Here is a 56,384-nt window from a genome sequence, read left to right as displayed (position 1 = left end):
TCCCTCCCTCCCTCTCTCTCTCTCTCTCTGAAATAATCGTTTCAATAAAATGCAGAAAAAGTATTCGATAAAATCCAGCATCCCTTTATGATTAAAAGCCTCAGCAAAATCAGCATAGAAGGGACATACCTTAAAGTAATAAAAGCCCTTTATGACACACCCACAGCCAACCTTATACTGCACAGAGAAAAGATGAAAGCATTCCCCCTGAGAACTGGAACAAGACGAGGACGCCCACTTTCACCACTTCTTTCAACATAGTACTGGAAGTCCTAGCAAGTGATAATTTCTTAAAGGTTAGATACAACCTGAAACCCTATCATTGACTATTTGTATTCTGTTATGTTAAAATAGATTGGTCTATCTTGCCCATTGAATGGATTTGTACTAATAATGAAAACAAACAAACAAAAACAAACCCTACACTATGTATGCCCAGTAGTTACCATATTTAACAGTGCATATCTAGAGTGCTCATAGTTTTCAATCTCCCCCAAAATATATGGTGGGACTCTCAGATTGAATATATATTAAATTATCTTCATCGAGAAGTCACGGATTTGTCCACATGGGCCTTAGACACGTCCTTAAAACACAGCAAGCCCACGAAAGTCTAATTAATATGTATATGTATAAGTGGAGGGTACAGACATTAACCGAAACATGATTTATCACCTCAACATTTTAAGTGTTCAAAAATGCCCATTGCCAGGGCTAATCATTGTCTATATTGCACTGGAATTCTGTTGTTATTGTTTGCTTTAACCAGGTGAATACAAGGAGAAGATAAGTATCCATTTTTCTCAAGACAAACTATTGGATATGACATATGTCAAGTATCCTGAAGGCTCTGTAGACATATTTTTTAAATTATAAAACAAGAGACTTAAACCTTAGAATTCTTTACCTGCTGCCCCTCCTCCCCTTGTATTCCAACAATTTTGTTTTCTTCACCCTTGGACTCCTCTTTCCTCATTGTCACAACCTAGCTGGAACAATACATGAAGTGTCTACAATTGGGCAGTGAAGAAGGATTCTCTAAGCATGACCTAAAAATAAACACCATAAAGAAGTATGAGGGTAGTTTTAAGTACTTATAAATTAAAAAACTTCTCTTTGGTAACCACAAACATAGATATATACAGACAGTTTCTCATAATCAACCTCAAAGACACATAAAAAATTTATAGACAAAATAATAATGCGTCCGAAGCTTTCTTCCAAAGTCCACTAGGAACATATCCTAGTGGGTGAAGAAGTTGGGTTTATTACTGGTTCCTGAGTGCAAGAATAGGTGCTGTGAGCCATGTGGTGTTTTGGTAAGAGGGTGTTAGAAAGAAATTCTTAAAGGATTTGGGCTTTGGTTGGGTGATCCTGGGGAGGGTGAGGAAGTGGGCTTCACTCTAGATTGGGTACTCGTCAGGAAGCAGGGGCAATTCTGTAATTGAATGTCTCAACAAATCTTAGCTCTAGTGAGGGTGGACTAGAGCAGAATAAAGCTGTAATTGGTAGACAAGCATCAGCCCCTGGTATTAGTGGAGAGAGTGCTTAGACAAAATTATGAAGTGTTCTTGTATTTCCTCACTTTATCATCATCTCAGAGTGAACTTTCTAATGTTGGTGTTTTGTGGTGATTGTGGTCCAATAGGAGAATAACATGGCTTAACAATGAACATTGGGCCAGCTTCATATAACAAGGAGTCCCAGCCATAAGTGTCAGATCAGTTCCTAGATATCAGAGGCTTCTTGTTTTCTTTCTTAAATTCAACATTTAAAAATATCTACGTCCCATTTGGAAAAGGATTAATGAATATTAGAGCATAATTTGGCATAGAAAATGCAAGTGTCAAATATAATAGTAATAAGTAAATGTCAACAAAATTAAAATGTGGATTAGGAAATGGGATGGAAGTTTAATATATCTTAGCTTGGCAAAGATGAAAGTCAAAGATAATAATATTGAGTGGAGAATAGGGGAAATTTACTGTCATAAAAGTTGATGGGATTAAATACTGGCATACAATTTCTAAAGAGTCAGGCATGTTGGCTTAATGCCTGTAATCCCAGCACTTTGGGAAGCTGAGGTGGGCAGATTGCTTGAGTCCAGGAGTTCCAGACCAGCCAGGGCAACATGGCGAAACCCCATCTCTACAAAAAATACAAAAAAAATTAGGCATGGTGGCACCCTCCTGTAGTCCCAGGAGGATCGCCTGAGCCGGGGAGGTCAAGGCTACGGTGAGCTGTGATCACACCACTGCACTCCAGCCTGAGGAACAGAGTGAGACCCCATCTCAAAGAAAAAACACCCCAGTGTCTAAAGAGCATTTTTGGAAAATGTCTCAAGAAGATCATGTTGATGCAAAAAACTTATCTTCTAAAAATGTAGCCTAAGAAGAAAATCACACGTTTTTAAAAATATATAACAAGAATATTCCTTGAATTATCGTTTATAAAACAAAAGAATGAAAACAACCAAAATAGTATAATCAATATGATGTTAGCTATGAATTGTGGACACTTAATATGTCTCAGTCAGTAATAATGTGTATAATACATAGACAATATATAATTTAATCATCAGAGAAAACCCATCAGGAATCTACTATGTGACTCAGAGAGGTTGAGGAGGTGGTGAAGCTGGATTGAAGCCAGGAGATCTTCTCTCAGACACCTAATTGACTCATCTTTTGTTGATGCTCTGCCCATAAGGTAGGTGAGTGTGACTCTGCACCCCATGCAAGTGAACCATTTCAATGTCCGTGAACATTCTATGACAGGCAGCTGCTAGGCTTAGAGCTCGGGAGGACAAAAGGGCATGTGTGACTTCACTGCCCACACCACACTAAAGTCCATCATCCGGTGTATATTTCAAGGTGAATCAAGATATTAGCTAGACATTGAAGATAGAAGAAGAGCTAAAGTAAGATCTTGATGATATGGAGCTTGCACTGTCATGAGAGAGACGGACATTTAGCAAAAATTACCAAGATAAATGTGAAACCACTACATTTATGAATTCTGAGAGAAAATTTCATAATATCGTGAAAGAAGATAACAAGGAGACCCAACAAGTCCCCTGCTACTATTATCAATAATATATAAAGGATGTAAGAAAATAAGTGGCATTTATGAAATAGGAACTCATTTATGTAAAATTATACACAAGAACGAGCTCTGGAAATTAAAAATGTGATTACAGAATCATAGAAATGAACAATTCATTAGATAATTTGGAAGACAAAAGTCATAATAAAATGGAAAAATGTTTGCAAAAAAGAAAGAAAAAGTGTAAGAACATTATACTATCAGGCCAAGTGTGGTGGCTCAAGCCTATAATCCTAGTGCTTTGGAGGCTAAGGAAAGAGAATTGCTTGAGCCCAGGAGTTCAAGACCAGCCAGGGCAACACAAGGAGACCCCGTATCAAAAAAACAAACAAACAAACAAACAACAAAAAATGCAATGTTTCAAAAGACTACATGAAGAATAGACTCAGAGATTGTCCTATGAAGACTGCCATAGTATAGGGCAGTAGTTGCAGGGAGACATGGGATCAGAGATCAAGGGATAAATTTCGATGGGAAGATTTTGTTTTGATTTGTTTAGTCCAGTTTTGTTTGTTTTTTTGGGGGGAGATATTACAGCACGTCTGCCTGTAGAAATGATGGGCCAGTAGAGAGTGGAAATTGATGATATAGGGGAAGGAAGGATTGATCTTATGCTTGAGTGCAGGGGTGGTCTTAGGAGCGGGGATCATCCATCATCACTGGTGGGAAGGCTGAGGATACAAGTGCAGATTTGGGGATAGTAATGGGATGGTGATGCATTTCTCACCTGGGTCCTCCTTTTTTTCCTGCGTGAAAGAGAAATAAATGTATAACCTAAAAATAGGGAGTGTGGAAGGAGTGGAGGGATGTGAGGGCAGAGAACAAAGTGAGAAACAGCCCCCTGAGGAATTGTAAGAGTGAACTGACCTGGGAGATGGCATTTGGAGAGTGCAGGGCTGTGGGCCACTGAGGTCTGTGGTCATAACTTTGGGGGTGGGAGAGAGAGAGAGAGAGAGAGAGAGAGAGATAGAGAGAGAGAGAGAATGGCACACATCCAGTAATGGGGCAGCAGCAGGAAAATATATAACTGACTAGAAGGAAATGAAACCACATATCTCTGCTGTAAGGATCATGGGATAGTTTAAATTTGTAATTGATCATTTGAAATATTTGGTAATTTTTCTGCAGTGAATATATATTACATTATAATGAGAAAAAGTTATATTTACAAATTAAAAAGGGAATGTTGATGGAGAAAGTGTAGATAATTTAGAAATATCAGAGAGGATAGAACATACTGAAGGGAATAAAAATAATTGCCTCTTTCCCCAACCCAACTCGGATCCCCATACCAACTACTCACATGCTCTGTTTTTAGAGGGACTCAAAAGCCTGTTTTATCCCAAATGCTTTTTCATAGGGTGACATGGAACTTTAGGGTAAGACTTGGCCTCTAGAATTCACCATTCCCTAGAGAACATGGTGCCCTACAGAAGAAAATCATCATCACTAACGTTGTCATTAGCACCACAAATTGCAGTACCAGCAATTGTGTCAAATGTGTTACAAGCCCTATTGCTATTTAATTTAATTTTCACACAAAAGAAAGTATTTACAGACAAAGAACTGAGCTCTATGAAGCCTCAAATAGCTTTCTGTATGTCATGCTGATCAGAGCAGTCCCAGGATATCCAGGTCTGTCTGACTCGAAGACCCAGGTCCTTTAAATAAATACATACTATTTTGGCTTTACAAGGAATGGGCAGTGTTTTGCACATGTGCCATATTCCGCTTCCTGTGCTGGTGTTTTGCATTCATTATTTCATATCATCCTTATCTAGCCCACACTATGCTCCACTAGGCTGGATGGACTTACAGCATCAGTGGATTCCCATTTTGGACCATGCAGATGATGTGAATTTCAGCTGCAGATCTTTGTGAAAAGGACCGGTTTTCTTATTCATCCCTACCCAGATAAGCTGTGTGTGTGTTTGTGTGTGTAGCTTAATGTAGATCTCCAATTAAAGGCAGTAGAGAGTGGAATAATCACTGGCTGATCAAGAATATACTCACAGTCCACAGCATGATTTACCTATCTCTGTACTGTTTTGCTCCCACTAACTGTAGCAAGTGCTGGATGCTCCTCACATGGCCAACAAGGTGTTCTTCTTCCCTAAGTCTGCAGCCCTCTTTCCTTGTCTACCCCAACCCCAAAATTCCAACTTTGTTCTGCCACTGCACCAAGTGCTTGCTTAAGGGCAGCAATTACCATTTTCCTAGCTCTTCATATCTTTAGAGTAGGCATCTTAAAGACAAAATATCCTCTCATGAGCAGATGCAAAGTGACACAGCACAGCACAGCACCAATTGATTATTGTGTAGAAACTCTCATCCAGTGAGTGAGAGGAGGGATGAAAAGGGTGAAAAGGGCAACCCCATCCTGCTATGTCCCATTGTTATTAATTGGGGATATTACTCCCAGTTTATATATTAAGAAACCAATGCTCAGTAATGAGGGTAATTTGTCCATAGTAATAAAAAAATGGTAAAGGCCATGTTCAAATTCAGACCAATTTTATTTCAGGGCCCATGTTTCCTTCATACATCATCCCTTGTGGCCAAAGTCATTGGCAGCAGCCATTGAAGAGGCCTCAGGTGTAGGAATGTCCAGGGTTTCCCTTTTTTCTGAGACAGGGTCTTGCTCTGTCGCCCAGTCTGGAGTGCAGTGGTATGAACACAGCTCACCGCTGCTTTGACTTCTTGGGCTCAAGTGGTCCTCCTGCCTCAGCTTCCTGAGCAGCTGGGACCACAGGTATGCACTATCACGTCTTATTAATTTTTCTTTTTTAAGAGACAGCGTCTGCCATATTTCCCAGGCTGGAGTGCAGTGGCATGACTACAACTTACTGCAGTCTCAACCTACAACCTCAGCCTGCCAAGTAGTTGGGACCACAGGCACATGTCACCACACTCAGCTAATTACAATTTTTTTTTTTTTTTGGTAAAGATGCAGTCTCCCTAAGTTGCCTAGGCTGGTCTTAAACTTCCAGGCTCAAGTGATACACCCTCCTCTATCTCCCAAAGTGCTGAGATTATAGGCATGAGACACTGTACCTGGCTACTACTGATTTTTGTATGTTGATTTTGTATTATGCAACTTTACTGAATTTGTTTATCAGTTCTAATAGTTCTTTGGTGGAGTCTTGTAGATTTTTCCAAATATAAGATTATATCATCTGCAAACAAGGATAATTTGACTTCTATTTCTTTCTCTTGTCTGATTGCTCTAGCTAGGGTTTCCAATACTATGGTCAATAACGGTGGTGAAAGCAGGCAACCTTGTTGTGTTACTGATCTTAGAGGAAAGGCCTTCAATTTTTCCCCATTCATTTAGTATGATACTAGCTGTGGGTTTGTTGTACATAATGGCTTATTATGTTAAGGTATGTTCCTTCTATACTCAGTTTTTTGACAGTCTTTATCATGAAGGAATGTTGAATTTTATTGACTGTTTTTACAGCATCAATTGAAATGATTATATGGTTTTTGTCTTTCATTCTGTTGAATATGATGTATCACATTGATTGACTTGCATATTTTGAACCATCCTTGCATCCCTAGGATAAATCCCACTTGGTCATGAGGAATGATCTTTTTAATGTGTTGTCGATTTTTATTTGCTAGTATTTTGTTGAGGATTTTTGCAACAATATTTGTCAGTAATATTGGCCTATAGCTTCCTTTTTTTGATGTGTCTTTGTCCGGTTTTGGTATCAGGGTAATACTGCCCTTGTAGGATGATTTTGGAAGTATTCCTTCCTGAATTTTTTGGAACAGTTTGAACAGGATTGGTATTAGTTTTTCTTTAAATGTTTGGTAGAATTCAGCAGTGAAGCCATCAGGGCTTTTCTTTGCTGGGAGACTTTTTGTTATGACTTTTATCTGATTACTTGCTATTGGTCTGTTCAGGTTTTGGATTTTGTTCACCATTCAATCTTGGTAGGTTATATGTATCTAGGAATCTACCCATTTCTTCTAGGTTTTCCAATTTATTGGCATGTAGTTGCCCATAGTAGCCACTGATGATCCTTTGAATTTCTGCAGTATCAGTTGTAATGTCTCTTTTTTCATGTTTGATTTTATTTATTTGGGTCTTCTGTCTTTTTCTGTTAGTCTGGCTAATGATTTGTCAATTTTGTTTAACTTTTCAAAAAACTTACTTTTTGTTTCATTGATCTTTGGTATTGTTTTCTTCATTTCAAACTCATTTACTTTTGTTCTGATCTTCATATTTCTTTTCTTCTACTAATTTTGGGTTTGGTTTTCCCTTGCTTTTCTAGCTATTTAAGATGCATTGTTGTATTGTTTATTTGAAGTTTTTCTTTTTTTTTTGATGTAGCTACTTATAGCTATAAACTTCCCTCTTAGTATTACTTTCACTGTATCCCTTAGGTTTTGGTATGTTGCATTTCCATTATCATTTATTTTCAGAATTTTTTCAATTTCTCTTTCTATAAATAAATAAATACATATATTATATATATTCTACATATATATTTTTTCCTTTTTAATTTTATTTATTTATTTTTATTATACTTTAAGTTCTAGAGTACAAGTGCACAATGTGCAGGTTTGTTACATAGGTATACATGTTGGTTTGCTGCACCCATTAACTCGTCATTTACATTAGGTATTTCTCCTAATGCTATCCCTCTCCCAGCCCCCTCTCCATGACTGTCCCCGGTGTGTGATGTTCGCCGCCCTGTGTCCAAGTGTTCTCATTGTTCAGTTTCCACCTATGAGTGAGAATATGCAGTGTTTGGTTTTCTGTCCTTGTGATAGTTTCCTCAGAATGATGGTTTCCAACTTCATCCATGTCCCTGCAAAGGACATGAACTCATCCTTTTTTATGGCTGCTTAGTATTCCATGGTGTATATGTGCCACATTTTCTTAATCCAGTCTATCATTGATGGACATTTGGGTTGGTGTCAAGTCTTTGCTATTGTGAATAGTGCCACAATAAACATATGTGTGCATGTGTCTTTATAGTAGCCTGATTTATAATCCTTTGGGTATATACCCAGTAATGGGATCACTGGGTCAAATGGTATTTCTAGTTCTAGATCCTTGAGGAATTGCCACACTGACTTGTACAATGGTTGAACTAGTTTACACTCCCACTGACAGTGTAAAAGTGATCCTATTTCTCCACACCCTCTCCAGTATCTGTTGTTTCCTGACTTTTTAATATCACCATTCTAACTGGCATGAATGCTATCTCATTGTGGTTTTGATTTGCATTTCTCTGATGACCAGTGATGATGAGCATTTTTTCATGTGTCTATTGGCTGCATAAATGTCTTCTTTTGAGAAGTGTCTGTTTATATCCTTGGCCCACTTTTTGATGGGGTTGTTTGTTTCTTTCTTGTAAATTTGTTTAAGTTCTTTGTAGATTCTGGATATTAGCCCTTTGTCAGATGGGTAGATTGCAAAAATTTTCTCCCATTCTATAAGTTGCTTGTTCACTCTGATATTAGTTTCTTTTACTGTGCAGAAGCTCTTTAGTTTAATTAGATCCCATTTGTCTATTTTGGCTTTTGTTGCCGTTGCTTTTGGTGTTTTAGTCATGAAGTTCTTGCCCATGCCTATGTCCTGAATGGTATTGCCTAGGTTTTCTTCTAGGGTTTTTATGGTTTTAGGTCTAACATTTAATTCTTTAATCCATCTTGAATTAATTTTTGTATAAGGTGTAAGGAAGGGATCCTGTTTCAGCTTTCTACATATGGCTAGCCAGTTTTCCCAGCACCATTTATTAAATACGGAATCATTTCCCCATTTCTTGTTTTTGTCAGGTTTGTCAAAGATCAGATGGCTGTAGATGTGGGGTGTCATTTCTGAGGCCTCTGTTCTGTTCCATTGGTCTATATCTCTGTTTTGGTACCAGTACCATGCTGTTGTGGTTACTGTAGCCTTGTAGTATAGTTTGAAGTCAAGTAGCGTGATGCCTCCAGCTTTGTTCTTTTGGCTTAGGATTGTATTGGCAATGCAGGCTTTTTTTTTGGTTCCATATGAACTTTAAAGTAGCTTTTTCCAATTCTGTGAAGAAAGTCATTGGTAGCTTGATGGGGATGGCATTGAAAGTGTAAATTACCTTGGGCAATATGGCCATTTTCACGATATTGATTTTTCCTATCCATGAGCATGGAATATTCTTCCATTTGTTTGTGTCCTCTTTTATTTTGTTGAGCAGTGGTTTGTAGTTCTCCTTGAAGAGGTCCTTCATATCCTTTGTAAGTTGGATTCCTAGGTATTTTATTCTCTTTGCAGCAATCGTGAATGGGAGTTCACTCATGATTTGGCTCTCTGTTTGTCTGTTATTGGTGTACAGAAATGCTTGTGATTCTTGCACATTGATTTTATATCCTGAGACTTTGCTGAAGTTGCTTATCAGCTTAAGGAGATTTTGGGCTGAGATGATGGGGTTTTCTAGATATACAATCATGTCATCTGCAAACAGGGACAATTTGACTTCCTCTTTTCCTAATTGAATACCCTTTATTTCTTTCTCTTGCCTGATTGCCCTGGCCAGAACTTCCAACATTATGTTGAATAGGAGTGGCGAGAGACGGCATCCCTGTCTTGTGCCAGTTTTCAAAGGGAATACTTCCAGTTTTTGCCCATTCAGTATGATATTGACTGTGGGTTTGTCATAAATAGCTCTTATTATTTTGAGATACGTTTCATCAATATCTAGTGTATTGAGAGTTTTTAGCATGAAGGGCTGTTGAATTTTGTCAAAGGCCTTTTCTGCATCTATTGAGATAATCATGTGGTTTTTGTCATTGGTTCAGTTTATGTGATGGATTATGTTTATTGATTTGCATATGTTGAACCAGCCTTGCATCCCAGGGACAAAGCCAACTTGATTGCAATGGATAAACTTTTTGATGTGCTGCTGGATTCAGTTTGCCAGTATTTTATTGAGGATTTTCGCATTGATGTTCATCAGGGATATTGGTCTAAAATTCTTTTTTTTGTTGTTGTGTCTCTGCCAGGCTTTGGTATCAGAATGATGCTGGCCTCATAAAATGAGTTAGGGAGGATTCCCTTTTTTCTATTGATTGGAATAGTTTCAGAAGGAATGGTACCAGCTCCTCCTTGTACCTCTGGTAGAATTTGGCTGTGAATCCATCTGGTCCTGGACTTTTTTTGGTTGGTAAGCTATTAATTATTGACTCAATTTCAGAGCCTGTTATTGGTCTATTCAGAGATTCAACTTCTTCCTGGTTTAGTCTTGGGAGGGTGTATGTGTTGAGGAATTTATCCATTTCTTCTAGATTTTCTAGTTTATTTGCGTAGAGGTGTTTATAGTATTCTCTGATGGTAGTCTGTATATCTGTGGGATCGGTGGTGATATCCCCTTTATCATTTTTTATTGTGTCTATTTGATTCTTCTCTCTTTTCTTCTTTATTAGTCTTGCTAGCGGTCTATCAATTTTGTTGATCTTTTCAAAAAACCACCTCCTGGATTCATTGATTTTTTGAAGGGTTTTTTATGTCTCTATCTCCTTAAGTTCTGCTCTGATCTTACTTATTTCTTGCCTTCTGCTGTCTTTTGAATGTAAAGTTTGCTCTTGCTTCTCTAGTTCTTTTAATCGTGATGTTAGGGTGTCAATTTTAGATCTTTCCTGCTTTCTCTTGTGGGCATTTAGTGCTATAAATTTCCCTCTACACATTGCTTTAAATGTGTCCCAGAGATTCTGGTATGCTGTGTCTTTGTTCTCATTGGTTTCAAAGAACATCTTTATTTGTGCCTTCATTTCATTATGTACCCAGTAGTCATTCAGGAGCAGGTTGTTCAGTTTCCATGTAGTTGAGCGGTTTTGAGTGAGTTTGTTAATCCTGAGTTCTAGTTTGGTTGCACTGTGGTCTGAGCAACAGTTTGTTATAATTTCTGTTCTTTTATATTTGCTGAGGAGTGCTTTACTTCCAACTATGTGGTCAATTTTGGAATAAGTGCGGTGTGGTGCTGAGAAGAATGTACATTCTGTTGATTTGGGGTGGAGAGTTCTGTAGATGTCTATTAGGTCCGCTTGGTGCAGAACTGAGTTCAATTCCTGGATATCCTTGCTAACTTTCTGTCTCGTTGATCTGTCTAATGTTGACAGTGGGGTGTTAAAGTCTCCCATTATTATTGTGTGGGAGTCTAAGTCTCTTTGTAGGTCACTCAGGACTTGCTTTATGGATCTGGGTGCTCCTGTATTGGGTGCATATCTATTTAGGATAGTTAGCTCTTCTTGTTGAATTGATCCCTTTACCATTATGTAATGGCCTTCTTTGTCTCTTTTGATCTTTGTTGGTTTAAAGTCTGTTTTATCAGAGACTGGGATTGCAACCCCTGCCTTTTTTTGTTTTCCATTTGCTTGGTAGATCTTCCTCCATCCCTTTATTTTGAGCCTATGTGTGTCTCTGCACATGAGATGGGTTTCCTGAATACAGCACACTGATGGGTCTTGACTCTTTATCCAATTTGCCAGTCTGTGTCTTTTAATTGGAACATTTAGCCCATTTACATTTAAGGTTAATATTGTTATGTGTGAATTTGATCCTGTCATTATGATGTTAGCTGGTTATTTTGCTTGTTAGTTGATGCAGTTTCTTCCTAGCATCGATGGTCTTTACAATTTGGCATGTTTTTGCAGTGGCTGGTACCAGTTGTTCCTTTCCATGTTTAGTGCTTCCTTCAGGAGCTCTCGTAGGGCAGGCCTGGAGGTGACAAAATTTCTGAGCATTTGCTTGTCTGTAAAGTATTTTATTTCTCCTTCACTTATGAAGCTTAGTTTGGCTGGATATGAAATTCTGGGTTGAAAATTCTTTTCTTTAAGAATGTTGAATATTGGCCCCCAGTCTCTTCTGGCTTGTAGAGTTTCTGCTGAGAGATCCGCTGTTAGTCTGATGGGCTTCCCTTTGTGGGTAACCCAACCTTTCTCTCTGGCTGCCCTTAACATTTTTTCCTTCATTTCAACTTTGGTGAATCTGACAATTAATGTGTCTTGGAGTTGCTCTTCTCACGGAGTATCTTTATGGCATTCTCTGCATTTCCTGAATTTGAATGTTGGTCTGCCTTGCTAGGTTGGGGAAGTTCTCCTGGATAATATCCTGCAGAGTGTTTTCCAACTTGGTTCCATTCTCCCTGTCACTTTCAGGTACACCAAGCCAACGTAGATTTGGTCTTTTCACATAGTCCCATATTTCTTGGAGGCTTTGTTCATTTCTTTTTATTCTTTTTTCTCTAAACTTCTCTTCTTGCTTCATTTCATTCATTTGATCTTCAATCTCTGTTACCCTTTCTTCCAGTTGATTGAATCGGCTACTGAATCTTGTGCACGCATCACGTAGTTCTCCTGCCATGGTTTTCAGCTCCATCAGGTCCTTTAAGGACTTCTCTGCATTGGTTATTCTAGTTAGCCATTCGTCTAATCTTGTTTCAAGGTTTTTAACTTCTTTGCAATGGGTTTGAACTTCCTCCTTTAGCTTGGAGAAGTTTGATCGTCTGAAGCCTTCTTCTCTCAGCTCATCAAAGTCATTCTCCGTCTAGCTTTGTTCCGTTGCTGGTGAGGAGCTGCATTCCTTTGGAGGAGGAGAGGCACTCTGAGTTTTAGAATTTTCAATTTTTCTGCTCTGTTTTTTCCCCATCTTTGTGGTTTTATCTACCTTTGGTCTTTGATGATGGTGACGTACAGATGGGGTTTTGGTGTGGATGTTCTTTCTGTTTGTTAGTTTTCCTTCTAACAGTCAGGACCCTCAGCTGCAGGTCTGTTGGAGTTTGCTGGAGGTCCACTCCAGACCCTGTTTGCCTGGGTATCAGCAGCAGAGGCTGCAGAACAGTGAATATTGCTGAACAGCAAATGTTGCTGCCTGATCGTTCCTGTGGAAGTTTTGTCTCAGAGGGGTACCTGGCCGTGTGAGGTGTCAGTCTGCCCCTACAGGGAGATGCCTCCCAGTTAGGCTTCTCAGGGGTCAGGGACCCACTTGAGGAGGCAGTCTGTTCATTCTCAGATCTCAAACTCCATGCCGGAAGAACCACTACCCTCTTCAAAGCTGTCAGACAGGCACATTTAAGTCTGCAGAGGTTTCTACTGCCTTTTGTTCGGCTATGCCCTGCCTCCAGCGGTGGAGTCTACAGAGGCAGGCAGGCCTCCTTGAGCTGCAGTTGGTTCCACCCAGTTCAAGCTTCCCGGTCGCTTTGTTTACCTACTCAAGCCTCAGCAATGGTGGGCGCCCCTCCCCCAGCCTTGCTGCCACCTTGCAGTTTGATCTCAGACTGCTGTGCTAGCAATGAGGGAGGCTCCATGGGCTTGGGACCCTCCGAGCCAGGTGCAGGATATAATCCCCTGGTGTGCCATTTGCTCAGACCATTGGAGAAGCGCAGTATTAGGGTGGGAGCTACCCGATTTTCCAGGTGCCGTCTGTCACAGCTTTGCTTGGCTAGGAAAAGGAATTTCCTGACCCCTTGTGCTTCTTGGGTGAGGCGATGCCTTGCCCTGCTTCAGCTTATGCTCGGTGCACTGCACCCACTGTTCTGCACCCACTGTCCGACAAGCCCCAGTGAGATGACCCTGGTACCTCAGTTGGATATGCAGAAATCACCCATCTTCTGCATGGCTCACGCTGGGAGCTATAGACTGGAGCTGTTCCTATTTGGCCATCTTGGAACTGCTCCCCAGTGTTGTGTAGGTTTTTGTAAAGAGATTGTTCATTTCCTTGCTTAAATTTATTCCTGTTTTTCTGGGGGGTTTTTGTCGCTATCATAAATGGGACTGCTTTTAAATTTCTTTCTTAGCTACTTCATTACTAATGTGTAGACATTATATTGATTTTTGCATGTTGATTTTGCATCTTGCCACTTTACTGAATTTATTTATTGGATCTAATTGTTTTTTGGTGGCATCTTTAGATTTTTTTAGACATAGGATTATACCATTGGCAGGAAGGCAAGAGAGGCTGAAGGTTAAGCTGATGGCCATGATGTAATGAATCATGCCTAAGAAATATGGCTTCCATCAAAACCCAAAAGGGAAGAGTCAGAGAGCTTCTGTATGGCTGAACACAGGGAGGCTTATAGGAAGGTGAACAATAACTCAGACATGTGCCAGGGAGGGTAGCACTTCCCAAACACATGGGGCAGAAGCTCCTGCACTCAAGACCCTTTCAGACCTCACCCTATGTATCTCTTCATGTGGCTCTTATCTCTTCATGTGGCTCTTTATCCTTTAAAATATCCTTTTAAATAAACTGGTTAATGTATGTAAGTGTTTCCTGGCATGCTATGAGCCATTCTAGCAAATCAATCAAACCTGAGGGTGGGTTTTGGGAACCCTGATTTATAGTCAGTGAGTTAGCAACACAGGCAAAATAATCTGGGGCTTGAGATTGTCATCAGAAGTGAGAGGGTGACAGTCGTGAGGACTGAGCCATCAACTTGCGGGATCTAAAATTATCTCCAGGGAGATAGTGTCAGAATTGAGTTAGAGGATACCCAGCTGGCGTCCATAACAGAACCAATTGTTTGCTTGTTTTTGGGGAGAAATCCCCTACATTTCATCGCAGAAGCCTTCTGTGTTGATAGTTGTTGGGGTGTAAGAACAGTAGAAAAAAGACTTTGAATTTTCCCACAAAATTTTGCCACAAAAATGTGGTTAAAAGATTTTTTAAAAACTGGCACATTTGTCTAGAGCACTTACCATGAATGGAGCTTACAGGACTGGAAATTGCTCTGGGTGTCAGTGAGTGGCGAGTGAATGTGAAGTCTAGGGCATTACTATACACTACTTAGACTTTATAAACACTGTACATTTAGGCTACACTAAATTAATTTTAAAAATCATTTTCTTTCTTTAATAATAAATTAATCTTAGCTTACTGTAACTTTTTAATCTTTTTTTCTCCACCCTTTTTTTAAGTTCAGGGGTACATGTACAGAATGTGCAGGTTTGTTACGTAGGTAAATGTGTGCCATGGTGGTTTGCTGCAGAGATCGTCCCATCACCTAGGTATTAAGGCCAACATCCATTGGCTATTCTTCCTGGTGCTTCCCTCCCCCAGCCCCATGCCCTCTAACAGACCCCAGTGTGTGTTGTTCTCCCCCATGTATCCATGTGTTGTCATCATTCAGCTCCCACTTATAAGTGAGAACACATGGTGTTTTGTTTTCTGTTCCTGGGTCAGTTTGCTGAGGATAATGGCTTCCCACTCCATTCATGTCCCTGCAAAGGACATGGTCTTATTCCTTTATGTGGCTGCATCGCATTCCATGTTGTATATGTACCACATTTTCTTTATCCAGTCTATCATTGATGGGCATTTATGTTGATTCCATGTCTTTGCTATTGTGAATAGTGCTGCAATGAACATATGCGTGTATATATCTTTATAATAGAATGATTTATATTCCTTTGGGTATGTATCCAGTAATGAGATTGCTAGGTCAATTTCTGCCTCTAGGTTTTTGAGGAATCACCACACTGTCTTCCACAATGGTTGAACGAATTTACATTTCCACCAACAGTGTGAAAGCATTGCTTTTTCTCTGTGACTTCACCAGCATCTCTTGTTTTTTGACTTATTAATAGCCACTCTGGTATCTCATTGTGGTTTTTATTTGCATTTCTCTAATTATCAGTGATGTTCAACTTTTCTCATATGTTTGTTGGCTGCATGTATGTCTTTTTTTGAGAGGTGTCTGCTCATGTCCTTTGCCTACTTTTTAATGGGGTTGTTTGTTTTTTTCTTGTAAATTTGCTGAAGCTCCTTGTAAACTCTGGATATTAGACCTTTGTCAGATGTATAGATTGCAAAAATCTTCTCCTATTCTGCAGGTTGTCTATTCACTCTGCTGATAGTTTCCTTTGCTGTGCAGAAGCTCTTTAGTTTAATTAATTCCATTAGTCAATTTTTGCTTTTGTTGCAATTGCTTTTGGAGTCTTCATCATGAAATCTTTGCCCATGCCTATGTTCTGAAGAGTATTGCATAGATTTTCTTCTAGCGTTTTTATAGTTTTGGGTTTTACATTTAAGTCTTTAATCCATCTTGAATTAATTTTTGTATATAGTTTAAGGAACGGGCCTAGTTTCAATTTTCTGCATATGGCAAGCCAGTTCTCCCAGCACCATTTATTAAATAGGGAATTCTTTCCCCATTACTTGTTTTGGTCAGACTTGTCAAAGATCAGATGGTTGTAGGTGTGTGATCTTATTTCACAGTTCTTTATTCTGTTCCATTGGTCTATGTATCTGTTTTTGTATCAGTACCATGCTGTTTTAGTATTGTAACCTTGTAGTATAGTTTGAAGTCAGGTAATGTGATGCCTCCAGTTTTGTTCTTTTTGCTTAGAATTGTCTTGGCTATTCAGGCTCTTTTTTTGGTTCCATATGAATTTAAAAATAGTTTTGTTTTTTTTTTCAGGCTAGGCGCAGTGGCCCACGCCTATAATCCCAGCACTTTGGGAGGCTGAGGTGGACAGATCATGAGGTCAGGAGTTCAAGACTAGCCTGGCCAACATTGTGAAACCCCATCTCTACTAAAAATACAAAAATTAGCTGGGCGTGGTGGTGCGCATTTGCAATCCCAGCTACTTGGGAGGTTGAGGCAGGAGAATCGCTTGAACCTGGGGACGCGGAGGTTGCAGTGAGCCGAGATCACGCCACTGCACTCCAGCCTGGGTGACAGAGCAAGACTCTATCTTAAAAAAAAAAATAGTGTTTTTTTTTCTTCTAATTCTGTGAAGAATGTCTATGATAGTTTAATGGGAATAGCATCACATCTACAAATTACTTTGGGCAGTATGGCCATTTTCATGATATGGATTCTTCCTATCCATGAACATGGAATGTTATCCTATTTGTTTGTATCCTCTCTGATTTTTCTTTGAGCAGTGGTTTGTAGTTCTCCTTGAAGAGGTCCTTCACTTCCCTTGTTAGCTGTATTCCTAGGTATTTCATTCTTTCTGTAGGAATTGTGAATGGGAGTTGATGATTTGGCTCTCTGCTTGCCTGTTGTTGGTATATAGGAATGCTAGCGATTTTTGCACATTCTGTATCCTGAGACGTTGCTGAAGTTCCTTATCAGCTTAAGAAACTGCTGTTCTCATGATGGTGAAACTAATATAAGTGGTGAGAGGCTTGTCTGGTGCCGGTTTTCAAGGGGAATGTTTCCAGCTTTTGCCCATTCAGTATGATATTGGCTGTGGGTTTGTCATATATTGCCCTTATTATTTTGAGATCTCTTCCTTCAACACCTAGTTTATTAAGAGTTTTTAACATGAAAGTATATTGAATTTTATCAAGTGCCTTTTCTGCATCTATTGAGATAATCATGTGGTTTTTTTCTTTAGTTCTGTTTATGTTATGAATCGCATTTATTGATTTGTGTATGTTGAACCAACCTTGCATCCTGGGGATGAAGCCAACTTGATTGTGATGAATAAGCTTTTTGATGTGCTGCTGGATTCGGTTTGCCAGAATTTTATTGAGGATTGTTGCATTGATGTTCATCATGCATGGCCCGAAGTTTTCTTTTTTTGTTATATCTCTGCCAAGTTTTGGTATCAGGATGATGCTGGCCTTTTAAAATGAGTTAGGGAAGAGTCCCCCCTTTTCAATTGTTTGGAATAGTTTTAGTGAAAATGGTACCAGCTCTCCTTTGTACTTTTGATAGAATTCAGCTATCAATCTGTCTGGTCCTCGGCTTTTTTTGGTTGGTAGGCTATTTATTGCCTCAACTTCAGAACTCATTACTGGCCTGCTAAGAGTTTCAATTTCTTCCTGGTTCAGTCTTGGGAGGGTGTATGTGGGCAGGAATTTATCAACTTCTTCTAGATTTTCTAGTTTATTTGCATAGAGGTGTTCGTAGTATTCTCTGATTGTTGTTTGTATTTCTGTGGGGCCAGTGGTAATATCACCCTTGTTATTTCTGATTTGTTTATTTGATTCTTCTCTCTCTTCTTCTCTATTAGTCTAGATAGTGTTCTATTTTATTAATTCTTTCAAAAAAACAGCTCCTAGATTCATTAACGTTTTGAAGGGTTTTGTGTGTCTCTCTCTCCTTCAGTTCAGCTCCGATCTTGGTTATTTCTTGTCTTCTGCTAGCTTTGGGATTTGTTTTTGTTTCTCTAGTTCTTTTAGTTGTGATACTAGATTGTTAACTTGAGATTTTTCTGGTGTTTTGATATAGGCATTTAGTGCTATAAATTTCCCTCTTTACACTGCTGTAGCTGTGTCCCAAAGATTCTGATACATTGTCTCTTCATTCTCATTAGCTTCAAATAACTTATTGATTTCTGCCTTAATTTAATAATTTACCCAACAGTCATTCAGGAGCAGGTTGTTCAATTTCCATGTAGTTGTATGGTTTTGAGCGAATTTCTTACTTTTGGTTTCTAATTTGATTGTGCTGTGGTCTGAGAGACTGTTTATTATGATTTCAGTTCTTTTTGCATTTGCTGAGGAGTGTTTTACTTTTGATTATGTGACCAATTTTAGAGTAGGTGCTGTGTAGCAATGAGAAGAATGTATATTCTGTTGTTTTTGGGTGGAAAGCTCTGTAGGTGTCTATCAGATCCACTTGATCCAAAGCTGAGTTCAAGTCTTGAACTTTTTCATATTTATAAACCTTAATTTTTTAAAAAATTCAACTATTTTGTAATAGCACTTAGCTTAAAACACCAGCACATTATTCAGCTATACAAAAATATTTTTCCTTATATTCTCATTCTAGAAACTATTTCTACTTAATTTTTTAACCTTTTAATCTTTTTTGGTAAAAACAAAGACATACATTAGCCTAGGCTGACACAGGGTCAGGATCAACAATATCACCAACTTCAGCCTTCACATCTTGTCCCACTGTTATTTCACAGGTAATAACAAGCATGGAACTGTCATCTCCTGTGATAACAATGCCTTCTTCTGGAATACCTCCTAAAGGACCTGCCTGACGCTGTTTTAATTTAACTTAAAAAATAATTAGAGCACACTCTAAAATCACCATAAAAAGTATAGTAAATACATAAACCAGTAACATATTTATTATCATCAAGTATTACATGCTGTTTTTAACTGTATGGGGTAGACTTTTATAGGATTGGCAGTGCAGTAGGTTTATTTACATCAGCATCACCACAAGCACATGATTAATGCATTGTGTTATGACATTACAATGGCTACAATGTCACTAGGTGATAGGAATTTTTCAGCTCCGTTTAATAGGATGACAGTCGTATACGTGATCAATCATTGACAGAAACATCATTAAGCAGTGCATGACTGTATAACACAGTGATGTGTGTGTGTGTGTGTGTGTATTTTGTGTGTATAAGGTTGTTAAAGATGAAATTGAGGTTTCAACTGGGCACTAAGATATAACATATTAACTTTGCCTGTGAATTGTCAAATTACCCTATTCAGATTTTCAAATGCAATGACTATTGAAGGATTAGAGGTCTTCTGACTTGAACTGTGATAGACTAGCTCATTTAAAACTCATCCTCCCACTGTAAACAAGTATAAAAGCCAGACAAAACACGATGCAGTTGTGCAGCTGCAAAACAGCAGCCAGAGCAGGACTATCACCCTCCAGGGAATGGAGTCCCTGAAAGAGAGACTCACATCCTCATCAGCTTTCTTTCTAAGAGGATTTTTTTCAAAATTCAATGAAGGGAAATGGAACCCAAGCAGAGAGAATCAATCTCAGTAGCAAAGGAATCAGAGATCAGAGTTCAGGCTTGGCACTTTGACTGGGATTTAAGGGTAGGGTGCTGAAGGAGGGAGCTACAGCGAAGAAACTCCCAAAATCTGCACTCCAAAGCTGCATATGCTCCAGGTGATACTGTAAGAAGCCCACCAGAGAACAGCTGCTTGGGGATTGCATGCTATGTAGAAATGCCAAAGGCTTCATAGTGTGAGGAGATATTGGAATTAATTTAGCCCAGCCAAACCCGGGTTGAGACATGAGGATGGTGAAGCACTATGAGTGAGGGCCGTGGCCTTGGAGTAAGTACCACACTGAAATAGCAAAGTAGCAAAGTCTAAAATCAAGCCTTGGGAAAGGATTCCCTATTTAATAAATGGTGCTGAGAAAACTGGCTAGCCATATGTAGAAAGCTGAAACTGGATCCTTTCCTTACACCTTATACAAAAATCAATTCAAGATGGATTAAAGACTTAAACGTTAGACCTAAAACCATAAAAACCCTAGAAGAAAACCTAGGCATTACATTCAGGACATAGGCATGGGCAAGGACTTCATGTCTAAAACACCAAAAGCAATGGCAACAAAAGCCAAAATTGACAAATGGGATCTAATTAAACTAAAGAGCTTCTGCACAGCAAAAGAAACTACCATCAGAGTGAGCAGGCAACCTACAACATGGGAGAAAATTTTCACAACCTACTCATCTGACAAAGGGCTAATATCCAGAATCTACAAAGAACTTAAACAAATTTACAAGAAAAAAAAAACCACCCCATCAAAAAGTGGGCGAAGGACATGAACAGACATTTCTCAAAAGAAGACATTTATGCAGCCAAAAAACACATGAAAAAATGCTCACCATCACTGGCCATCAGAGAAATGCAAATCAAAACCACTATGAGATATCATCTCACACCAGTTAGAATGGCAATCATTAAAAAGTCAGGAAACAACAGGTGCTGGAGAGGATGTGGAGAAATAGGAACACTTTTATGCTGTTGGTGGGACTGTAAACTAGTTCAACCATTGTGGAAGTCAGTGTAGCAATTCCTCAGGGATCTAGAACTAGAAATACCATTTGACCCAGCCATCCCATTACTGGGTATATACCCAAAGGGCTATAAATCATGCTGCTATATAGACACATGTACACGTATGTTTATTGCAGCACTATTCACAATAGCAAAGTCTTGGAACCAACCCAAATGCCCAACAATGATAGACTGGATTAAGAAAATGTGGCACATATACACCATGGAATACTATGCAGCCATAAAAAGTGATGAGTTCATGTCCTTTGTAGGGACATGGATGAAATTGGAAATCATCATTCTCAGTAAACTAACGCAAGAACAAAAAACCAAACACCGCATATTCTCACTCATAGGTGGGAATTGAACAATGAGAACACATGGACACAGGAAGTGGAACATCACACTCTGGGGATTGTTGTGGGGTGGGGGGAGGGGGGAGGGATAGCATTGGGAGATATACCTAATGCTAGATGACAAGTTAGTGGGTGCAGCACACCAGCATGGCACATGTATACCTATGTAACTAACCTGCACATTGTGCACATGTACCCTAAAACTTAAAGTATAACAAAAAAATAAATAAAATAAAATAAAATAAAATAAAATCAAGCCTAAGCAGAATCAAAGTGGGTCCGATTTTTACCAAAGGTAATTCTTTTATAATTAATGAACTATCAAATTGTTAGCAGTCTGTGGAGGAAGATGGCAAAATCCAGAGCCTCTATAACACATCATCCAGAATATGTGGCATGCCAAGCAGCAGAGAAAATGCAACAAGTAGAGATAAAATCAGACTAAGTATTCCATGGTGTATATGTACCACATTTTCTTAATCCAGTCTATCATACTATGCAGCCATAAAAAATGATGAGTTCATGTCCTTTGTAGGGACATGGATGAAACTGGAAACCATCATTCTCAGCAAACTATCGCAAGGAGAAAAAACCAAACACCTCGTGTTCTCACTCATAGGTGGGAATTGAACAATGAGAACACGTGGACACAGGAAGGGGAACATCACACACCGGGGACTGTTGTGGGGTGGGGGAAGTGGGGAGGGATAGCATTAGGAGATATACCTAATGTTAAATGACGAGTTAATGGGTGCAGCACACCAACATGGCACATGCATACATATGTAACTAACTTGCATGTTGTGCACATGTACGCTAAAACTTAAAGTATAATAAAAAAAATCAGGCTAAGAGTTGATGTGGATATTGAAGCAGGCAAGCAAGAACATTCTCAAAGTATTTATGATTAATATGTTAAGGAAAATAGAGGGAAAGATGGGCAAACTATTTCAAAATCCCCAGAAAGATCAATCATAAAAAGAGAGAAAACAGAAATGAACACTATAAAGAACAACATAAAACCGTATATTTTATTAAAATGAAAATAAGAGAATATTAGACACAACTTCCTGACAATACCTTTTAAAATTTAGGTGCAATGAAATGAGTTCTTGAAAACGACAATTGAACAAGCCAACAGAAAACTGAATAGAAAATATAAGTAGTCCTATATCCATTAAGAAATGGGATTCTAATTAAATTCTTTCCCACCAAAAACACTCTTTGCCCACGTTTTTTCCCCTGTCAATTCTTCCAAAACTTTTTTTAAAAAAGTCAGTCTTATTCAGTCATCTCTTGGTATCCTTTTGGGATGGGATCTAGGGCCCCCTGTGGATACCAAAATCTATGAATGCTCAGGTCCCATGTATAAAATGGTCTAGTATTTGCTTATTACCTATGCACATCCTCCCATATACTTTAAATCACCTATAGATTACTAATACCTAATTCAATGTAAATTATTCGCAAATAGTTGTTATACTATATTGTTTAGGAAATAATGATAAGAAAAAGTCTATATATCTTCAGTACAGATGTAACCGCTGTAGGTAGGCCTAACTACATAGTATACATCAGCAGCAACAACAGTTTCGATCCTCAGGTAGTTAAATTCACAGATGTGAAACACACAGACATGGAGGGCAGACTATCATATATTCTTTTAGATAATAAAAAAAGAGTAAACACCTTCCAACTAATTTTATGAGACAACATAGCCCAGAGAAGAACTTAAACATGACAATGACATTACAAAAAAGATATCCACCATCTGAATGAACTGATGAACACAGCCACCAAAATTCCATCTAAAATATTAGAAAATAGAAGCAAGTAATATATGGAGAGGATAATGTACAATGGGACTGAATGGGATTTATAAGAGAAATGTGACTTTAAAAAATCAGAGTAATTTACCACATGAATAGAAAAAGGTAGAAAAACGTGCAGTTATGTCAACAGATGCATGAGAATCATTTGATAAAATTCAACAACTATTCATTATAAAAACTCAATAAACCAGAAATAAAAGAGAACTTCCTTAAGCTAATAAAGTTATTTATAAAAAAGAAATACCTCTATCTAAAGTCAAAATTAATGAGAAAAATATTGAAAACTACTCCTCTGTGTTGGGGACAAAATAAGGATATCCAATATCATTCCTTTTTTTTTTTTTTTTTTTGAGATGGAGACTTGCTTTGTCACCCAGGCTGGACTGCAGTGGTGCGATCTCGGCTCACTGAAAACTCCGCCTCCCAGGTTCAGGAGAATCGCCTGCCTCAGCCTCCTGAGTAGCTGGGATTACAGACATGTGCCACCATGCCCAGCTAATTTTTGTCGTTTTAGTAGAGATGGGGTTTCACCATGTTGATCAGGCTGGTCTTGAACTCCTGACCTCATGATCTGCCCGCCTTGGCCTCCCGAAGTGCTGGGATTACAGGCGTGAGCCACCGTGCCCGGCCACTTTTTTAAAAAATTATTTTTTATTTCAAGGTTTTTAGGGGTGGGTGGTGTTTGGTTACCTGAATTAATTCTTTAGTGGTGATTTCTGAGATTTTGGTGCACCCAGCAGTCAGGAAGGATTGAGCAACAGGGTGGGGAATATCCATCTCCCCACCTCCCTACCCCGATCAGCCTGAACTGATGGCAGAAACTGACTGCTGATGCTTGCTTTACTCACCCACATTCCCCATTCACTTATTCTTCATCAATTTGGTTCACATGTTCCCAGCAGTCGCTTCACCCCAGAAGCAGTCTGACTCCTATTCTTCAATACCAGGGAAACTCAAAGCCCTCTCTGCCCCCATCTCTGATATTACACTTCAGCTCAACATCATCACATGAAGGATCCAACTCTTCAGGGCAGATGTTCCCCCAGAGTCAGCCCCTGAATTTTGGCCCCAGATGTGCACCCCCACCCCCAACCTTTCCTTTTCTGTTTTGCTGTGAATCTGTCAATCACTGGGAACTGGCAGGGAGAGGTAGGAAGAGGGAGAGATTTCTTCATGCTGTGTCAAGGCATTGAGACAGACCTCTCCTTTTCCCCTGAACCTTGTATTCTACTCTTCCCAGATGCATGAAATAAAGCACAGGCCAGAAATGTCTATTTAAAGAGTAAAAATCCACAGTATAAAATTATGCAGACATAGTAGACATGGGGTAATTTATAACAGTGTGCGAAGGGTGAGGGGACCTCAAGGTGCCAAAAAGGCTGGTCCCAGGCTTGCCAGGAGGAACCGTCAACAGGACACACACTCATAAAGCTTTTATGCACATACAATGTGTTTAAAGGCACATATGTGCTTTTGTGCATGTAATTACTGCACATACAATACATTAAAAGATAATAAAAGTTAATAAGATAATAACAAAACAACAAAAATAATAATACCGAATATTATGGCACAGCTGCAAACACCTCATAGCAACTAACAGTTGTCAATCCCTGACCACAAGAAATAAGTGCTGTTAGTTTCCCATTTAATATATGAGGAAACTGAGGCATCAAGAGGGAAAGTGCTGGTGAGACCTGGGTAGGGAGTTGAATCCAGTGGAGCCAGCAGACCCAGGAGCTGGCACCAGAGACTGAAATTCCAGCTGTATGGTGCCCTGGTGGTCTCCTGTCCCAACCAGGTGTTGATCTGGGCTTCGTAGGCTCATGTGCTCTGGAGAAAAGAGAGAAACAGTAAATGCTCCACTGGGTGCAGAGTGCTGCTTTTCATTCCCTGAGGATTTCTCCCTCCTCAGAAACTCCGAAATCAGATTCACCCTTTCTCTGAGGGAAGAACTGACGCCCCCACTTTTTCCTCCCTCCCATCCTAGTTTCTCCAGCCTCCACCAGTCTCCTCCTGTGATTCCCTCAACAATGATACCTGCCCTGTGCCCACCATCCACCATGTGGGGAATGAAAGGGCCTCATGACTAAAGGACAAGAATCAGATCCAGGAGGGAACCCGGGGCCCTCCCCTCCTCCCAAGCCCCACCAGCCTAGACACAGTGGGAAACCTCCCCAAAGAGAGGATGGTCCTAGCTCCGTGTCCTACCAGGCCTGGGCTGGGTCACGCACGCGGTCCTTCTCCCTCTCAGTCCCCAGGCCCTCCTCACCTACAGAGGCACTTGCACAACAGGGCAGACCCTGCACACTGGGCTCCCCGCTCCACCTGCAGCTCAGCGTTCCACCCTCCGAGCCCTGAGCAGCCAGCCCCTAACTGCAGAGCCCATCAAGAAGCCTGGGGGCTCGGCACAAAAACACGTGGCTGCCACCGGGTCTGCACCTGACTGGATCCTGGGACCCTCCACGCTTGAGGACACCCAACCTTTCCAGACCCTCAGCACCCACCCGGGTCCGTGACCTGCACTTGGGCCATCCTTGCTCCTGCCTGGTCCACTCACCCCTGGAAATGCACCTCCACCCCAGGGCTGCTGCTTGCTGAGGCTGCAAGACCTTCCTGCCCTGTTCCTAGCAGGGCTTCCACCCAGGCCACTGCCCTCACAGCCCACAGGGAATCTTCTTCTTCTCCCTGTGGAGCAGGGGGTTTCTGGAGACCCCTCAGCCTGAGGCTGCCTCCACCCACCCTCTGCACTCCAGGATTGCCACTGCCACAACCACCATCTCCAACATGGACCCTCCTGGAGAGGAAGCTCCAAGCTTGACTTCTCATTTGATTGTACATGCTTTACAACATCAATATTAGAGGAAATCCTATTAAGATTATCCAGCGGAAATTGTGAACATCTTTATTGGACATCAATATTTAAAGGAGAATTTTTGAGAAATTAGCACATGACTTTCACACCCTTTCCCTGGCCAATGCCCCGTGACCTACAAGGCAAACTTTCCTGCCCACGGGGACCCAGAAGTGACAACCCCTCTATAGGAGACAGTGCAGGTGAAAGCAGGAGCGACCACAAACCTGCACTGCCCCTGCTGTGGGTGCCTCCTGGACGGGGCCCTCTTGCTGCAGGGCAGGGGATGAACCTTCCCATCTGCCCAGGACTGAGGGGCCAACAGACAGTGCAATTAGGTTCAAGGATGAAAAACCCCCACCCCCACCACCAGGTGCAAAAAAGTGGGGAAATGGCAGAAAGACTCCAGTTTCCTGGACACCCAGCCTCTCACTGTCCCCTGCACTGCCTCTGTCTTTGCAGAAACACAAAACTTCCTGTTTTCTCTTTTACTTTCCCCTCAAACAACTGACTGTGGGGGAAATCATCCTGACCATCCTTTACTCCAAATTTACAGGAAAGTGACCACCTTGAGAAAGGCTCAGGGAGGGCAAGGTGAGGCCACAGAGCACAGAACAAAGCCCAAAAAACATGGTCCCTGAGCACTGTGTCCCTGAGGGACTGTGTCCTTCAGGGCCTGGACAAGGAAACACCTAGAAGTAGGATGAAAACAGGGATGACAGCTGCCCTGACAAGGGGCTGGTCACCACTCCCCAAATGGCTCAGAGACATCTGCGTATCTTCTCATCCATATTATCTGCAAGGGAACTCAGGGTGCAGGGCCATGTGGTGGGAACCTGGAAAGAGCATGGCCTCGAGTGATCCAGGAGACACGACACCCCCGAGACAGCTCCTGGAGGAGGCGCGTGGGGAGCTACAAAGTGGACAAAGATGGCTGTGTGCACTCAGAACCCTCCCTGTTACAAGGGGGTCTCCAAGGGGCTGCACAGGCAGGCCCCCCAGTCTGGGCCTCATAGGTCTTTTTCTTGGTGTCCTCCTGATGGCTGGAGAAACAGGGGAGGGGGATGCAGAGAGGAAGGGACTAGAGGCACCACCTCTCCTCATATTCCTCTCCAGTTTCTAGCCCTCCCCAGATCACAGCCGTCTTTACTATTTGCCCCCTCTGAAGCCATCATCATCCAGGCCCTCAGCAATCAGCACATGATTCCCAGCTCACCCCACGCTGATGCACGCTGGTGAGCCTGAGAGACAGAGGGATGGGGATGAGGACAGAGCAGGTGCCACGGCCCTCCTTGCTGCCCACTCCTCACCTGCAGCAAGAGGAGGCCACAGATGGACATTCGAGGGCTTTGGCCCGGCCCTGGCTTGGGCAGGACTTAGGGGTCTAGATGAAATTGTAGCTCCTATTCCCCTCCCAAATACCCCAACTTCCAAACCCTGTTCCAAAGCCCTGTCACCTACATGCCTGTCTGTGCAGGAGCTATGAGGGGACCCTACTGCCCAGACAGGGTCCCTCCCATCTCCAGCCACTGCCCCCTTTTTTCACCTGGGTCCTCTGCAGCTGATATTTTCTTCTTGCACCAAAGGACACAGAGAATAATAATAATGATAACAAAAACAGCAGCAGCCGCAACATACGGAACGGTTGCCATAGACTCTGAAGCATCAGGGCTTTCCCTGAAAAAAAGGGCCTTGTTGCACACTGGGCACTCAGAGTTCCAGTTATCTCTGCTGTGCCCACCTTGGCCTGACCCTTTCTAGGTCAGAACACTTGAGGGTCGCCCCAGGCTCACCAGAGGACACCAGGGTAAGTGCTGTGATTCCTGCTGTGTCCCACATAGCAGGTAGCCCTCTGCTCCTCTTCTTGGGGAATCTTAGTGGCCACCCAGGTCTGGTAGGTCCCATTCCCATTGGGCAGGACACCCACAGACCGATGGGCATCCTGGCTCAGAAAATGCCCCAACCTGACACCAGGCCAGAGAGATATTCTGGGGATAGAAGCCGGAAGCCCAGCATGTGGGGGTGACTTTGTTCTCTGAGGCCTGGCATTCACCATGGTAGGCACTGGATAGGAAAGGGCAGAGCCAGTGAGGCACATGGCCAAGCCCCGCTCCCTCTAAGGGAGACTCAGGGAACAGGGCTGCTCCTCTCCAGTGTTCTCACTCTGGCTGAAGCCCTCATGGACCCCGGATCTTTTGCAAGTCTGTCCTTACCCTGGGGCCCAATTCCTTTGGGCTGGCAGGAGGATGGGCCTCAGACTATGGCCTCAGGCTCTGAGATCCCCACATTGATGCTGAAGGGGAGGGATGTCAGGATTGGACTCCTGGGTCATGAGGCCAGGAGGGAACTCTCTGGGATGGGCAGGCTGGGAGGCAGAGGGGGCAGCCCTAGCCCTGAGGGCTTCCTCTCCTGCCTAACACCCACCCCAGGGTGAGGATTCTGTTGGGAGTGGGCCATTGCTTTCCCAGATTACAACACTGGATGGTTCAGTCCCCAACCCACTGTCTTTATCCAGTGGCTCTAACAAGAGAGGAAAGTCAGGACACAATACGCCAACAGGAAACGCCTGCATCCATAGCACAGAGAGGGTTTCCCAGGACAGAGCTGGCAGGGGAGTGACTCTAGTGAAATGGGGGAGAGGAAAGCCCCTGCCCAGGGTCGGTACCTGTTCTCCTGATGCCCTCCTAGGATTCGAGATGTTACTGTAGTTTCTGCAGACGGTCTGCCATCACAGGGTGAAAGTGTCTTGGCCTGTGTGGCATCTTCATCCCAGAAATTTCTGATATTCATAGCTAAGGTCTGAGCTCTGGAGGACTGGGGCACTGTCCATTCCTGAGTCTCCAGGTTTTGGGAGAGGAAGAGCTCCCCATCATAGTAGAAATGCCGGGAGCCTCTGGTGCTGCTGTCTTCATGGATCTCACAGACCCTAATCTCCTGGAGGGAATGCAAGCCTGCCCCCACCCAGCAGTTCATTCCTGAACCCCTCATCTTCCCACCCAAGTGAGGAACTCAGCCCAGCTGGGACCCCTCCCTGGCCCTCCTCCATGTCTCCCTGTGTGGGCTGAGTGCCGGCTCACCTCCCTGCTGAGCCCCACTGACCCCTATTTCTCAGCCCACCCTCAGCCAGATCCAGTGGGAAGAGACAGGTCCCTGCTCTCTGCCTCCAACTCTCCTGGAGAAGGCCTCTGCCATTACTCTTGCCCCTGCCGACTCTCACCTCCTTTCTGGCCCTTGATATGAGTCAGGGTCCTCCTGAGGTCCTGCCCATTCTCTGTCAAGTCCTCGGTCTCTGTGTCCCAGGTCTCAGCTCCCAGGACTGCTTCTGCCAACTGTCCACAGGGCCCCTGCCCTGCCTTTCTGTCTGTCATAGAGCAGGAACGGCTGACCATCCAGATGTCCCTCAGCGAGAAACCCTGACTATACAAATCCATCCTGGGACAGCACCGTGAGGTTGTAATGAAGACTGTGGGACCTGGGGAAGAAGAAACCACAGATGAAACTTCTTCCTGGAAATAACTTCACATAGATATTTAACACACAGATCTGCTGCCCCGACCTTCCTGAGGAAGCAGAAGTGGCTAAGTGTTGACAGTTTTGTAGTAATTTACAAGTTGATATGGTTTGGCTGTGTTCCCACCCAAATCACATCTTCAGTTGTAACTCCCACAATTCCCACCTGTCATGGGAGGAACCTAGTGGGAGGTGATTGAATTTTTGGATGGGTCTTTCCTGCACTGTTCTTGTGATAGCGAATGAGTCTCATGAGATCTAATGGTTTTAAAAAAATGGGAGTTTTCCTGCACGAGCTCTCTCTTCTTGCCTGCTGCCATCCACACAAGATGTGACTTGCTCCTCCTTGCCTTCCACCGTGATTGTGAGGCCTCCCCAGCCATGTGGAACCATTAAGTCCGTTAAACCTCTTTCTTTTGTAAATTGCCCAGTCTCAGGTATGTCTTTACCAGCAGTGTGAAAACATACTAATACACAAGTGAAACACATTATACATTTTAATCCATTAAAGACTAGTTAGCAGCACTCACCACAAGCTGATATAAGAGCCTGTGAGCCTTAAGGGAACATTCACTGGTAATGGTCTGCAAACAGGGGTAGTCTGACTTCCCCTATGCCCTTATTTCTTTCTCTTGCCTTATTGCTGTGGCCAGGACTTCCAATACTCTGTTGAATAGGAGTGGTGAGAGAAGGCATCTTTGTCTTGTGCTGGGTTTCAAGGGGAATGCTTCCCCCATTTGGTATGATGTTGGCTGTTTGTTTGTCATAGATGGCTCTTATTATTTTGAGGTATGTTCCTGCAATACCTAGTTTATTGAGCGTTTTTAACATAAAGGAATGTTGAATTTTATCAAAAGGTTTTTCTGGATCTATTAAGATAATCATGTGGTTTCTGTCTTTAGTTCTATGTATGTGATGAATCACATTTATTGATTTGCACGTGTTGAACCAATCTTGCATCCTGGATATGAAGCCTACTTGATCATTGAGATTAGCTTTTTGATGGACTGCTGGATTTGGTTTGCAAGTACCTTGTTGAGGATTATTACATCAATGTTCATCAAACATATTGACCTGAAGTTTTCTTTTTTTGTTTTGTCTCTGCCAGGTTTTGGTATCAGGATGATGCTGGCCTCATAGAATGAGTTGGGGAGGAGTTCCTCCTTTACAATTTTTTGGAATAGTTTCAGTAGGAATGGTACCAGCTCTTCTTCGTCCATCTGGTAGAATTCAGCTGTGAATCCATCAGGTTCAGGGCTTTTTTTGGTTAGTAGGCTATTTATTACAGATTTAATTTTGGAGCTCATTATTGGTCCTTTCAAGGAATCAATTTCTTCCTGGGAGGGTGTATGTTTCCAAGAATTTATCGATCTCTTGTAGGTTTTCTAGTTTGTGTGCATACAGGTGTTCATAGTAGCTTTTGATGGTTATTTTTACTTCTGCAGAGTCAGTGGTAACATCTGTTTTGTCATTTCTAATTATGCTTATTGGGATCGCCTCTCTTTTCTTCCTTATTAGTCTAGCTATCAGCCTATCTATCCTATTAACTTTTTCAAAAATCATCTCCTGAATTTGTTGATCTATTGAATTTTTTTGTGTCTTGATTTCCTTCAGAACTTAACTCATTCTTAACATTTCACAGCCCACTTTCAGTTAATAATGTACTAGTTCACATAAATATAGAAATCTTGCAACCATTTATCCTCTATAAAACGTCCATCTTTTATGCCATAGATATTATATGTAATATATTTACATAGGTTATAAGCCCCATCAGAAAGCTATCTTATTTTACCTTTAAACAGTTCTATGTATATGAAGTAAGATTAAATGGGGGTGGGGGAGCAAGATAGCCTTTCGCACTTAATATTTACCACTTCTCACATTCTTCATCTTTTCTGATAATCTCATTTTCCACCTGGTATCATTTGCTTTTAGCCTGAGACACTTTCTTTACCAATTTTTATCGTACAGATCTGCTGGTGACAAATTCTCTTAATTATCTTTTACCTGAAATATCTCCTTATTTTGCATTTATCTTGAAGGACATCTGTACTGGATATAGAATTCTTAGTTGACCTTTTATTTCTTCCAGAACTTTAAAGATGTTATTCTAGTTTATTTTGTTTCTCTGGTTTCTGATGAGAAATCATTGGTCAGGAAAAGAGAAACAGAGAAAGAAAAACTGAGCAAATAACATGACAAACCTAAAACCTATCATATCAATAATGACAAAAACCTACATAAATCAGCACTCCAATTAAGGGCAGAGATTCTGTGACTGGATTAAAAAAAATAACCCAACCATATGCTCTTTTCAAGACATGAACTTTATTTTTTTTAATTTAACTTTTATTTTTAGTTCAGGGTACATGTGCAGGTTTTTGTATAGGTAAATTTGTATCATGAGAGTTTGTCATATGTAGGCTCCAGCCCTACAGGACCTGTGGGTTTTTCTCTTTGTGTGTGGAGATGAGAGAGTGTAGAAATAAAGACACAAGACAAAGAGAAGAAAAGAGAGTTGGGCCCAGGGGACCACTACCACCAAGGCACGGAGACTGATAGTGGCCTCGAATGCCAGGCTGCGCTGTTATTTATTGGATACAAGACAAGGGGGCAGGGTAAGGAGTGTGAGCCATCTCCAATGATAGGTAAGGTCACGTGAGTCACGTGTCCACCAGACAGGGGGCCCTTCCCTGTTCGGTAGCCGAGGCGGAGAGAGAGAGGGGACAGTTTATGTCATTATTTCTTCTATGTATTTCAAAGACTTTAGTACTTTCACTAATTTTTGCTACTGCTATTTAGAAGGCTGAGCCAGGTGTAGAGGGTGGAACATGAGAGTCAAACAGGAGCGTGACCACTGAAGCACAGCATCACAGGGAGACGTTTAGTCCTCCAGATGGCTGTGGGCGGGCTTGACTGATGTCGGGCCTTCCACAAGAGGTGGTGGAGCAGAGGCTTCTCTAACTCCCCCGGGCAAAGGGAGACTCCCTTTCCCGATCTGCTGAGTGATGGGTGCCTTCTCAGGCACTGGCGTTACCGCCAGACCAAGGAGCCCTCTAGTGGCCCTGTCCAGGCATGACAGAGGGCTCACACTCTTGTCTTCTGTTCACTTCTCACCGTGTCCCTTCAGCTCCTATCTCTGTATGGCCTGGTTTTTTCTAGGTTATAATTGTAGAACAAAGATTATTATAATATTGGAATAAAGAGTAATGTCATAAACTAATGATTAGTAATATTTATACATAACCATATCTATATTTTATGTCTAATACAACTATTTTTATTTTAAGTATTTTCTTTATTATACTGGAAGAGCTTGTGCCTTCAGTCTCTTGCCTCGGCACCTGGGTGGCTTGCTGCCCACAGTCATATAGTTTCTGTACCTATTAGTACCCACCCAGGTATTAAGCCTAGCACCCATTCATTATTTTTCTTGATCCTCTCCCTCCTTCCACCCGTTGCCTTCAAGTAGGCCCCGGTGTGTGTTGTTCCCTTCTATATGTCCATATGTTCTCATCATTTAGCTCCCACTCATAAGTGAGAACATGTGGCAATTGGTTTTCTTTTTCTGCATTAGTTAGCAAAGGATAATGGCCTCTAGCTCCATCCATGTTCCTGCAAAGTACATGATCTCGTTCTTTTTTATGGCTGCATAATGTTCCATGGTGCATATGTGCCACATTTTCTTTATCCAGTTCACCATTGATGGGCATTTAGGTTGATTCCATGTCTTTTCTATTGTGACAAGTGCTGCAATGAACATACATCTGCATGCAAAACATGCAATTTCAATATGAAGGCACAGATAAATAAAAATTGATGAAAAAAGCAATGCCATACAAACATTAAGCACAGAGGATTGAAATGGTTATTTTACTACCAGTAAAAGATTTTCAAATAATATGTATTACCAGAGAGAAAAAGAGGCGCTTCATAATAACAAAAGGGTAAAATCAACAGAAAGACATGCAACCAGAAATGGATCCAATAGCAAATCTTTAGAGTTCATGAAGAAAAATTGACAAAATTACAGAGAGAAGTAGAGAATTCTACAAACATGGTTAGACATTTTAAAGCTTTCTTTCAGCTATAAATACAAAAACTAAGAAAAATTTAGCAAAGACATAGAAAATTGAAAAGCATTATCAAGCACCCAGACTTAATTTATTTATATGCATATGCACATCAATGAAAAACACAAATTATCTGAAGTATGAATGATACATTTACCAGGAGAAACCATATTTCAGGCCATAAAACAATAAATTTGAAAACATTGAAATCATACAGAATATATTTTCTGGCCATAATGGAAATACATTAGAAATCTGTAACAATAAGATGATCTTGTGGGACTGAATGCTTTTGTCATCCTTAAACTCATAATTGAAACCTAATCTCTAATGTGATGGTGTTTGGAGGTTGTGCCATTAGAAAGTGATCATGCAGTGAAGGCAAAACCCTCATTAATAAAATGAATGCCCTTATAAAAGGGACCCCAGATTGCTTGCTCCTTCCACCACGTGGGGACACCAAGAAAAGGCAACATCCATGAATCAGGAAGCAGCCCTCACCATACACTGACTCTTCCCAGGCCTTGATCTTTGACTTCCCAGCCTCCGGAACTGTGAGAAATAGATTTCTGTTGTATGCAAGCCACATAGACTATGGAATTCTTTTATAACTGCCCAGATTGACTAAGACGGACGATCATGAAAATACCAAGGATTGGAAATTAAACATCAAAATTCTGAATAACAACTTATTCAAAGAGGAAATCACAGGAGAAATTAGAAAGTCTTCTGTTTTCTGAAGAATACTGAAGCACAACATATCAAATGTATGGGATGCAGTTGAAGTAGTGTTAGATATAAAAAGAGTTCCTCTTTAAGGGTTAACTTGCTCAGCATCCTGGCTCTTTGTTCCCTGCTTTCAAGGCCAGACTTCCTTACGCTCTGTATCCCCTGCCCTGGTAAACAAATTTCCCGCCAGTCCTTATCTATGGAGACCACATCCCACATCTGCTACCCACTCTATAGATTAACCCTCCTGTTGCAACAGCTCCTCCCGCCAAGACTGCACTCTCTGTTGGTATAACCACATTCCTGCACTTTTCAAGTTAGCCAGCCAGGTTCAGCTTAGATTGTGCAGTCCAGCTCCAGCCAATGGAGACAAGACACAGTTACAGGGACAAGCTGCATTAAGAGATTATAAAAAACCCCTGCTCTCCTTTGTTCAGGTGTGCACTCGCCATCGTTCCATCATAAGTAGCATCCTTTCTGCAGAAGTCAATTGCCTTGCTGAGAGATCCTTTGTCTCAGTGCTGATCTTTCTTTACAACACTGAGCATTTGTTCCCAACAAGCAGTACTGAAGAAAAAACTGATATCCTTAAATGCCTATATTAAGAAAGAAGGTAGGTCTCAAATTAGTAAATTAGTTTCTCCTGTAAGAAGCAAAGAAGAACAAATTAAACCAATGCATGCAGAAGGAAGGAAATAATAATAAAATAAAAAACTGAAGCAGAAAGAGAAAATTAATGAATCCAAATATTGGTTCTATAGGGAAAAATCGTACACCTTATAAATTTCTAGCCAGACTGATCAAGACAAAAACATACACATTAACAAGGTCAGCAATAAAAGAGAGAACATCAGTACACACTCTAGATCTCAAAAAGAAATATTGATAATCTCATGTCAATAAGTTTGACAAGCAAATGAAATGAACAATTTCCTTGAGAGGGAAAACTTATGAAAACTGACCTGAGAAGAGATAGAAAATGTGGTCAGCCATATATTGATTGTAGAAATTGAATTTGTAATCAAAATCCTTCTAATATAGGAAAGTCTAGGTCCAGAAGGCTTCACTGATGAATTGTATCAAACATATAATTTAGAAATTACATCAATTTTACACATACCTTTTAGAAATTAAAGTAGGCAGTTTTTTTCAATTCAGTCTACGAAGCCAGCTATATTAGTCCGTTTTCACACTGCTGATAAACACATACTCAAGACTGGGAAGAAAAAGAAGTTTAATTGGACTTACAATTCCACATGGCTCGATGGTCTCAGAATCATGGCAGGAGGTGAATTTTTTTTTTACGTAGCAGTGGCAAGAGAAAATGAGTAAGATACAAAAGCGGAAACCCCTGATAAAATCGTCAGGTCTTGTGAGCCTTATTCAATACCACAAGAACAGTATGGGGGAAACTGCCTCCATGATTCATATTATCTCCCACTGGGTCCCTCCTACAACATGTAAGAATTATGGGAGTATAATTCAAGATGAGATTTGGGTGGGGACACAGAGCCAAACCATATCATTCCACCCCTGGCCCCTCCAAATCTCATGTCCTCACATTTCAAAACCAATCATGCCTTCCCAACAATCCCCCAAAGTCTTTCCTCATTTCAGCATTAACCCAGAAATCCACAGTCCAAAGTCTCATCTGAGACAAGGCAAGTCCCTCCCACCTATTAACCTGTAAAATCAAAACCAAGCTAGTTACTTACGAGATACAATGGGGGTACAGGTATTGGGTAAATACAGCCATTCCAAATGGGAGAAATTGGCCAAAACAAAGGAGTTACAGGGCCCATGCAAGTCCTAAATCCAGTGGGGCAGTCAAATTCTAAAGCCCCAAGATGATCTCCTTTGACTCCATGTCTCACATCCAGGTCATGCTGATGCAAGAGGTAGGTCCCCATATCTTGGGCAGCTCTGCCCCTGTGGCTTTGCAGGGTATATGTTCCCTCCTGGCTGCTTTCACAGTCTGGCGCTGAGTGTCTGTGACTTTTCCAGATGCACAGTGCAAACTGTTGGTGGATCTACCATTTTGGGGTCTGGAACACGGTGGCCCTCTTCTTACAGCTCCACTAGGCAGTGCCCCAGTAGGGACTCTGTGTGGGGGCTCCAGCCCCACGTTTCCCTTCCACATTGCCCTAGCAGAGGTTCTCCATGAGGGCCCTGCCCCTGCAGCAAACTTTTGCCTGGGCATCCTAGCATTTCCATACATCTTCTGAAATCTAGGTGGAGGTTCCCAAACCTCCATTCTTGACTTCTGTGCACCTGCAGGCTCAAAACCACATGGAAGCTGTCAAGGCTTAAAGCTTGCACCCTCTGGAGCCATAGACCAAGCTGTACCTTGGCCCCTTTTAGCAACAGTGGGAGCATCTGGGATGCAGGGCACCAAGTCCCTAGGCTGTACATAGCATGGGGACCCTGGGCCCTGCCCATGAAACCATTTTTTCCTCCTATGCTTCTGGGTCTGTGATGAGAGGGGCTGCCATGAAGACCTATGGCATGCCCTGGAGACATTTTCCCCCTTGTCTTGGGGATCAACACTTGGCTTGTTGTTACTTATGCAAATTTCTGCAGCCAGCTTGAGTTTCTCCTCAAAAAATGGGTTTTTCTTTTCTACTGCATTGTCAGGCTGTAAATTTTCTGAACTTTTATGCTCTGTTTCCCTTTGAAAATGGAATGCTTTTAGGAGCACCCAAGTCACTCTTTGAATGCTTTGCTGCTTAGAAATTTTATCTGCCAGATACCCTACATCATTTTAAGGAAAGGCTAGCATGGGGAAGAAGAAGAGAGACGAGAAGAAAAGAGCTCCCTGCTTCTAGTGAGCAAAGGCCGCCGCCCGAGCTTCTTAGCCCTTCATATTTACTGGGTAATAAGGGCAAGGAGGAGGAGGTAATGATTGGTCAGCTGCTTAATTGATCACAGGTTCATATTGTTACTGGCAGGCTTCAATTGTGGCAAATCATAAGAAACATTCGTGCGGCCTCCAACATCTACTCCTTTTTGTTTTAAAATTAATTGAGCAAGGTAATTGCAGGCTGTGCAGCTCTTAATTGCCGGTTGGTGATCCAGCTTCATTTTTCTTAGCCCTTATTCAAAATAGAGTTGCTGTGGTTTGAATGCTTCTTACATATCTCCCCCTTCCCTTTTTACAAGAGGACGCTTAATCCTAAGGGTTGCAGAAGGATGAAGGTCTGTCTTCTGCAACTTCTTCATGCAGAATAAGGGCGATGATATTCCTGCCTAACTATTAGGGTCTCTTGTATTCAGGGTAGAGAGGAGCTGAGTCAGAAAGCACTGGTCCGTTAAACATCGATTGTACTTCTGAGTTCCAGCAAAAGGTGACACCCTGGCACTCCAGCAGTTTCTCAGCTTCCTGTGTGGTTTTCTTGATCAGTCCCCATGTTATGGGGGTTGATGTCAGCATGACTCTGGTCAGTCGTCGTTCCATCTTCGCATTCAGATTCAACTGGCTCATGGATTGTACTGGGGGAACCAGGTCCAGGGTTGGGATCCATGGGTCCCTCCAGTCTCCCATTCCAAGATGCACCTTGGAAAAAGAGACAAAAATCACTAGCATCTGTGGCCCACGCTTTTTCCTAAAAGGGTTTTGAGGACTTCAGTACTTACAGGGGAAAGAGCAGGCAGAAGGGGAAAAACAGTCAACTATGCATTCATCTTGTGCTCAGTAAATCTGAATTTTACATAAGCTAAAGTAAACATAGAGTAGTAAAATATGTGTTTGTCTCCGGGTGGGTGAAGGGATGATTTCTAGTCTTGTCTTTGTCCTGTACCTGTGAAGATAAGCTGTTACTTTACATTGTCAGGGGAAAAGTCAACAAAACTCTGTTTTAGGGTAAAGATGTTGGGGCCCACAAGGAATTACATTGTGAGCAGATTGTGAGGGAGGCCACTTGGGGAGATATGTGGTCCTCTATCTTTGCAGGTATTTGTTTAGGAACAAAAGAAAGGCAGTTTTTCCATGACTCAGTTCCCAAACTTAACTTTTCCCTTTGGCACTGTGAGTTTGGGGTCCCAAGATTTTATCTTTCTTTCACACTCAGTATTGCAGTTTATTATTGTCATAGCTTAAATCAGCGGTAATCATAGCTTACCTCAACATATTTGGCACCAAGTACTGGTTTCATGGAATAAAACTTTTCCACTGACCAGGGCAGGCGGCACAGGTAGGCGGGGATGGGTTTCGGGATGAAACTGTTCCACCTCAGATGATCAGGCACTGGAGTCTTATAAAGGAGCGTGCAGCCTAAATCCCTCGCATGCACAGTTTACAATAGGGTTCGTGCTCCCATGAGAATCTAATGCCACCACTGATCTGACCAGAGGCGGAGCTCAGGCGGTCATGCTCATGCTTTCTCGCCCACCCTTCACCTCCTGCTGTGCGGTCTGGTTCCCAACAGGCCACAAACCTGTACCGGTCCACTGCAGGGGAGTTAGGGACCCCTGGTTTAAATTATGCCACTATAACAGAACACCTGAGACTGGATAACTTACAATGAACACAAATTTAATTGGCTCATGGTTGTCGAGGATGGGAATTCCAAAATCAAGGGAATGTATCTGGCAGAAGGGAGAAGCGCAAGAGAGGGTGAGAGCTAGAGGGAGTAAGAGGTCGAACTCACAGGCTCAGGTCCTTTATGATCAGCATTAATGAGGGCAGCCTTGATCAGTTCATTAATGAAGGCAGAGCTCTGATGGTCCAATCACCTCTCAAAGGTCCCATCTCTTAACATTGTTGCACTGGGGATTAAGTTTCCAACAGACGCTTTTCTGGGGAAACATTCAAACAATAGCAGTTGTAAAGGATACAAATGAGCAGGCAGATGAAGTGCAGGAGGCGACATCTGGAAGCACTCTGAGCACACGACCCTCTGTCCCCATGGAGACGGGGTGCACCATCATTGTCAAGAGACAATATCATCTCTTGCTTATACCTCTTTTTTTTGGGAGTTCATGTAACATTGGATTTTCCTCATTACACAACCCATTTATTCATTCATTTACCCTCAGCTACTATTCCTCCTTCTACTTCATTTATACCAAACATTAACAGTTTTGGAAGAAACATTAAGTTCTGCTACTGTGCTGGCCTAGACTGAAGGGAGCAATACTGTTCTAGCAAGTGTCTCTCGTTGGTCCATTCCAGTTCATAGAGGGTAGGGTTATGCAGGTAGAGAACTAGTTGGCTATCTGACCCCAGGCAATATAGCTGCATTCAGTGTTAGCCCCAACTTTGCCAGATGCAGTGAAGGCACAACCTACTCCTCCAGGCCCTGAGGAATTCTTGCATAATGGTTTTAAAATATATTTACACTTTCTTGCTTAGGAATAATTCCTGTTTTGGCACTTTTATATGCATCCCTTGTCCTAAGACCACTGAATCAGGTATGAGAAAGGCGAGTTGAGGTGAAGTCTAGTCATCATTCCAGTGTCCTCTTGTCATGGGAAAAATCGTATGTCAGGTCATACTAGCACCTTTCCCTGATCCAGCAGGAAAAAAGAGGATACTCTCTAGTGGGGACACTCCTTTTTCCACACTCATGTCTGGTGTGAGCCCACTCATGAACGTGTGTAAGCCCGCCCTTCATGCTTATGTCTCCCCACTCCTGCTTTATACAAGTAATGTGTCATTTGACTATTTTTATTCTCTATGAAACTATTCCTCTGAGCAAAATATTTTTCTGAACATTGTTGGACATTTTGGGCAAATGTGTTTCCTGGTGTGAAGAAATGTGACTCAGTGATGCAAATGGTTGCAATATCTCCCGTCCAGGTTCTATTATAGTGCTCTAAGCATTTGCATCTGAGATGAAGTACGGATTTATCTTAGAAGCCTGCTAGACCTCCCTAACATGGAAATAAAGGAAAATGTTGAGTTCCTTCAAGAGAAATTCCAGGCACCTAGCCAGCCCTGAAAAGCAAGTGAGTGACCTTATAAGCAAGCAGGTAAAAATAGCTTAAACAATAGCCAAGGAAGTTAGAGTCCCAAGATGTTTGATTCTCTATAGAAACTAAAGAGAACATCTTAACATATGTCCTTGAGTAGTTTTTCAGGAACCCAGACTCTCACCAAACAGAGCCACTGATAGGGAGACCTCAGATAAGGGGAAAATGAGGACTCAATGCTGACTGTGACTCTTTGTTCTAAATTTTTTCCTGAGGGGCCTGGAAAGAGTCAGGTCCACAGAGCAGACCTGAACATTCCTCCCTACTGCCCCTAAGTGTGTAGACAAAGCTTTGGCTCCTTATCCAATCACAAATCAGAGAATCTTTCAATCCACCTATGACCTGTACGATCCCTCATCAGGATATCCCACCTTTTTAGGCCAAACCAGTGTGTAATTTCTATGCATTGATTTTTGATGTTGCCTGCAACTCGGCTTTGCTGAAATTTACTCCTGCCTTAAAAACTCTTGCTTGTAAGCCATTGGGGAGGTTAGGTCTTAAGTGTGAGCTGCCCGATTCTCCTTGCTTGGTGCCTTGCAAATAAACGCCTTCCTTTCTCCCACTACAAAATCTCAGTGTGGATGTTTGCCTTTATTGCACCAGGTGAGTGGGCCCCAGTTCAGTTTGATAACACATCTACCACCAGCTAAGCAATGCTTACTCCAGGGTCAGTATCTATTCCTGCCAAGACCCATTTGCTGCCTCCTAGGGGTACTGGTATCAGTCTAATTTGCCAGCTATCTATTTTCAAGACCTTCCCATGAGAGAATTTGCTACATAGCCATATGCTGTCTCTGTCTCTTCTTAAACAGAACAGTCCTTATGGGTATTTCGTGCCTGTGAGTTGGAGGATGTAAAAGGAATATATCTTGATTCAGCCTATCTCTGCATTGCTGCAGCCCTCAGTGTCTACTTATTTCACGGACCCAGGTGATCACCACAAGCAAACGTGGATTTTTTTGAGATGTGGTATTGATATTTTTCCCTGGACTCAAAAGTTGCTCAGGCAAAACTAAGACTCCTGGGCTCAAGAGATCCTTCTGCCTCAGTTCTTCTTGTAGCTGGAAATACAGGTACACCTGGAAATCACTTAGAAATAAATGCTTGTTGATTTCAATCACCTTCCAAACCTGGAGGAGGGTTATTCTGAGGGGCATTGAACTAATTGAACTATTCTGAGGGAATGGTACTAAACGATTCATGAGAAGCCACCCCCATGATGCAATCACCTCCCTTGAGGCCTCACCTCCAACACTGGGGATTATATCTCAACATGAGATTTGGGTGGGGACAACACCCAATTTATATCAGACATCAACACGCCTTACATTAATGCACCCCTCAAATTACCATAGTGATTTCCACAGGACTGTGTCCTATACGGGTATTCTTTTCATAGGCCAGTTTTCCATTGCTCTCTTAATTATATGGCCAGGCCATCAGTCAATGCCCATAAGTCAGTAAAAACTAAGACATAGGGACTTTTGTCATTGTTCAATTCTTTCATCACTTCTCAGAAAACATCATGCAATTCAACCAAAAAAAAAAAAAAAAACTGTCCTGTTTTTAACTTCTTTGATCAAAGGGGTAGACTTCCAAACAGGATGTTGTCCACTCATCTTGCAAATGCTGTACACAAACCAACCAGCTCTTTGTGGGTCAGTTGACTGATATTGCAGTTCAAATCCCAGGATGTCTGCTGCAGAGTTCCATCTTGTTTAGGGAGGGTCACATTATAAAGGTCAAACTACTTTACTCAAAGCCTAGCAATTATCAGGTTCAAGCGATTCTCCTGCCTTAGTCTCTTGAGTAGCTGGGATTACAGGCACCTGTCATCACGCCCAGCTAATTTTTTTGTATTTTTAGTAGAGATGAGGTTTCACCATGTTGGCCAGGCTGGTCTTGAACTCCTGACCTCAGGTGATCTGCCCATCTCGGCCTCCCAAAGTGCTGGGATTACAGGCATGAGCCACCGCGCCTGGCCACTCTTCATTATATAAAATATAAGACAGTCTGTCCTCCATGTCTGTGTGTTCCACATCTGTGAATTCAACTACCTGAGGATTGGAAATGTTATGTTGCTGCTGTTGTGTACTCTGTAGTTAGGCCTACTGACAGTGGTTACATCTGTACTGAAGATGTACAGACATTTTCTTGTCGTTATTTCCTAAACAATATAGTATAACTACTGTTTACAATCATGTACATTGCACTAGGTATTGTAAGTAATCTAGAGATGATTTAAAGTATATGGGATGATATGCATAGGTAGTAGGCATATAGTAGGCCATTTTATACATGGGACCAGAGAATCCACAGATTTTGGTATCCACAGGGGTCCTAGAACCCAGCCCAAAAGGATACCAAGGGATGACTATATAGGACTGACATTCCTTTTTTAAGTTTTTGAAAGAATTGATGGGAGGAAATGTGGTAAGAAGTTTTTCTGGTGGGAAGGAATTTAATTAAAATTCAATTTCTTAATGGATAGAGGACTATTTATATTTTCTACTTAGTTTTCTGTTGGCTTTGTTCAACTGTGTTTTTCAAGAACTCATTTCATTGCACCTAAATTTTAAAAGGTATTGTCATGAAGTTGTGTCTAATATTCTCTTATTTTCATTTTAATAAAATCTGTGGTTTTATAAGTTGTCCCTTCTCACAGTGTTCATTCGTGTTTTCTCTCTTTGTATGATTGATCTTTCTGGGGATTATGAAATAGTTTGCCCATGATTTCCTCTATTATCCTTAACATATTAATCATAAATATATTGAAGAATGTCCTTGCTCGCTGGCTTCAGTATCCAGATCATCTGAGTCGGCTTCTGTTGATTATTTTATCTCCACTTGTTGCATTTTTTCTGCTGCTTGGCATGCCACATATTCTGGGTGATGTGTTACAGAGGTTCTGGATTTTGCTATCTTCCTGCTAAGACTGCTAACTGCTTGACGGTTCATTAATTATCATAAAAATCAGACCCACTTTGATTCTGCTTAGGCTTGATTTTAGCCTTTGTTAACATGAGTCTAGTTCAGTGCGGTCCTTACTCCAAGGCAAGGGTCCTCACTCATAGTGCTTCACCACCCTGTTGGCTCAACCCAGGTTTGGCTGGGCTAAAATTCCAACATCTCCTCATACTCTGAAGCCTTTGGCATTTCTACTTAGCATGCAATCTCCAAGCAACTGTTCTCTGGTGGGCTTCTTAGAGTATCACCTAAAGCATATGCAGCTTAGGAGTGCAGATTTTGGGGGTTTCTTCTCTGTAGTGACATTGTAGGTGACACTGTACATCATAGTACAATGCATTAATGATATGTTTGTGGTGATGCTGGTGTAAACAAACCTACTGCACTGTCAATCCTATAAAAGTCTAGCACATACAGTTATGTACAATACATAATCCTTGATAATGATAATAAATGACTATGTTACTGGTTTACATATTTACTATACTTTTTATTGTTATTTTAGAGTGTGCTCCTTCTAATTATTAAAAAAACTTGAAACAGCCTCGGCCAGGTCCTTTAGGAGGTATTCCAGAAGAAGGCATTGTTATCATAGGAGATGGCAGCTCCATGCATGTTATTACACCTGAAAATCTTCCAGTGGGACAAGATGTAAAGGCTAAAGATAGTGATATTGTTGATCCTAACCCTGTGTCAGCCTAGGCTAATTTATGTCTTTTTTTTTTAACAGAAAAGATTTAAAAGTAAAAAAAAAATTAAATAGAAATAAGTTTCTAGAATGAAAATATAAGGAACAATATTTTTGTACAGCTTTGTAACATGTTGGTCTTTTAAGCTAAGTGCTATTACAAAAGCTGAAAAGTTTTAAAAATTAAAGTTTATAAAGTTAAAAAAGTTACATTAAGCTAAGGTTAATTTATTATTAAAGAAAGAAAATTATTTTTAAAATCAATTTAGTGTAACCTAAGTGTACAGCATTTATAAAATCTACAGTAGTGCACAGTAATGGCCTAGGCCTTCAGTTCACTCACCACTCACTTGCTGACTCACCCAGAGCAACTTCCAGTCCTGTAAGCTCCATTCATGATGAGTAACCTATATAGGTGTGCCATTGTAAAAATCTTTTTACCATATTTTTACTGTACTTTTTCTGTTTACATATGTTTAGATCCACAAATACCTACCATTGTGTTACAATTGCCTACAGTACTCAGTATAGTAATGTGCTATCCAAGTTTGTAGCCTAGGAGCAATAGGCTTTATGATATAGCGTAGGTGTGCAGTAGGCTATATCATCTAGCTTTGTGTATGGACACTTTATGATGTTCACGTAAGACCAAATCACCTAAGGACACATTTCTCAGAACCTATCTTATCATTAAGAAAGAATGACTATATATGTAATGTAAGTCCTTTGAAGTTTAAGCATTTTCACTTTCATATATTTGTCTCATTTAAGAAATATTTTCCATTCCAGCAGGTACAGCTAAAAAAAAAGAAAAAAGAAAAAAAGAAAAATTTTCTTGCTCAAATGTTTTAAGGTTATCCTCCTAATAACATTGGTAGTAGTTTTATTTTTTCATATTTGTCTTTACCGCTTATATAATTTTTTGTTTATCTCAAGGTGTAGAGATATAATTTAATCATAGGGTGTTTAGTAAAATATCAATGCTGGGAAAGGGCTTAGGAGATAACGATGAATCAAAACACAGCACAAAGGCCAGGTACTGTGGCTCACTCCTGTAATCCCAGCACTTTGGGAGGCCAAGGAGGGTGAACCACTTGAGCCCAGAGGTTCTAGACCAGCCTGGGAAACATACTGAGACCTCGTCTCTACAAACACATGTCAATCAATGCAGCATAATAGAGAATCTGGAAATAAATCCATATATTTACAGCCAACTGATTCTTGACAAAGGTGCCAAGAACATACATTTGGGGAAAGGACACCCTCTTCAATAAATGGTGCTGGGGAAATTGGATATCCACATGCAGAAGAATGGAATTAGATCCCTATATCTCACCCTATATAAATATCAACTCAAGATGGATTAAATACTTAGACGTAAGACCCAAAACTATAAAACAACTGGAAGCAAACATATGAGAAACATTCTAGGACATTGGTCTGGGTAACGATTTTATGGCTAAGACTTCAGAAGCACAGACAACCCAAACAAAATAGACAAATGGGACTATAATAAACTAAAACGCTTCTGCGCAGCAAAGAAAACCATCAAAAGAGTAGACAGACAACCTGTTGAATGGGAGAAAATATTTTCAAACAATTTATCTGACAAGGGACTAATATCCAGAATATGTAAGGAACTCAAGAGCTAAAAAAACCAAAAAATTCTATTAAAAAGTGGACAAACGACATGAATAGACATTTCTCAAAAGAAGACATACAAATGGCCAGCAGGTACATGAAAAATGCTCAACATCACTTATCATCAGGGAAATGCAAATCAAAACCACAATGAGATATCATCTTACCCCCAGATAGAATGGGTACAACTAAAAAGACAAAAAAAAACAAACAAACAAATAGATGTTTGTGAGGATGTGGAGAAAAGGGCACTCTTACACACAGTGTGTAAAACTAGTACAGCAACTGTAAAAAACAGTATACAGAGTTTTCAAAACACTGAAAATAGAATCACTGTATTATCAAGCAATTTTGGGGTGGGGCTGCAGGGTCCTGGAGTTCAGGTTGGCAGAGAGCAGGGCCTGGAGGTGCTTGGGAGGCCGGAGGAGAAGGAAAGAGGCAGATGCCTGGGTCCCAGGGTATCGAAGTGGGGAGGGTCTGGGGCAAGAGGTAAATGGGCGAATTCTTGAGATCCATTGAGAATCCATGGTCAGCCCTTGAGATCCAAAGAAAGGGGTCAGAAGCTTGGGCCAGGCTCACCGCTGAGCTCTTTGTAACCCCTTTGTAACCCATGACCACCTTCAGACTCCCAGCTAAGTGAGTCTTTGACCCTCCAAGAACAACATCTCCTTGGCTGCCAGCAGAGGGACCTGCTCTCTGCCCATGACCCCAGGGCCCCTGGGCCTGGCATGGCAGCTCCTGCTGTCAAAGGCAAAGAAGAGGCAGCCGTCCAGCTAGCCCAGTGCTATGACTGCAGGCTTCCTGGGGGTGGACTCTGATAGGGCCTTAAGATCCTAGCTCAGAAAGCGGGACCCTGAAATTCCCAGGGCTGGGCCCCTTAGCACCTGTATAGCAGCTCTCTTCTCCTCAGAACCCTAGAAACTCTCTCCCACTCTACACACACCTGCACGCACACACATCAACACAAACACACACATTCCTAACAGGATGTTTTCCATTTTTCTCTCCTCCCTGGCTCCTTTCACTCTCTTTCTCCCCCCTTGCCCCCTTCTCTTATGGTCCATTTCTTCTCTCTTCTGCTCTCTGGAGGTTCCCTTCTTCCTGGACCGAGGCACTAGGAGCTGCTGTCCCTGGACCCCAGGGTTGGAGGCTAACAGGCTGATTCCTGGGATGAGCAGCCTCTAGCAGCAGGAACAAAGGAGGGGACGGGAGGCCAAGGCCCCATCTGGAGGCTGAGGGACTGGGTCCTGTGGCAGCAAGGATTTGGGGGTGTGTCATCCCCACATCTGATCCCACTGTTTTGCCCTGGAGGCCTCTCTCTGCTCTGAGGCAAAAGTCCAGTCACTCAGTGGTGAGAGGAAATGTCATTGTCAACATGGATTTTGGGAAGCTGAATGGACTCAGAGCCTGACTTGAGACCCGGAGGCTCCTTGAGTGCAGAGCCCTGTCCAGGTGCTGGGAGCAGAGGGAGAGCCTCGGAGGTCCTGGTTGGTGAGAAAGGGGAGCGGGGTCCGGTCCTCTGTCCTCGTCCCTGTGGCCACACGGGGGCGCCGCCGCGCTGCTCTCGCATTCTGATTGAGCGCTCTCAGGCACTGGGTGAGGGCTGAGTGGGGCAGAAGGGGCGGAGCCTGAGGTCATCCACGCGGGAATGCAGGTTCCTCCTAAGCAGCCCTGGAATCCACAGACTCAGGCTAGATTTGCTTGTCTTGCAACGTGAGGCAATTGTGGAGCAGCAAGATCTGGCTCTAGAATTCTCACCGCGAATGCGGTTCTTATAGAATCCAACCTGAATGAGAGGCCAGGGCCTGAGCTGACTGCCCTGGGCACACCTGGCTTTGATGGGGTTGCCAAAATATAACTGGCACTTACAGAAATTTCAATGATTGTCGAAAAGTCCATATAATTATATACAATTTCATTTCTGATGTCTCTGGCTGTGCCTTTGAAAGGGCATAAAGAGCCATGGAAAGAGGCTGAAAGGCTCCTCTGGGAATTTTCAAATCCCTTTTCATAGCAGCAACTTGGTCTAGCCCAGTGCTATGACTGCAGGCTTCCTGGGGCTGGACTCTGATAGGGTCTTAAGGTCCTAACTAAGAAAATGGGACCCTGGAACTCTCAGGGCTGGGCCCTGAAGAAACACAGGGAGAAGGATCTGGAGGCGCAACCCTCCCTTCTGATCAGCACGGGCAGGGCTGTCTGAGCGCGTTTCCCCTCTGTGTTCAGCAGGATCGACTTTGCAGTGAGGCGCAGCCCCTGTCTCCCTGGGGGCCTCAGGTCCACACATCCTTCCACTGCCGCATGTCAGAAGCATCTGTTTCCTTTATTTTGTTTTCCACAGACTTCTTTCTTTTTTCTGTCCTTGACCACTAATACAACACAGGCAAGATCCTATAAGACCAGGTAAAAGATGTTACTGATAATAGTGAAGGCATGGTTGTGAAGGGACAATGGCAGATACAGACAGAGCCAGAGACAAAACAGAAAGGCAGAACAGAGATAGAAACACACACAGAAAATGAACATCCATCCGTCCATCCAACCATCCATCCATCCATGCATTCATCCATGCATGCATCTGTCTGCTCTCTACCTTTCTATCTCCTTACAAGGGAGGTACATCAACACTTTTACATTCATTTCCCAACAAAAATCACAAGATTTTCCTTGTCGGCTCACACCTGCCCTCCTTCATCCAGCCAACTGATGTGTTTGCTGAGGTCTTGCCACATGCCACACTGGGTGCTGAGCTTTGGGGTCTGAACAGTAACAGACCTCTGTGATGCACTCACACGGGGCCCTTTACTGTCCTGTCCTTGGCTATGAGACATCCTCATGTCCCTGAAGCTCTTCTTTCTGCTTCTTGGATAAAGTCCCTGACCACCTCCCTACTGGCACCCAGGAGACTCTGACATCCTGGAACACCAGTATCTTTCATCAAACACTGACTTACAGCATTTATCCTGTGTCTGTCACTCACTACATACCCTTTTGATGATTTTCTCATTTAGAGATTGTTAAAAAAGGATGTGATTGTAACCTCAGACAAGTGTAATAGAATAGTAAAATAAGGAACTCTGTGAAAAGGGCTTTTTCTGCTTTCTCCCAGAACATCTCATTTGCATCTGTGTTTGGCTGGATGAAAAGTGGCTTCCATATCCCCTGACATAATGCAACAAGCAGAAACACTTGCTCAGTAAACAAGTACTTCGGAAAATGCAGGGTCTTGAACACTGCCCTCAGGGCTCCACACATCAGAAGGACATATATATCTTTCCTTCAACCCCAGAGATGCCCAGGGGCTGCATGTTGGCTCCTCACTGGTCTTACTCATGTCCTACTGGAAGAGGACGGTGCTTCTCTGGAAATGTCAGAGTGGTGTGGGACAGCCAGTTCCTCTGTGTGCCCTGCAGGAAAACAGACAATTCAGCTTTTCAATCCCACTCAGTATCTGAAAATAAACTGGGTTTTCAATGTATTCCCCTCCAGAGAGTAAATTGCGGAGGAAACATGTTCAAACGCACACTTAATTATTTTCCGAGTCAAGAATGTAAGTATGAGGCCCTTTAAGACGAGTTAAGAGAAGTTCCTGACCTCAAATTTCATGTGGAAGTTATAAGATGGAGCTGGAAGCATCTGTCCTTACCTCTGGGTATAAAGTTGGGACCCCGCGGGAGGCAGTCAGCCACAGTTAGGGCACCAAGCAAACCCTCAGGAAGGACTCGGTCCACGCAGGAGCCTCCCTAAGCAGCTTCTCCCTGAAGAAAACCTGAAGTCTTAGAAATCCAAGAAGAACAAAGATATTCATGTCTCTGATAAGGAAAATGAAATGCCAGCAATCCAGCACTGAGAAGGGAAGCTACGAGACCACATTTTCTGCACGTGGAGAAGACATGTTTAATGGAGAGGTGGGAACTTGTCTCAAAAGTGTTGCGCTGCCGTGAGAACGTGTGGTCATCACTGCCACCACCCGCTGCTCGCTCAGTGGCCTCTGCCCATTGTAACTAATGGGCCAATGAATAGAAACACTTTTCACCTTCCTCTCCTGCAATAAGGCTATTAAAATAAATCATCTCCTCTGGTTGATTTTTCACTTAGGGAAAAAATAACTGGGGTAATGCATGCCCGTAGACCAGGTTTTAAAGAAGTTCTCAGAAAACCCTGAGACAGTCTCCAGAAGGCTCATCCAGCAGAAACGAGGCCTTGCACTTCTGCCATCCCGTGTGTCACCATGATGGAGTTTGCCCAGCTAGGGATGGCAAGAGGCCAAGTCATCACAGGTGATCTGCAGGCCTGGTGAGGAAGGACAATGACAGACGGGAAGGAGGAAATGCACACACACGACCAGACCTCCTGCCATTCCTTTGTCCATTGGTCTTGCTCTGTCTTTCACTCTCTGAAATTTTGTTGTCATGAGTCTTGGTGTGGGTCTGTTTCCATCTCCTGTATTGAGAACTTTGTTGCAGCCATTCACACTATACATTTTTGTCAGTAGCCTTCAAAACATTTTCTTGAATTACTTTTAATTACTTTCTATGGTTATTGGAACTTATATTATGAGACTGCTGGAATTCCTTAATTGATAGTATAATATTCTTAAAGTTCTATCATGCTTGGCATCACGTTTTTATTTTGTACTACCTTGCAGCACACAACTTTCATTTCAGTTCATTTTTTAAACTCTTTATTTCAATGATCATATTTTAAAATTCCAGAGCTCTTTCTAGTTCTCTGCATGAAATTGTTTATAAATTTGTTCAAATCTCATAACTGCTGTTTTCTTACATCTTTCACACATAATTGGTAATAGTGGTAGGGACCCATTAGGTCTCCTTGTAACCTGCTTTCATGATATCACAAACTTTTCCCTTACGCTCATTAGCAATTTCACAATCTTGGGGCAATTTTTGCTAAATATTTATCTTCCTTACAATATTGAAAACTCCCCATCTCCAAGATTTTACTCTTGCTCTTCATTATATCCTCAAGTGCTTAGCAGATCTCCTGATCACTGGAAATACACCCTGGATGAACGGACTTCTGCGTGAATTTGGCAGTTAAGTCATTGCCCTTCTTGTCTTCCTGAGCTCTGAGCCAGTGGCCTCCTGTCCATAGAACATTCTGGGACATCAAAACAGTTCACTTGTGTAAGGTGCAGATGAAGAGAGAATCAATGGAAGACAAGTCAACAAGGCCTCTGAGAGAAAATCTCCAGGGTTCAACCCTAGCCCCACCACCTTCTTTACCTCTCTCCTTCCCTGTCTGTACAAAGGATCACATATTGAGTTCCCCATGGGTTTGCATTGAGGATTAAATCTGACTCTCTATGTAAAGCCATGGCATTATTTTCTGAGTCATACTAAATGCTCCATTATTGATAACTATCATCACTATATTCATTACAATCTTTGGGTTATTTCCATTATTTTGCTTTTATAAACCACAATTCAAGGAACATTCTTATATATGTGGTTTTTTTGTTTTTGTTTTGGGACAGAGTCTCGACCTGTCACCCAGGCTGAAGTGCAGTGACATGATCGCAGCTCACTGCAACCTCCACCTCCCGGGTTCAAGCAATTCTTCTGCCTCAGCCTCCCGAGTAGCCGGAACCACAGGTGTCTGCCACCACGCTCGGCTAATTTTTGTAGTTTTTAGTAGAGACGGGGTTTCACCATGTTGGCCAGGCTGATCTTGAACTCCTGACCTCGTAATCCACCTGCCTCGGCCTCCCAAAGTGCTGGGATTACAGGCATGAGCCACCGCGCCCGGCCTATATATGCGTTTTTAGAAAGATATGTAATTATTTCCTTGGGATAAATTCCTAAAAGAGAAATTTTCATGTCAAAATGTCAGAACACTTAGGCCCGGCGCAGTCCCTCACCCCTGTAATCCCAGCACTTTGGGAGACCAAGGCGGGTGGATCACTTGAGGTCAAGGATTTGAGATGAGCCTGGCCATCATGGTGAAACCCCATTTCTACTAAAATTACAAAAATTAGCTGGGCGTGGTGGCACGCACCTGTAGTCCCAGCTACGCGGGAGGCTGAGGCAGGAGAATCGCTTGAACCCAGGAGGTGGAGGCTTCAATAAGTCAAGATTGTGCCACTGCACTCCAGCCTGGGCGACAGAGCAAGACTCTGTCTCAAAAACGTCAGAACATTTAAATTATTGAGACATTTTGCAAAAGTGCCCTTTAGAAGTTTTGTACCACTTTTCAATGCCATCAGTCTTCGTAACAGTACATTTTCCCTGTACTCTGATCAATACTACCATCATTTACTTCTGTCTTTGCCAAGCTGATGGATTTTAATTCTGGTTCCCATTTTGTAGTCTACATTCTTATTTTTTGCACATATTTATTACTAATATAACTATATGACATTTCTTAATCATTTCTCAAACGTAATGCTGATATTTTTAAATATTGAATTTAATCAAGAAAAAGCAGCCCCTAATATCTGGGAACTTGTCTGGCACAGCTGGGCATCAGTGTTGCCAGGAGCTGGTCTGGTCTTCACTACTGGGCCATATTAGTCCCTCTGGGACATAAATTATATCACAAAATACCAACACCACACTGGATCACTCTCAGCCCATGAGAAAGTGAGGCGAAACAAAAGTACTTCATAATTTTGTCTAAACCCTCTCCCGGCTAGTATGAGTGGCTGATGCTTCTCTACGGATTAAGCTTTATCTGCACTCTAGTCCACCCTCCCTAAAGGTAAGATTTATTGAAATACCGAATTGTAGAATTGCCTCTGCTTACTGACAGTACTAAATCTAGAGCAATAAAATAAAATAGAATTTCTCAACTGTGTTATCTGTATTTTCTTTTTTTCCTTATTCTCATGCTCTGGCATCTGAGTCCTCACTGATTGTGAGGACTCCCCTCCCAAGACTAGTCTATTCCTACAGATACTAAAGGGATTGACCGCAAATGCGCCTTTCTTATGCAAACTAACCAAACCAGAGCCCAAACTCAGAATGAGTTCTTTTTTTCTGGCTGTCACATGGCCCCGATACTCCCAGTCAATATTCTCCTGTCTTAATAATCTGAGAGACAGGTATCAGACAACTAGAGACAATCCCTATGCCTCAGAGTCACCAAGATTATTCAGACTCATCAATACTGAACATGTCTACACTGCTTACCCTGCCTTGCTCATTCATTCCCCTAAAAACCACATTAGAGGCTCTCGCCCATGCTTTCCCCTCCCGTTGCCACTTGACCAGCCTTGGTGCTGCCTGTTGTGCTGTGCTTCCTATGTCAGTGGGTAATAAACTCTTTTTTCAGTGGCATAGACCTCTCTGTGTCATCATTCAGTCATAACTACTAATTAATTAAATCCCAGGGAAACTTGAAATACCAGCTGAAGCCCAAATATTATAATAGGCTCTATCTAAAAGGCACTTACCAAGATACTCGGTAGTTATCCAAGGTGTGCATTCTCCCTCCCACTGCAGTGAGTAATAAACCCAACTTCTTCACCCACAGATGTGCTCCAGGTGGCCTTGGGCTGAAGGGTATTAACACATTGTTACTATTTTGTCCATCAACTGTTTACATGTCTTTGAGGTTGATTATGGGAAAGTGTTTGTACATTTCTGTGTTTGTGGATGCCAAAGAGATTTTTTTTAATTTGTAAGTAGTCAAAATGATTATCATCATTCTTCATCACTTTTCACATTTTGGTCATGCTTAGAACATCTGCACTCCAGAGTTGTGAAAACTTCATACATATTTGACCTAGGAAGAGACGATGAGGAAAGGGGTCCGAGAGTTGAAGGACATAGAATTGTTTCAAGTTGTGGAAAAGTAAAGATTACTAATGCGATGGGATTGTAAGGTTTAATTATTTTATAATTTTTGAAATGTGTCTACTGGGTCTGTAGGGTACTTAATATATGTGGTATCCAATAAATACAACTTAGGATGAGTACTCAAGACTTATTTGCCTTCTTACATTCACCAAAGTAAAGAAAATATTATGCCAGATTTCCAGTGAAATATAGACATGGATTGGCAACAGTGATGTGCATTTATGAAGACTTGATACTATGAACTGATAATTCATATTTTGGTTGATGTCTATACACTGTAGTTGTTCAAATACACATTAATTAAACTTTCTTGGGCATGCTATATTTCAATGATATGTCTGAGACCCATATAGACAAATTCATGGCTTCCATATGAAGACAACTTTGATATATTCAATCTATGAGTGACATGGTATACTTTTAGGGAGATTAAAAACTAAGATACTCTGGTATGCACTATCAAATTTCATTGGAGATGTGGTTACTTGAGCTGTGGTGGCTACACTTGCGATGAAGCGGAAGAAGAGCTCTGGTATGTAAGGACTGGGATCTGCATTGTCATGTTCCATTCTGCATTGATAATAAAATGTACCCCACATACCCCGCCCCCCACCACACACACAGACACACACACACAAAACACAAACACTCATGCTTACCCAGTCATAGTCCCTGCTTGCTGAAATTTCTGTAACGTAAAGCACTTGTGAAAATAAAGGACCAGTCATCACCTTGATGATTCTAGAGATGGGGACCCGATTCCCAGAAGTCATAGGTCAGAAGGGAAAGACTGCTGAGGACAGACCTCCAGTCACCCAAGAGGGAAGGTGGTCCAGCCCCTGCACGTCTCCTGTCCTTGTTTTCCTGATCCTGCCCTGGGTATGGTTATAGAGTCGAATAGATAAATTGAACTTCATCAAACCAAAACTTTTATGCATCAGAGAACACTATCAATACAGTGAAAAGGCAATCCATACAATGGCAGAAAATATTTGCCTATTACATATCTCATATGGGTCAAGTGTTTGGATACACAAAGAACCCTTTAAACATCAATAACAAAATGACAAATAATCCCATTACAAAATGGGCAAAGAAATTGAAAAGTCATTTCTTCAAAGAAGATACATAAACCGCCAATATACACAGGAAAAGATACTCAACATCATTAGCCATTAAAGAAATGCAAATTAAACCACAATAATATGGCTATAATAATAATTTTTTTAAAATGAAAATAAATGTTAGGAAAGATAAGCAGAAATTAGAACCCTCATACCACTATATTTTATGGAAATATAAAATGGCCAGCTGAGGTTCTTATTTGGTGGAAGCATTTCTTTCCTGGGAAATCCACTAAGCCCAAGGTTGCAGAGATGTGAAGCAGAAATTTTAAAAGTAATTAATAGGTGTAATTGTACAAGAATATTTATTAACATAATAAATTATCTCAGCTTTTTTAGTCAAAATAACTCCTATAACTTTGTTCATCTTTTTAGAAATTACTTAAATTGTACTGACTATGATAACATGCCTGTAGTCTCAGCTACTCAAGAGACTGAGATGGGAGGACACCTTGAGCCCAGGAGTTCAAGACTAACCCGGACAACATAGCAAAACTTGTCCTGAAAAAAAATGAAAAATTAGCTGCACATGGTAGTGCATGACTGTAGTCTCAGCTACCTGGGGGCTGAGGTGGATGGATCCCTTGAGCCCAGAAGTTAGAAGCCAACATGGGGTAATATAGAAAGACTCTTTCTCTAAAATTTTTAAAAAATAAATTGCATGAGTTATTCTAGACCTTTTATGTTTTCATATAAATTTGTAAATCAGCTCATAAATTTCTATCAAAAAGCCTCCTAGAATTTTGTTAGTTTTTTTTTAAATCTCTGGGTTAATTTGGGGAGTGTTGCATTTTAACAATGTTAAATCTTGCTCCCCATGAACAGGGGATCTATTTATTTAGGTCTTCTATGTACTCTTTCCACAGTGTCTCTTGATTTCTAGTGTCTTGGATTTCAGAGATCTTAAATATTTTTTGTATGATTTATTTATTTTCTTTGTTGTTGTTGTTTTTGTTGTTGTTTGCCCTATGAAGTTTTATTTTATTTCAATAGTTTTTTGGGGTACAGGTGGGTTTTGGTTTAATGGATGAGTTCTTTAGTGGTGAATTCTGAGACTTTAGTGCACCTGTCACCCAAGCAATATACACTGTACCCAATATGTAGTCTTTTATCTCACTCCCCTCTCAGCCTGTCCCTTGAGTCCCCAAAGTCCATTATATCGCTCTATATGTCTTTGCATCCTCCTAGCTTAGCTCCCACTTATAAGTGAGAACATACAGTATTTGGTTTTCCATTCCTGAGTTACCTCACTTAGAATAATGGCCTCCATCTCCATCTAGGTTGTTGCAAAACACATTATTTTGTTCCTTGTTATGGCTAAGTAATACTCCATGGTGTACATATACCACATTTTCTTTGTCCACTTGTTGGTCGATGGACACTTACTTTGTTTTCATGTCATTGCAATCGTGAAGTGTGCTGCTGTAAACATGCACGTGCATGTGTCGTTTTCATATAATGACTTCCTTTGGGTAGATATCCAGCAGTGGGATTGCTGGATTGAATGGTAGATCTACTTGCAGTTCTTTAAATAATGTCCATACTGCTTTCCAAAGTGGTTTTACTAATCTACATTCCCACCAGCAGTGCAAAAGTGTTCCCTTTTCACCACATCCACACAAACATCTACTGTGGTTTTTAAAAATTTTTTAATTATGGCAATTTTTGCAGGAGTAAGGTGGTATCTTGTACTTATAATTTGCATTTCCCTGATGATTAGTTATCTTGAGCAATTTTTCATGATTGTTGGCTATTTGTATATCTTCTTTTGAGAACTGTCAATTCATGTCCTTTGCCCAGTTTTTGATGGGATTATTTGTTTTTTTCTTGCTGATTTCTTTGCGTTCCTTGTAGATTCTGGATATTAGTCCTTTGTTGGATGTATAGTCTGTGAATATTTTCCCCTACTGTGTGGGTTGTCTGTTTACTCTGCTGATTATTTCTTTTGCTGTGTAGAAGCTTTATCATTCAACCAGGTCTCATTTATTTATTT

General features: G+C 41.6%; 1 pseudogene, besides 1 other annotated feature; it reads right to left on the bottom strand.

Moving 5' to 3' along the window:
- On the bottom strand, positions 27,416 to 29,341 carry MICC (MHC class I polypeptide-related sequence C (pseudogene); annotated as a pseudogene).
- Positions 48,005 to 48,201: a silencer, noted in NCBI's record as "fragment chr6:30363628-30363824 (GRCh37/hg19 assembly coordinates)". NCBI's record gives its function as "represses an EF-1alpha promoter that drives an FKBP-Casp9 reporter gene in an ReSE screen in phorbol 12-myristate 13-acetate-treated (for megakaryocytic differentiation) K562 erythroleukemia cells {active_cell/tissue: K562(+PMA)}" and the evidence as "EXISTENCE:reporter gene assay evidence [ECO:0000049][PMID:32094911]".

This window comes from Homo sapiens, chromosome 6 (genome assembly GCF_000001405.40).
Source record: "Homo sapiens chromosome 6, GRCh38.p14 Primary Assembly".
NCBI lineage: Eukaryota > Metazoa > Chordata > Mammalia > Primates > Hominidae > Homo > Homo sapiens.
This window is presented reverse-complemented; position numbering and strand designations above follow the sequence as displayed.